Raw genomic sequence first — 72,089 nt, 5'->3', positions numbered from 1 at the left:
GACTCCAGAAACCGTGAGATAAGACAGATGTGATGTTGTTCAGTCTTGGCCTAATTCATTGTATCACAATGAGTAGCTAATACAGAGATATTTTCTATTATGATGTTCACCCAAAAGATATTTTCTGCCAAGCATGATGGTACTACACCTGTAGTCTTAGCTACTCAGGAGGCTGAGATGGGAGGATTGTTTGAGCCCAGGAGTTTGAGACCATCCTAAGTAATATAGCAAGATCCCATCTCAAAAAAAAAAGAATTTTTTTCCACTACCCAACATATGCCCATACATTCTTTGAAAAAAAAAAATTTAGAAGGAACTAAAAATGAAAATCATCCATTTTTGTCACCATTCAAATGCCATCATGTTAATAATTTGATCTATTTCTATTTTACTTTGTCTTCCACTAAGAGGTTTTTTGGTTTTTTGTTTTGTTTTGTTTTGTTGGTTTTTTTTTTGGTCTACTCATAATTAGTTGTTCAGAATATATAAGTTTCTTTCTGATGTTTTTAACTTAATATTTTTTTGGTTTTAATATTCACCTTTATCAGTTTTAATCCCAAATGCACATATGAAGTGTTCTGGATCTGAGGTGGATTTGTAATCAGTGACCTTCAACAAATCATAAGCCTGGGGTCTGTGTCCCTGGGTGATGCGGTGAGAGCCAGCTGATGTTCCTGCTATGAGGGATAGACAGGAGGGATTGTGAACGGTTACTCGTGCAAGGGAGGAGACAAATCACTTTTTGGAGGCTGTATGGCAGGGATCCTAGATTCTCACTTTACTTTATTGGAATGTAAATACATTTCTCCCTGGGCCAAAGAACCTGGAGTTAGTGTCCCCCTTGAAATGTAAACACATAACTGCAGAGTGAGGTAAACCTCTCTAGAGTACTCCACTATCTTAACAATTGTAACTTAACTTTTAAGGCTTGCTCCTAGCTCAGTGTTATGGGCTGAACGTGGGTGCTCACTCCCCCACCCCACCCCACCCAGTAAAAATTCATCTGTTGAGCTCTAACCCCCACTGTGATAGCATCTGGGTCCTGAGTTAGTTGGGGTTAGATGAAGTCAGGAGGGTGGGGGCTTAATGATGGGATTCCTGCCTTATAGGAAGCGACACCAGAGAGATTACTGCCTCTCTGTGACTCGTGAGGACATAGTGGGAGACAGCCATCTACAGCCAGGGAGAGAGCCCTCCCCAGACACTGAAGCTTCCAGCATCTTGATCTTGAACTTCCAGCCTCCAGAACTGTGAGAAATTCATGTCTATTGGGTAAGCCACCCCATTTTCTGTGGTATTTTGTTATGGTCGCTTGAGTTAAGACATCAGGATTCCAAGTTTTAGCAAAATTTGTTCAGAAATCCTAAAGAAACATAAAAACATTTTCTATTTACCACCACGCCCCTCACACACACCAGCATTATAAAATAATGCTTTTCTTACAAAGCCATAATGCTGTTGAGGAACTTGATCTTTAAAATTTCTAATACCTCTTCAGAATCGATGACAGGAAGATTAACAACACTAGTCAAAGTATTTTCCAAATTTAAAATATAGTTCTGATTTCGCTTTTTTAAAAAAATTAATAACGATATGTGAGACATATATTTCTGATTTCCACCCGGTTCTCAAAACACCATCTCTGGTTTCCCTGCTGAATAGTCCATAGTAAAGAATAAATAGATAAGCCAGGTACAGTGGTGTACACCTGTAATCCCAGTGGCTCAGGCTAAGACAGGAGGATCGCAAGTTCAAAGCCAGCCTCAGCAACTTAGTGAGGCCCTAAGCAACTTACAGGGACCCTGTCTCTAAACAAAATATAAAAAGGGCTGGGGATGTGGCTCAGTGGTTGAGTGCCCCAGGTTCAATCCCCAGTACCCAAAAATAAATAAATAAATAAACAGCTAAAATAGCAAAACCATGTTCTTCACATAGCAAGCACTGGAATCAACTGGGGAGAAGTTCAGGGGCCTGTTCTCTGGAGAGAAAGGTACACTTGCAAAAAAAAATGAGATCAAAAGTAACTCTAAGATCCAGAACATCCTTGCTGTCCTTGGCATCTCTTCATAGCCACAGAAACAAACCAAGAGAGAAGCCCACCAATGGATGATGAAGGTCTGCAGCCTCCAGGCCTGGACGTTGGGGGACTGGATAACAGAGACAGGGCAGGGTTGGCCCAGGTAGGACATGGGCACAGATTTAGAATCACTTCGCCCCACTGATGGGAACAACAGTGACCTAAGAGATGCAAAGCCCAAGACAGAGTGCTACAGTTTGGATATGGCTTGAGTGTGTCTCCCAGAGGTTCATATGTTGGAAGCTTGGTCAGCAGTGTGGTGGAGTCCAAGTGGTGGAAACTGTAAATGGTGGGACCTTGTGGGAGGTAATTGAGTTGTGGAGGCTCCACCCTCATGAATAGACGAACGCTGTCTTGCATGAATGGGTCCAGTCTCATGTAACTAGATTTGTTCCCTCAAGAGCAGGTTGTTATAAAGTAAGACCACCCCTCATGCTTCATGCTTTCTGTACAAGACCCTTCCCACTTCTCTGCCATGTTGTGAGTCAGCAGAGGCCCTCACCAGATGCAGTCACCCAAACTAGCTTCCAGAACTGTGAACCAAAATATATCTTTCTTGATAAAGTATCCAGCTTCAGTTATTTTGTTATAGCAACAAAAAAAATGGAATGTCAGAAGGTTCTTGGAGTTTGGGGATAACTCTCAGAATGAGAAGGCAAGAAGACTCCACTGGAGGGCCAGAAGCCGGCACTAACAGACACCTTGGTCTCCTAACTTTTCCCAATATGCTTCCAGAACTATAGCAGAGCCAGAACACCTACCTAATGACTCAAGAGTCATTCCCAGTTCAAGAGTCATTCCTCTGTGATTCCAAAGTCACCCAGAGGCACCAGAGCCCCAAGTCTCCTCCAGGATTCCCAAAAGTCAACTCTCCCCTTGTCCTTCCCAGACCATTCTGCAAGAGGGTCCTGAAGGCGGCCCAGAAATGAAGCCCAAGGCCTGTAATCAAATGTCAAGATTTCCCATATCAATTAAAAGCAGAAGCAGGAAGCCAGGAAGGGGAAGACATGCCTGGGGACTTGGTCCCTTGTAGTTGGCAGCCTTTCTACTCTTGATGGTCCTTCAATTGCTCATGTAAGGCAGTTCCCAGGACAGGACTGCAATGAGTATGTCTGGCTGCTGCTCCAAACCACGGACATCCAGGAAGCAGCCCCCACCCCATGTTCTTGGCATTAACTCCCAGTGACAAAGGCCTTTATCAGGACTCTATTACTGAAATTTGCATTGTAGAGACATCAGCCATCTGGCCAGTGAGTCCTTATTGAACTACTGCAGGTGCCCAGTGCATGGGGACTTAGGAACCATGCTAGGAAGAGATTGGAAAAACATCCCAGTCACTGGTTGTGAGATGCTTCATCTACAGATTTCCAAACTATAGTTCAGGCAACCTGGAAATTCCCCAAACCCTTATGGGGTCCTTGAGGTTAAAATGATTCCCATAATAATACTGAAATGCTATTTGCCTCTTTTATTTTATTGGCATTTGCACTGTTGGTGCACAAACAGTGGTGAGCAAAACTGCTGGACCTTAGGGGTCCAACTTCCTAAGTACAATATCCACACTTGAGTACAATGGTGGTCTTGAGGCAAGTGCATGTGGAACTGTTGGAGTTGCAAACCAACTGGGTATATGTTTTTCTGTGAAAGACTATTTTTATGTGAAAAAATGAAGTATCATGTTACCTGAAATAATGACTGACATGCAAACAATGGTTATTCACATTTAGGATGTTGACAGATATTTCTCTGTGAATGGGCAAAGGGAACCTCTCATTTCATGAGAAACCATCATAGTATTTGCCGCCAATGATAAAATGTGAGCACTGGAGCAAAAATCAGAATTTTGCAAAATTTGTATCCACCATCCTGAGCTTGACAACCTCTGAATATTTGAAGACTTTTCTGGTGAGATCCATGGCAATGTTATCAAGTTTGATTTGTAATGTAATATGAAGAAAAGTGTCAACACTGGGAAACACTCCTTAATTCAGTGAGCTAATGTCTCCCAAATGACATGTGCATGATGTTATCAAATCATTCATGAGCAAAAGATCTGCTCACCGTGCCAGGAGACCTATCATTTTAAGGGTAAACCAAGGATAAATGGTTTCAGGTTCCACACTGAAATTAAGGAACTACCACTTGTCATGTCTTTTCACCAGAACAAAGAAGCAAATTTACAACTATATAAAAAAATCTATGAAGAAAAATATACCTCCCTGTTCCTGGTATGTATTTCTTTATATACTTCAATAAATAAATAAATATATCATAACATATTGAATGCAGAGATAGAGTTCAGACTCTAGCTGTGAGGTACTAAAAAGACTTATAGAAACTTAAAACAATGTCACTCTTCTCACTAATTTATGTTTGAAGTCAATTGTTTCCATTAAAAATGGTTTTTTGCATGCAATGACTTTTTTTGATGAATTAATAAATACTTATAGTTTTCTCAGTTTTAAACAAGAAAAATATTGATAGATATATCACATAAACAAAAGCTCCTTGGGGTCCTCAATCATGTGAAAACTAGAAAAGGATCCTGAGACCAAAATGGTTGCGATCTGCACCTTTAATGCCAACTTCCATCTGTTAAGCTAGAGGTTAAACCTGCAACTGGACCCTCCTGGAAATCCTAAAGCACAGAGGGCACATTCATTCATTCACTCCATGGCTGCATGATGGATGCCAACCTTGTGTCAAGCATTGCACATCCAACCTGACTAGACAGAGTTAGGGTATGGGCTGTAACGATTAATTTGTGTCGACTTGACTGGACTATGGGCTGCCCAGATTAAACATTGTTTCTGGGAATGTCTGTGGGGCTGTTTCTGGATAAACTAGCATTTGCATCAGTGAACTCAGTAATGTGAGTCGGCATGGTCCAATCTACTAGGGACCTGAGTAGAACAAAAGGCAGAGGAAGGAGAAAATCCTCCCAACTCATACTTTTTTCTGTCTCATTGCTTGAGCTAGGAGCTCTCATTTCCCTCTCTCCTGCCCTTATATTGCAGTTTACACCATGTTGGTTCCCCAGTTCTCTGGCCTTTGAACTTAGGCTGAATTATACCACTACTTTCCTGGGTCTCAAGGTTGCAGTTGGCAGATCATGGGGCTTCTCAGCCTCCATGGTGCTGTGGGACAATTCCTCATAATAGACCTCTGAACATCAAATAAATAGATAACAGATCCTATATATCTGTTTCTGTACTGAATGATAATACAGGAGCACAGATCCATACAAACAGCAGTGTTACCATTTGAAACTCTGGAGACAGACAGTCCTCTTTGACTGTCCTACACTATTGGAGACCCCATTGATTCTATGGAGTTGAAGGAATTGCTTTAAGGGCTTAGAGGTTGTCTCAGGCCATCTTCTTCTGCTATAACATAATATCTGAGACTGGATAATTTATAAAGAACAGAAGTTTATTTTGGCTCATTGTCCTGTGGGCTGGAAAGTCCAAGAGCATAATGAAGAAGTTACGACTAGGCTGCAAGAGAAGGAAAGACACTCAACTATTCTGCATCTCTAGGCTGGTTCTTAGAGAAGGGACCCCAGAAAGAACCTCCACTTTCAAAGCACAGGAGACTTTGAAAAAAAAAAAAAACAGGAGACATAAGCCTGCATCCTAAAAGAGGGACCCCTTGTGACTCACACCCTCAACACCTAAAGTAATTCCCATTCTCCCATGAGAATACAAAGGGGTTCCCTTTTCCCCTCCCCGAGGAGTGGAGACCACTAATGGTTGATCAGGGCATCTGAAAGGCTATAAGATAAAGCACCCAGGGCACTAAAAGCCCAGGAATGCCTTACTGATGGGTAGCCAGCACTCTCCCCTCCTCTCCCCTCTCCACCTCCCCTTCCCACCTTCAAGGTACAAGGTCTTTGTCAAAGATCAACACCTAAGTAGTTTGTATGAATTCCTAGCCATTTTGTGGCTGCTTGACTGCGTCTAGGTACGTTTTTCTCTATTTATAGAGCCGTTTGAATGTGTCCCTTCCTTCCTGTGTGGCAGGACAAACTCAACTGAATCTGCACGCAAATGTCACAAGATCTGAAACCTAGCTCCACCTCACACTGGACTGTGCTGTGCCATCAAGAGGGACTGGCAGGATGGATTCAAGGGAGCTGACCGAAGTTCAGAGACCCCCTCCCCGGGCTGCAACTTGGAAGGAAGTCCCCATTTCCCAGGGGCCTGACCTGTCCACTCCAAGGACCTGACTATTGTTGTCAACAGTCCTCTTGGCTAGGCAAGGCCCTAGAATCCTCCATCAAGCTGGAGTCCACAAAGGCCACGTGGAGACATTTCTCACGGAAAAATGGCAACCACTTGTGAGCAGCTCCAGCTCTGGAACAGTGGCCCTCAGCCCAACCCATGCCTCACTCTTCTGCTGTAAATATCCTCTCCAGGGCTCCTACTTCCCCTAAGCAGGGGCAGAGATCAGCACCCCCATGTTGAGCACCAGCCCCCATCCCACTTCTATAACGGGAAAAGACATTTTCTCCGTGTTCTGTGAAGTGCTACCACCCTACCCCCAGCCACCACGAACTCTAAGAACCACCCTCCCTTAGCTCCTTTTCTGGACATCCTGGGACAGCCGATATTCTTTCTGTTCCAGACACCTTTGGCGACCTTGCCCGCCACATTCAGAAATTTCCTGAGTGCTGGGCTCTGGGGTCTCTGGTCTAGCACTGGATCAAGGCAGGCCTGCTGCCTGCGTGTACTGATCACCTCACACAGAACACCCGTCAAGGAAGTGAAGGAAGCACAGCTGGCCTCCAGTTGGCTTCGATGTGCAGTGAATGTCCCCAGGTCTGTGTCTTTCATCAATGCATGCCAGACACCTTCTGAGGAGGTGTCAAACACAGGACTGTCCGCGGGAACACCTACTCTGGTCCATAGCGAGGCCCCTAGTTAAAACCACCACCTTTTCTCCTTGATATACAGTGGTCTTCTATATCCACAGGTTCCACATCCTCAGACTGAACCAACTATGGATCAAAAATACTCAGGAAAAAAATTCCACACCAGGTACAACCACAGGAATGGGATCCTAATTAGAATAAGTTATACTGCATGTGTACATAATATGTCAAAATACACTCTACTGCCATGAATATCTAAAAAGAACAAATAAAAAATTTGAACTGCAGGCATAATTTTGGAAACATCAAAATGAAAATAAATGGGAAATTCTATGCTCAAAAAACAATACTCAGGAAAAAAATTGCATCTGTATTGCATCTAATTTTCCTTAGTCATTTTTCTCTAAACAATACAGTGTAGCAACTATTTGCATAGCATTTATATTGTATTATGTGTTATAAGTAATGTCGAGATGAGTAATTTGTGAAGGTTGTGAGCAAATACTATGACATTTTATATAAGGGATTTGAGCATCTGCAGATTTTAGTATCTGTGAAGATCCTAGAACCAATCACCTGTGGATACCAAGGGATGACTACAGTATTATAACTCACTAACTTATCCCTCTTAGCCACCACCTTACTCAATCCAGCCCAGTCTCTGAAGCAGCCATGAGGATCTTTTGAAAAGGCAAATTGGTGAATTTCTCTCCAGTGGCTCCTTTCTGCCTCTTCAATTTCCAGAAGATATGACTGGCAATAGACTTTTCGGCTCTTCCAGGAGGAAGAGAAGGGGCACAAGTGACAGATCTGAGCACCAGCTACCCCAAGTTGCACAAGCAAGTCCAGCTAAGACCAGCAGAGTCACCCAGCCCAGGCTAGCCAAAACCAGCCAGCCCCCACTTAACCCCAAGATACGTGAGCGCGTCAGGCAGAAACCCACAGAGCTACCTTAGAAGAGTTGCCGCAGAGCTCAGCTGACACCAGAGTACACTCAGCTGACACCAAAGTGAGCCCAGCTAAAGTCAACGAGCTACTAGCTGGGGCCAATCCACCAAAACCAGCCAAGCCTCAGGCAAGCCAGAGACTCACTGCTGGGCTGCTCATAAGCTGGACAAAGTGTGGGTCCTCCACACCCCTTGTAACCAGCCCCCATGTCACAGAAGAGCTGGTGACCCTTGGAGCTGACCCCATCAGCATCTTATAGCCCCAGAGCATCTCCGAACAGTAGTGCCCTGAAGAATTTCTGTGTCATCAAACCCTTCCCTCCCATGCAGGAAGAACTGATTTAAATCCTGATTTCCTTGCTCATGGTTGGATGGCAAGGAAGACATCAGGGCCACAGAACAGAAAGCTGATCCATAAGAAGGAACATCAGCCAGTGTCGCTTCACAGATCCACCCAGGAACTTCCCAGCTTCTGACATCTGAGTGGGTTACAAGTGTGACAGTGATACCTCCAGTTATCGGTGACGAGTCCTGTTGAACACTAGAGAAGCACGCTGAGGCAGGCATATAAAGCAGGGTTTATTTAAAAAGGGGTAACATAGACTTCTCCAGGGAGGGAGGGGGGGCCATAGCTGGTATCCTGTTATCCCAAGAAGCTAGGTGTTCACCCTTTTTATATGTCCTAGGCTTCCGTTGTTCTCCTGCCTTCTCCCCTTACCTTTCTCCTTCCCGCCTATGTGACCAGGCCCAGGAATGCCTGGTGGGATGGCCCAGAGGTGGGAAACAGGTGGGCTGAAGGGGGAAGGGCAGGATGGAGTAGCCCAGGACTCGTTAATTATCAACCTTATAGCTCCCTGTAGGGAGGGGCAACTCCTGGGACAGTTTACCTTAACAACAGGTAGGAGCCAGGGCAGGTTCTTGATAAGGGTGGAGGAAGGGCTCAGAAGGAATTAACATTTCAGTCCCTCAGGGGACAGTTTTCAACTTCCTGGACTCACTCAAAATTGGCCTCCTTGATCTGACCTGACTCGATTTACCTATCTATACTGACTGCCTGTCTGATTCTGGCTTCAACAATACAGGGCAGGCCATCCATCATCTCCATCTCCAACAGCTGGTCCTTGTCTCTGAGAATGGAGTCGTGAAATTTATCAGAGTCCGAGACGTCACAGTATGAGCAAAGGCGGGTGATGTCTTTCACTGCCCTTGTCTCCTCTCTCTACCCTCTAGAATCTGACTTGGTTCTGAGTGGAATGTTCCCCAGTGTTCTCTGCAGTCTTTCTGAGCAGCGGTCATCAAAGTCTCTCAGCTGTGGGCCCTGGATCACAGATGGCCAGGAGACTCTCATCACACCGGTCCTGCAAAGACTGTGCCAGACACAGGCAGCCTTACAGAGGATGCTGAGCCAGACTCAGACCCCAGTGGACTGTGGAGGGAGACGTGAAAGAAGGAAAGAATCAACAAATGAAGGCATGCTCAACAAGACTTCATCTCTCTCTCTCTCTCTCTCTCTCTCTCTTTGGTACCGGAGATTGTGTAATGCCAGATTCCTGGGACCCCAATAGACTTCCAGGAGCCGAATCCGATGCAATCACACAAGAGTCTTTATTGTAAGCTCAAGCCTGGACTCACAACCGTTCCGATGCAGCGGTCCCAGGGAGTGAGACCCGGTCCTTTGTTTAGTGAGATTTTATAGGTTTGGGGGGATACTCTATGCATCACAACATCACACAGCAAATCATTTCACACCACGGGAAAATCAAACAACAACTCTTAACATTGATTAGCACATTCACTGGTGGGAACAAATTGGGTAAGGGTGATGGGTTAGTACAAGAGGGGGATTCCTTTGAACTGATTGGTTTAGGCCACGAGGGGTGTACATGCTGAACTACATGGTTTCCCAACATGTTATCAACCACCATAAACTATTGGGGGGGGTCATCTAGAATCCCCCGTATTTTCCCTGTCTCATGCTGATTGGTGGTTACTAGGGGGTTGCTACGGGTCCTCACCTAGCCTAACTGAGTCAGGAACACCTGGTGCCACAGATCTCTCCTGTTATTTGCAGACAAGAACTCAGCAGGGTGAGTATGTGCCTAGGAGTGCTCTGTGGGTTTTTCCAAGGACAAGGGTCAAGCTCCCTTCCTTGGGCAGGCTTTGCTCTGAGGTAGAGGCTGGGTTCTCAAAAATGGAGTCACATCAGTTTTTCAATTGAACCCAGGAGTGCTTAACCACTGAGCCACATCCCAGCCCTATTTTATATTTTATTTAGAGGCAGGGTCTCTCTGAGTTGCTAAATACCTCACTAAGTTGCTGAGACTGGCTTTGACAACTCACGACTCTCCTGTCTCAGCCTCCCAAGCCGCTCAGATTACAGGTGTGCACCACCATGTCTGGCTAAGACTACATCTCTTGAACACTTGGGGGAGGTATTTAAACCCCTCTCCAAACTATTTGGCCACATGCACCTAGCATCCTTTTTGAATGATTGAAAAGTGTAAGGAGTCTCAGCCTTGGGGCCAGGAGGGGGCACTAGGGCAGAGGCAACCCTATCAGTCTAGCTCCTGCCCCTTCCCATAGGCCCCACTCCTACCCCTACAAGGCCCTGCCATGCCCCACCCCTCTCCTTAGGTCAAACTCTGAGTTTCAAAAACACTGCTTTACAATATATACTCAGAAAAGGAACTGTCAGGCCAGGCGTGGTAGCACACACATGTTAATCCCAGAACTCAGAAGGCTGAGGCAGGAGGATCCTAAGTTTGAGGCCAGCCTCAGCAACTTAGCAAGACCCTATCTCAAAATTTAAAGGGCAGGGGCAGGGGTCTTAGGATATGGCTCGGGGCTTCAATCCACAGTGACAAGATGGAACTGCCAAGTTGCAGGATATTTGTATATTCAATCACACTGTGTTCAGAGTGGTCAGGGGTTTTGTATCTGGCATGTTCTTAGGCTGAGCATCTTATGTTGATTAGCCATTATGAATTACACGTGCACCTCTTTTGCCTATTTCCTTTCTTTTTTAATTCTTCTACCTCCTCTGCCTCTGGTAGAACATTATTTTATTTAAAAAAAAAAAAAAACTCCATATGGTCATAGTTGTTTTTCTCAATTTAGATTTTTCAAAAATGTTCCTGTCTACAGAGAAATTGAGATGATGGTGAAATCAGAGTCTCTCTGTTTCTGCTGGCAGGTGGGGTCTGCACAAGCTGCAGTCCTCTGCAGCTGAGAAAGGTGTTGCAGTTCTTGATGGTGGTCTATGGCCTCCGGTGTTGGAGCAGACCCTAGCAGCTCACCGACAATTTCTTCTTTCTGGGTTCTTGTCTTGCAAATTCAAAAAATAAAATCCACAGATGACAAAACTCCTGCAGGGTGAGGGGGGACCCAAGAAGGGTTGCTGCTTCTGTGTGCTGCTTTTGAGGTTTACAGAGCACTTGGTCCAAATTTATGCTAATCAGGGTTTGGAAAGATACTAATGCTCTTTGTTAACCATTGAGTCTGGACTTTCATTCAGGGATGCCCCCCTTCCGTTTTCTCATTGCTGACCTGCAAAACCAGCTTCCCCAGAGATTGAGATGCGTGGATCATGGAGCGGGGTGTGTGGGGGGGTTAGAGCTGTGGCACCCACAGCGGGCCAGCATGTTGCCACAGGGTGATAGGTTGGCACACTCTGGCTTGATTCGGCCCTAGCTCAGCATACCTCATGCCAGCTCTGGCATGGTGGACTCTGCCCACCTGGACTGCTGCTCTGCAGCACGAGGGCAATGGCTTAGCTTCAACAGAGTGATGATATCTATACACCTGTCACCTAGAATCACCCACTGGTAACATCCTGACAGGTTTATCTTATGTCATACCTACATACGCACACACACACACACACACACACACACACTCACAGTTTTTCTGAACCATTTAAAAGAAAGTTTGCTATCATAATGCTTTACCCTTAAATCCTTTAGAACACATCTCTTAAAGTAAGTTCCTTCTCCACCATGATCACAAAACTGCTATCACATCTAGACTAATTAACAATGATTTCGTATTACACATGACCCAGATTTAAAATTCTCCAGTGTTCCCAAAAATGTCTTAGAGGTGACTAATAGTATTTAGCTCTGAAGAAAAGTAGCAAGAGATAAGGAGGAATAAATAGCCTACAGGTTAGTTTCTTGATGGCTTTACGAGTCAGGGAGTTTAGACTTTATCATGAGCACAGGGGAGAGCCCATTAAGGGGTTAACATAGATGGTAGATGTGCTAACAGCAAAGCTAAGGAATCGCATTTCAAAATCAGTCTAAATGACACCGACTACAGCTCTTCCACATAAATCATGTCGAGTAGAGCAGCAACAACACCAGATTAGAAATTCATCCCACAAAAATTGGCAAGCAGAGCCACTGATTTTTTTTTCCATTCCCAGAGGTACCAAGAGCATTCATTCCTGTCCAGATCTCACTGCCCTTGGGAGGCAGGGATTCATTTCTAGCCATCCCAGCTACCCAGGTTCATTCTCTCTATCCCAAGTGCCATCTGTCTATTCCAGTTCCCATTGCAATGGGAGAGACTTTGAGGAGCCTGGTAGAGGTCAAGGGTCCATTCTCAGACTAAGAGAATGCTTTTGCCAGGGAGAAGTAGATATGTAGATGTGTCACCCACATGTGCCAGATCAATGCTGTGCTGTGACAGACTTGTGGAAAGCTTCAGAATGAGTTCTGAACCATGGGGTTTGTAGCTCCTACCCAAAAGCATTAACTCCATCAGGGTAGAATTCATTTATCTATCACTCTGATATGAGATTAGCCACATCAATTTGATTATGATGTGAGAAAAGCCATTGGAGAAATTCTAAAGTTAATATTAAAATCTTTTCCCTACCTCTTGGTTGAAAACATTTTTTCTTTTCAAAATATAGTCAGTGACATCATATAAAAAGATGCATAAAGTTTTCAAAAGTTGGAGTGTTGCATTTAAAGAGACACCATATCCAACAGTGAAGACCTAAGACGAAAAAAATACAACATACAGGAATGAGGGAGTGTATTTTTTAATGCTTCAGAAAGAAAATAGCTTTTTAAAAGGAACATACTTGTCAAAGGATATAATTTTAATTGATTTTATTTTCAATGCTAGAATAAGGCAACACTTCATTCCATAAAATCAGATAAGTATTCCAATGGTCTGAGCAGAGAAGTTTGCTTTAATAGACAGAGAAAGGCTTGAAAAAAGCAGAAATGAAAGCAAAGAAGATCCTTTTAAGGCGAGGACAGGAAGACAGAACAATATGAAAATAACTGATTAGTTAGCATGGAGTTAACTTCAGATTACCTTTTCTGTGTCAAGATTAGGTCAGAGGAAACTTCATTATCATGCCCATTGAAACTGGCCTATTTGGAAAACGTGGCTGTTTTCTTCTAACCCTGATTTTTTGGGGGAAGTTCAAATGAACAGCTTAATTTCAGCTTGATATAATATAAAACTTTAGCATGAGTGACTCCATTTTGATTTCTGGCCTGTTCTACAGAGATTATGTTCTACATAAGACGTTAATCAAAAACAATGGTCTTCTGTAATTTTATGCAACATATCTTCAATAATCTCTTCATAAAGTTTTTGTTGTTTGGGGGGGGGTGGTAACTACCTCACTAATTACAGTTCCCAAATATACTGTGGAATTGTTCTCAAAAATTAATAGTATTCCAGGGCTGGGGATGTGGCTCAAGCAGTAACACGCTCGCCTGGCATGCACGGGGTGCTGGGTTCGATCCTCTGCACCACATAAAAAATGAAATAAAGATGTTGTGTCCACCAAAAACTAAAAAATTGATATTAAAAAAATTCCATAGATGCACACAATATGCAATGGCTGTCTACATGATTTGCCATCACTTTGAAGGGAATAGGTGTTACCACCCATTAAACGTCAGCACATTAGTAAGAACACATAGCTAGCTCACCAGTATTTAATTTGTATTTCGTTGACAACCAGCAAGATGTAAACATAGGGACTGGGGTTGTGGCTCAGAGGTAGAGCGCTCACCTAGCATGCGTGAGGCACTAGGTTCAATCCTCAGCACCACATAAAAAAATAAAATATTGTGTCCACTTACAAGCAAAAATTAAATATTAAAAAAAGAGTAAACATATAGGAAGCAGTGACTGCCTAAACATTTGGACCCCTTCAAAAATTGACAGTGAAGCAAGAAGATGGAAAAAACAGGGAGAAGGGAGGGTTGAGGACATACTGAGGAATGAAATTGACCAAATTATGCTATGTCCATGTCTGAATATACCACGATGAATCACACCTTTATATAGAATTATAATACACTCATTTTAATAATAAAAGAAAGGCCAATAGAATAGAGGAAAAGGACCGGGGAACAGGAGGGAAAGGAGAGAGATGAGGAGTAAGATGAATAAAATTCGTGCATGGCCATGTATGAATATGCTGCAATGAATCTCATTATGCATAATTATCAATCCATCAATAAAGATCACAAAGAAAAGAATTAAAGAAGATTAAAAAAAAAAACCATTGAGTTTCCCACTAGTTCACTAGGAAGAATTATCGTTCCTGAGAGGTCATCTTCTACACCTGGATGAGATCATTTCTTTCTATATGAATCACCTGAAAACATCAAAGTGAAGATGAAGATGCAGATGGGATTCAGGCCTGAAAGCGCTCTCAAAGCAAGTTGGGGGATGACTCTTAAATTGCGAAGCAGGCCTTACTGGGGCTTTTTCAAGTTCTTAAACCAAGGACATTTTTCCATCAATTTTTAAAGTGTGATTACCACCGGGAAGGGCTTTGTGGTCATGTCAGTGTTCTTGTGTTTGGAGACATGTGCCAGATTCACAACAGTCCATCTGTGGAACCAGCCTAGGGGTCCATCAATGGATGAATGGATAAACAAAATGTGGTATGTATATACAATGGGGTTTTATTCAGCCGTAAAGAAAAATGAAATTGTGTCATTTGGAGGAAAATGGATGGAGCTTTGAGACCATTATGTTGACAAACAGAGAAGGTCAAGGGTTGCATGTTCTCCCTCATATGTGGAAGCTAGAAGGGAAAAAGGGAAAGAAAGTTGGTGGGGTGGGTCAAAGGGAGATCAGTAAAATAGAGGAAATGGATGGGTGGCGGGAGGAGGGGAGGGAAAGGGGAAACACTGGAGTATGATATAGTCAAATTATATTATTGAAAATATAAATATTAATGCATTGTGTGTATGTACAGATATGTAACAACAAATCCCACATTGTGCACAAATATAATGCACCAATAAAAAATATAGGAAACAAAAAGAGATGTGAGCTGAAGTATTAAGGGCGGATGCAACATGATTCTGCAAAACTGATCTTTAAGTGGTTCACACAATCATGGACCCCAATGCCTGTTCGCACCCGCACATAGATGTGAAAAAGGCTAAGCAGATGCGGCTAAGTGTTGACAAGCAGTGGCTCTAGGTGAGGATAGAGACAGGTGTTCCTTGGGCTATTCTTTCAACGTTTCCTTGGTTTGATATTTTTTCAAAATTCAATTTACAGGAAAAGGAAAAACATGAATCCCATGGGTCCAGAATTATCTCCATCAGTGGAAGCGGGGCTGAGGGTCCATCCTCTGGGTGTCTTTCTGGGCCATCTACCTTCCAGATCCTTTCAGGGCTGCCACTTCTGAGCAATCAGCATGCAGTTCTTGGGACAGGGTTGCTCCACTGTTGCCTGGGCTCTGTCCTCTCCACATCCCAGCACCTTGCACTCCTCCCTTGGCTGGAGCCCTCCCACTCACCGGAACACCCAGAGTCCTGGCGTGGAATGACAGGACCAGCAGCCCCATCTAGTGGTGGGACAGGAACAGCCCGCGCTACCCACTCCTGGGGCCTGGCACCACCCCTTCTCCCAGCCCCGCCTCTCGCCCTGACCTATCCTGATCCTCCCCGCATCCTGAGAGGCAGCAGGTGACATAGAAGGAACTCAGGCTTTGGAGGCAGACAGCACACAGCAGGTGCTCCATAAATACCTGTAGAATGCATGCAGTCTGGATTCAAACTGAGACCAGCAACGGTCCATCACTTTGGTTTTGAGCAAGCTATTTACTATCCCTGAGCTTCTGTTCCCTTATCTGGAAACTGGGGCCAATAACAGCATCTCAGGGGCTGTCGAGGAGATTAAAAGAGACAGGCTGTGTGCAAGTTCCCAGAATACAGTAAGGGCACAGCTGAAGGCAGGCATTTCTCAGCCATAGTTGCCCTACACTGAATAATGAGCAGTCAGAGAAGCCCCCAAGAGTTGGCATTTAAGGGGGGATCTTTGTGTGGGGTTCCTGGGAGCAGGCAGGAGAGAAGGTTGGAAAGCAAGCCTGTGGCCGAATTTCAAAGACTCAGCATAATGGAACAAGATGGGCTGAGAGTGTCCCCGTTTCTGCAATAAATGCATCAGCATGCCACGGAGGCAGAGATGAATCTAGTTGTGTGAGGCAATAATTTAGCCTGGGGTGTGGTAAGCCATGAACCTAAGCAAGGGTTCCAGGGAGCGATAACCCAGAGGACTGTCTACAGGCAACTGTGAGGCCTGGAGACCCAGCAGGGAGGGGAAATGCCTGCAGTTAGAGGGACTTAAAGCACTGAAGTATGGGGATAGAAGTTGCAAGACTAAACTCCCTCCCAGAGGCCAGGGAGGGCCGTAGCAATGAATTTAGGAGGATTCTGCCAACAACTTGCACAAACATAGCACCATAGCTGCCAAAATCATGAGCAACACGATGCTGGCAAGGTCCTTCTACATTTGAGTTAACAAAGCCAAGGTACAAAAATGATCCAATGGGGGAACAACAGGCCCAAACCAGCAAAGATTAAAATATGCCAGAAACTCATAGAAAGGTCCAAGATTCAGATTGTCAAATGTAGGGGAGGTGAGCTCTGGGGGAAGGACACTCCTAGGAGAGGAAACAGAGGGATTGAATTTTCCTCAAGCTCTGGGTCTTTCTGCTTAATCTCATTTATCTTGAAAGCTCTGGGATACAAGGCACCCAGAGAGACGTTGGTACACATACAACATGGTGACTAGAGTTAAAAACACTGCACTGTATACTTGAAATTTGTCAAGAGAGTAGATCTTAAACATCGTCACCACACACACAAAAAAAATTACAAGGTGGGGCTGGGATTGTGGCTCAACGGTAGAGCACTCGCCTCTAATGGGTGGGACTGGGGTTTGATCCTCAGCACCACATAAAAATAAAGGCATTGTGTTGTGTCCATCTACACCTAAAAAATAAATATTAAAAAAAATTACAAGGTAAGACTATGTGAGGTAACGGATGTATTAACTTGATGGTAGTAATCATAATACCATACAGATACACATCAAGTCATTACCCATGAACATGTGCAATTTTGCAAATCTTACTTTAATAAAACTGGGGGAGGAATGTCCAGAGTCTTGGGTGATCTTTCCATTTAATATTGCTTTAACCATTCTTAACAATGGTTAAAGCAATATTAAAGCAATATAATCAAAGCAACATAATCAGTCAACTGAAGAAGTTGGGTCGAGGCATGTTACATGGGATTCTTGAAGAATTAATATAAATAGTAGGGAGCCTATGAAGAGATTTCCCACTTCTTCTTTAGTCATTCTGTAGAAAAGATCACATGACCAAATCCATTTTGATTACTCTGGCCACATCCCACTCTTAGAGATATTATCACATTAAGGGCTCTGAAAAGTCATGCAGGCATGTATTTGACCATGGATAACTTTGATACGGGAACAATAGCCTGTGGAACTAGTGTGCCATCTACTAACCTTGGAAAACCCAGGCCCACACAACAAAAACTGGCTTTTGCTCCCTGGCTGTGTGTAACTTGTGACTTTTTCCCCCTAGAATTCTCACCAAGATGGGTTAGAAGACTATTTAATATCTGTGTTGTTTCTTGAAGTTCTTAAGAATAGAGAATAAAGAAACTATTTTTTAATCATCTGTACAACATCCCATTTAACCCAGCAATTCCTGTGTGGGTATCACTATCTCTTTTCTGCAGATAAGGAAGACGTGGTTCTTGAAGGCTGGCAATTGGCCCCCTAGTGAAGTCAGGATACACACAGGAGCCTCCTGAGGATGTTTCTCTGCAATGCCTTTCCTCCAGAGGAAGCTAAATCCCACAACTGAGCCACCCAGGTCTGAGCACTAGCCACAGAAAGCCATGGAGCTCTTGAATTAAGACTGGTCCAAATTGAAATATGTTGGAAGCATAAAATACACACCAGGTTTTGAAGACTTTGAGAAAAGAATGTAAAATATTTCATTAATAATTTCTTGTATCAATTCATGTTGAAATGATAACATTTGGATATATTGGATTACATAAAGCATATTATTCAAATTAACTTTGACAGTTTCTCGGTACTTTCTTAATGTGGCTGCTAAAGCTTAAAATGGCATATGTGGTTCACATATTTCTATTTCACATATTTCTATTGGATGGCACTATCCCTTCTCTCCTGATCTTGCATCTAGTAGAGCTTTATAATATGGTTATTTTTGAGACAAATATAGATTGATGTCTTGATTTCTGAAAATACACTCAATCATCTAAGTTTTTGCATAATAAATTGCAAATGGAAAGGGAAAAAAAAATCCCACATACCAAGCTGTGTGCAATTGTAGCTTGATCCTGAGAACACTGGTACAGAAACGTTTAAAGAAAGAAAAAAGAGGTTAGCCTTTCCTGGGAGAAGTGTGTGGTGTCAAGGGCTAAAGGAGCCCAAATTCAACTTCCCCCACATGACCCCTTGTTATGGTTTGGATATGAGGTGTTTCCCAAAAAGCTCATGCGTTAGACAATGCAGAAATGTTCAGAGGTGAGATTGGATTGTGAGAACTGTAACTCCATCAGTGGCTTAATCCATTTGGTGGATTAATAATTTGAATGGACTACTGGGTGGTAATTGGAGACAGGCGCAGTGGCTGCGGGAGGTGGATCACTGGGAGTTTGCCCTTGGGTGTTATATTTTGTCCCTGGCTTTCTTCCCCAAATCCCCCCACCTTCTCCCCCCTTCCCAGCTGCCATGAACTGAGCAGCTTTCCTCCACCATGCCCTTTGGCCATGATGTTCTGCCTCACTTCAGGCCACAGCAATGGAGTCAACCAACCGTGAACTGAGACCTTTGAAACCAGGAGCCCAAAGTAAACTTTTCCTCCCCTTCTCTAAGTTATTCTTATCAGGTATTTTGATCCCATTGACAATAAAGCCAAGTAACACACTCCTCATAGACATTCTTTCCCTCCTGCAGCAGGTACACCAAATGGGCACTGTATCAGTCAGCTTTCTGTCACTAGGACAGAGTATCCTAAGATAACCAGCTTATAAAGAGGAAAAGGTTGATTTTCGCCTCATGATTTCAGAGGTTCCAGTTAATAATCACTTGGCCCCTTGGTTTGGGCCTGTGGCTACATAGTGCATCACAGTGACAGCATGTGGCAAAAGAGGTCTGCTCACCTCATGCTGGTGATCAAGCCCTTAACACAGGCTTTGGGACACATTTATCTAAACCATGGCAGACACCCACCTTCCTGGAGCCCCATGAAGGGAAACTACCCAGCTCTGGATGAAGATGAAGATGAAGTAGTCACAGTATTTATCCTGGGGCCCATTCCTATCCTTCTGCCCATTCACTCCCCAGTAGTTGGACTAGGTGGCACATGACCAGAAGCTGGCTATCAATCTGTGACATTGTTTTCTAGGAAAAGATATAAAAGATAATAATGCCTACTCTTGGGAACAGGAACAGGGAAACATGGAAAGGGAGCAGTTGGGGGAAGAAGGGGAGTGGGCACTGATGGTGTAGTAATCTGGCTTTCTTTTGATCTATTTCTGAGGAGGTAGCCTCTACACCCTTGGAATCTCCTTGCTATTATTCATGGTGAATCCCTTGGACCCCAGTTGATGGTTTATCCCTCAAGATGAGGGCTGGTCACATCAGAAAGACCAACCCTGTGATCAGAAGGTTGGGACTTTGAGACATCAACCTGACCTCAGGGTAATGGAGAGGGGCTCTTGGAGACAGGTTGAGACTCATGGGCAATGATTCAATTGCTCATGCTGCAAGTTGAGACCCCGATAAAACTGGACACCAAAGCTCAGTCAGGTGAGCTTCCCTGGTTAATGATACTCTGCAGATTATCACATATTGACATTCTGGGAAGATGTGTGACTAGAGTGACAGAAGTTTCATGTTTGGGACCCTCCCAGACCTCACCCTAGTCTACTCTCCCTTTCTATCTGATTTGTATCCTTGTGTTAAATAAAACTGTGATCCTGAGAATAGTGCTTCCCTGGGTCCTGTGTGTCATTCTAGTACATGATTAAACCTGAGAGGGTAGAGGGGATCTCTGAATTTGTAGCCAGCTGATCAGAAATGAAGATGGCCTAGAGATCCCCAAACTTGGACAAAGGTCCAAAGCAAGGGACAGTGTACAGATGAAGTTTGGCTTAACTCTGGATCATTGGTATCAGAAGTCGCCACAATAGTGTTTGCCCATTCCCTCTGTTATGGTTTGTATATAAGATGTCCCCATAAAGCTCTTGTGTTAATGCAGAATTTTCAGAGGTGAAATGATGGGATTGGATTGGATTGGATGGGATGGGATTGGATTGGTGAGAGCTATAACCTAATCAACCCACCCTAGTTGAATGAACTTGTGCTAACTGTAGGCAGGTGGGGTGGCTAAAGTGTGTGGGTCCCTGGGGGCATGCCCTAGAAGGTTGTATCTTTCCTGAACCCCTTCCCCTTCCTCTCTCTGCTTCCTAACTGACATGTCTTGAGCAGCTTCTCTCTTTCACAATCTTCCACCATAATGTCCTGCCTCACCTGGGGTCAGAGCAACAGAGTCAGCTGAGGAGGACCCAATCTCCCCTAAGTTGTTCTTGTCAAGTATTTTGGTCACAGAGATGCGACTCCGACTAACACACCCTCTACCTGGACACTCCTGCCATACTGTTGTCAACAACATCTTAAAACACAAGGAACAGCCAAAGCCTTGATTCAAATCCATGTAGCCATGAGCCTCATGTTGTGTGTCTCCAATAAGACCTGGACTTCATTCCAGTTTTTCTTTTTTTGCATTCTCCCCCGACTTGGGCCATGATTCTGTCATGATGCAACCTTAATAAAATACACGACTCCAGTCTTCATCTCCCTTCCACACTAAACCAGGACTCAGACCTCAGACATGTCCCCATCTTCATATTTAATCTGCTGCTAATAGTACTGGACAGTTATCTTGTAAAGCCTGCTTTATTCAACAGGGTGAGGCCAACACACACACACACAGGTACCCTTTACTAAGCCCTAGTCATGTGCCGGAGACTTTTGTGTCTATAAACTTACTTTATTCTGACCAAACAAAATAGCTACTAGAATCTGTGGTTATGTAAAGATCTCAAGGTCCTTAGGTGCCTGCCAAGGTCAAGCACTGGGCAATATTTAGGCCTGGATGGACCCAAACCCCCTCTGTCTGCACCCAAGGGTCAGAAGTGTCCCCTGAATCTCGTTACTTATCTCTGAAGCTTCTGAACAGGACAACAGTGAAGAATGCCACCCAGCAGTGATGTTCAGGAGAGTGATGGGAGGGGAGATGAGGAACTCGGGCCAGGGAGAAGCCCTCCTGCTCCTACAATTCACGCCAATGCTTGAATTGTGGTCATGGCTGTCTCTGTACCAACCTTCCTGAGACAGAATTACATGGGTGTTATTTGCTCAGGGAACCCTGTGCTCCTCTGGAATTGTCTATTTATGGAAATTTCTTCCACACCCTGGACAAGGGTGTTATCCATCTCTCCAATCTTCACCAAAAGCCACAACATTTTTTAACATGGTTTTCTTCTTAAAAACTTCATTTTATACCAAATCTGTTCTGGCCATATTTTCTCATGCACAGAAGGCAACTTCAAACATCCCTGGGAGTCTCTTGAGTGGGGGTTGTCTTAATGTCACGTGCCAATAGCAGCTCCCTTGCCATTGCCCCCCTAATCTCACTTACAATATTGGTGACTCAGGCACAGGGGGACCCAGTATGGGCTGTGGAAGCGATGCAGTAATCTTAGGTTTTCACTAAAGGGTGTAATTTTAAAATCCATGTGTGGTGATATTAACACAACCGCCTACCACATATCTGACATTTTAAAATCCCACGCTGGGTCCCTAAGGAGCACTCACTATAAGTCACCACATGGCTCTGACAGCCAACACTTACTCTTGTGACTGTGGGAGCTCTCTCCGTGGAGATCCCTGCTGCTGATGTCCATCTCCATGCGATGGCCAAAGTTGATCTGACTCCTCATCACAGAGTCTGAGATAAAACAAGCCATCAGGGTGCTACAGGAAAGTTATTATTACATGAGCTTAATTATCCAATACAGCCTTTATATAAAACAAAGCATTTGGCAGCGACTAAAATATTTCCTCCTCTGCTGTATTCCATCCCAAGATGCTTTTTAAGTCAGTGTGTGGTACACCGGCCCTCGGACCCATCGAGGTCATTGCTATTCAAACGTCCCTGCCTCGATCTGTGTTCGCCTCCCAAAAGTGTCCTGTGTAGGAGGTGAGAGCTGTTCTTCTCCTCACTCCATACATTGCCCTGACAGGAAAACATTGGTGATTGAAAAGAAGGAACAGGATGGAGGGACACAAACAAAAAGGGCCTGAAAATGAATGAAATTGTCTTTCTAAAATGAAGGCACAGCTCTGTTGGTACCAGTGCAGGAAACCCCTTCCATTACAAAACATGTAGAAATGCTGAATAAAAATAGGTAGAGGGTTGTGTGTGTGTGTGTGTGTGTGTCCCCTTCGAAATGTCTAAGATGAGTTCACAGGAATAGAAGGCCAGAAGTTTGAAGAGTATGTTAGTTTTCTATCACTCCCCTAACAAACTATCCCAAACTTGGCGGTTTAAGCAACACGAATTTATCTTCTTATAGTTCTGGAGGACAGAAGTACAATGCTGGTCTGACTGGATGGCATTCTCTGAGGGACAATCGATTTCCTAGTCTTCTGTCTTCCCCAGGCCACCCACACTCCTGAGCTCAGGGCCTCTTCCTCCAACTTCAAAGCCAGCAACGTTGCATCTCTGACCACCCTTCAGTAGGTACACCTCCCTCAGATTCTCTTCTGCCCCCTCTCTTCCATTTGTGTAGACCTTTATAATGGCCTGGGGCAGGTCCAGAAAACCCAGGGTAATCATTTAATCTTTTTTTAAATCATTCAGTCTTAAAATCCACTGCTTCACAACCCTAATTCCATCTGCTATCTGAATGCCCTTTCATTATAGAATCGAATGTATTCACCAGAGACTGGGATGTGCACATTGTGGGTGAGGAGCCTGACTCTACCCACCACAGAGAAGAAACTAAAGACCAAGATTGGAAGTGGGGCTAACCCATTGACCACCTTGGGTGAGAAGTCAGCAGTTTCCAAACAGCTTGCATTCCACCAATAATGAAACCAGACAGACAGCCTCGGCTCAGAAGAGGGGAGTTGAAACTGAGATCCCCACGAAGCCAGGACCAACAAGCTCTCTGCTCTCAGAGAATGAATAAAAGTTTGTCTACTGGCAAAAAGAGATGACAAGGGCATGTGTCTCATGGTCTCACAATGTTCCCATGAGAATACACAACCACAGGCTTGTCCAGGACTCCCACTGCTGAGAAATAAGAAATTTGCAGTTCCAAACTGTCAACACCCTTGAAGCAGCTGGAAAATCCAACTCAAAACCCCTTTGGAGGAACACACCCTCAGTCTGGGTCACACACATTCTACCAATGAAGCCCCACCAACAGGATTGCATAACCCAAACCTCAAGGAAAGCCTCCATTGTGAGCGACCGTACAAAAAGGTAGCAAGCCAAGGAATCAGTTCCTCAGAACTCCAAATAATAGAACAAGCAGCTTATAAAACAATTATTTTCATTTGGTGAAGGAGGAAGCATGATCTCTGCAGCCTTGGTCTGTGGTGTACAAAGCGGGGTGCCCAAAAGAGTGACCAGACACTGTCCACAGATAGGGGTGTGCTCGGGAGGAGAGGGCAAGTTCTGCCCAAGAAGAGATCTGGAAGGGCCCCGGATCCTGGATGCCCTGGGGCAGTGGGGACAATCATAAGGAGCAACCTGGAGGAGGTGCACAGCCTGTTTCTTAGGAAGTAGGATTGGAGATGCTGTTTAGGGAAACCACAAAAGAGAACTCCAAGCAGGAAGCATTAGCTCTGCATCCATGCCCGCCCCAGCCAAAGGGGCTCAAGCCAGATATCCATCGGAGAGGTCTTCCTCACATCCACGGCGCTTCTTCCCCCCAGCTCCAAACTAGAGGATCTAGACATCAGACCAGGAAGGGGAGAGGGAAAGACTAGAAATAGAGAAGATGCCACCTACGTCCCCAGCCCTCTACAGGCGTCCAGCCTCAAGCCACACTGGGCAGAGGACGAAGAGATGCTCGGCTTCAAGTGAAGTCCTGGGACGTTTATTTAAACGGGCAGGATGTTTTCCTCATTAAATGAGAGTGGGATGGTCGCTGAAAGTCACTAGAGAACTTTTTCTTTTCTACAAGTGACATCAGATGTTTTGGAAACTGCCCAAACCTTCATCCAAGGCTGAGGAAAGATGGCATAGGCTAGAAATGACAGGTTTGTATCATGCTCACTCTGCTCAGAGACTGGTGATGCTGACCCAGTAGACGTCTGTGGTTGGCCAACTCAGAGGCCCTCGCCCTACGTTTGGTCAGAGTGCCTGTCAATCACTGGCACAGCTAACAGAATGCCCAGTGGAAGTGGGAATGGGAGCCTGGTAAGGTGGTCGCCCCAAAATCCTGCAGTAAGGTCCAGGGGACCACCTTTCTGGATGATCAGCTGCTTGGTTCTTCCTTCAGTTTGATCTTTGAGCCAGTATCCTTCTGTTAAGTTCCTTTCTGCTTAACATTTGTGTTAGTCAGCTTTTCATTCCTGTGACCAAACTACCTGACAAGAACAACTTAGAGAAGGAGAAGTTCATTTTAGGCTCATGATTTCAGAGGTCTCTGTCCCTGGACAGCCAAGTCCATTGCTCTGGGCCTAAAGTGAGGCAGAGAGTATATTGGAGGAAAGCTTCTCCATTTATGGTAGCGAGGAGGCAGAGAGAGCAGACCCAAGGAGGAGCCCCAGACAAAATAATCCCCAAGGGCACACCCTCAGGGATCTACTTCCTCCAGCCATGACCTACACAAACAGTGACCACCTAGTTAGTTCATTCAAATAATTAATCCACTGATGAGGTCATAACTCTCATAATCTAATCATTTTTACCTCTGAACATTCCTGCCTTGTCCAACACATGAGCTTTGGGGGAAACACCTTATATTCAAACCATGACACCATTAAGTCTCAAGTTTTTGATTCTGTGACTATTTCAATGAAATTGACACAGGTACCAGTGGTGCACACCTGTAATACCAGCAGCTCAGGAGGCTGAGGCTGGAGGATCGTAGGTTCAAAGCCAGCCTCAGCAATTGAGCAAGGCTGTAAGCAATCTAGTAAGACCGTGTCTCAAAAATACATATATATCTTTATATATATGGGGCTGGGGATGTGGGCTCAGTGGTTAAGTACACTTGTATTCAATCCCTGATATAAAAAAAAAAACTAGTTTGGAAATCATAATCTTGACTTTATATATCCTTTCTTCACATTCAAATACATATTATATATTTCATATATTTTTTTCAAAAGCTCTAATTATTCATCTATCACTTTTCTCAAAAGAATCGACCTCTAAGAACATATTATTTCAATGTTACCATAGTAACTTTGTTGACTTATTTAAGTTTTTATAGGTGTTCCACATCTGGGATGATGGGAGAAAATGGTTAAATGGGTTTGTTTGTTGCTTGTCCCCCACAATCCTGATGGGTGTGCCTGCGTTGGCCATGAAACAGACTGTGGCAAGACATCATGGTGAGCATTTCCATGCTCTGGTCCCAGCCTCCCACCTGTGTCCTGGGCTTCACGGATGACCCATGGCCAGTGACTAAGCCCTTTCTTCAACCAGCACATTTTTAAAAAGGAATTTGAAAACCCCTAGGCAAGCCACGCCCTCAGCAAGCCCCACCACCTGCCCGTCTCACACCTAGTGGTCTGACCCTTAAGTTGCCTGCTTGGCTCACAGGTCCTTGTCCGGATCCTCCTTTCCTTCCTCCTATCTCTGGGTTTGTCCTCTGCTTTGCCTTCTCAGCTGCAGGGGCTAGCTGAGCCCTGGCAGGTCACCCAAATCCTAGCACAGTACTTGTATTTTGGAGCATTAAGTCAATCATTCCTAACAACTATTCAAAGGTACCCCGTTCTGCGAACAGTAATGAAAAAAAAAAAAATAATAACAATGAGATTATTGATCAATCAAGGCTTTTTCCTAACAACTATTTAAAGGTACCCCGTTCTGCGAACAGTAATGGAAAAAAAAAATTAACAATGAGATTATTGATCAATCAAGGCTTTTGTTTCTGCAGATGATTTTATTACAGAAATGTTCACACATATGTAAAGCAGAGAGAATAATGTCATGAACCCTTGAGTACCCACCACCAGCTCCAACAACTAGCAACATCTGCCCCATTTGATTCCTCTCTTCCTCCCTGGGCCTCCGACACCTTCCCACACACCCATCAGCCATGCCCACAGCAAGCTAGGTTATTTTTAATCAAATTCAAGATGCTATAACATTTTATCCATAAACATTTACATCTATAAAGATAGCACCAAGAGATAAGATCTGTCTTTTTTTTAAAGCATAACTACCATTATCACACCAATAATAACAATAATTCCTTAATATCATCACATAAACAGTATTCAGATTTCCCCAATTCATGCCCCCTTTTTCTCTCTCCATGGATTTGTTTGGCTCTTTTCTTGTAATTATCTTTAAAAATCTCTTTACAAGTTGTTTACTTGAATCTGATTCAAGTTAACACCAGTATTGCTCTTGGTTGATAAATCTCATAAATTTCTCTTTTTCTATAACAGTTCCCCCTTCCTTTTTTTTTTTTTAACACTTATTTGTTGAAAAACTTGGGTGTCTTATGGTTGACAGAGCCGTGGCTGTTGTTGCTGCCCAGCACCAAAAAAAAAAAAAAAGGATCTCACCACTTACCACTAGGCCAGAAAAAGATCCAGACTCAAAACCAGAAGTCCAGTTTCTAGCGAAGGCCCATTACTTTCACATCATGGTAAAGTCAAAGAATCGTAAGTCGAACCTTCGTAAATCAGAAACTGTAGTCTGGATTTTGTTGATTGCATTCCTTATAGTTTTGGCATGTCCCTCTCTACCCTCTATGCACATAAACTGACAGTAGATTTAGAGATATTTCCCATTCAATTCCAATTTCTTCATGAGGCACCCCGACATCAGAGGCTCCTAATATCTGCTGTGTCTCTTTTTGTACTTTGATGTTGGGCGGGGGGTGGGGGGGTGAGGTCACCCTCTGTCCTGCACTTCACTATTCACTCTCTTAACTTCAGGCAGGACCACCATTCCCTAGAGAGTTGCACGGTGTGCACAGCCAATAAGAGGTTGCTTAGTAAATTCTCAATATCTTTTAAATTTCAGTCTCAAACAGAATATAATTTCATCTCATTTTTAAAAGTTTATATATATGCTGCTACCTCAAAGTAATTCAACACTTGGCTGATTATAGGACACGATTTCATATTTAACTCTACCTATTTTTATAGCATTCATGTTTAAGCTAGTCTATCATCACACAGAGATTTCAACGTTATCATATACTTTATAAAAATAGCATGTGAAAAGGATATTATTTCCATTTTTTGAAGGGTTATTTTGTAGAATAGGGAAAAGATGCATGGTATATATTAGGTAAATTTTTTATAAGGATTATGTAAAAAGAAACAGCATGGAATTGAGAATAAGATGTTTCAGGCATGACAGCAAGAACAGAACATTATAAAATCATGTGTTTTGGGTTTTTTTCCCATTAGCAACCAGGAAACAGCATAAAAAGCAACAAAACTTAGCACAACGAATATTCCTGAGAGCCAAGGCTTCCCATTAGAGCCTCAAATAAGCACCAACAGCTGGATCTCATTTCCAGTTTGAATATTTAAAATGACACACACAAAAAAATAAAAAATAAAATGACACACAAATATAAAAATGCTATTATAGACTTTTTTTCTCCTTGAAATAAAAAATATTCTAATGTTACACTGGTTCCCATGATGACTGACTTATTTCTCTCAACTTAGGTGCTGTAGTTGGGATCTGGCCTGCTGGAATGTCCCCAAAAGGCCATGTGTCAAAGGCTTGGTCCCTAGCTTGGTGCTCTCTGGAGCCGGTGTGATCTTTAAGAGGTAGGGCCTGATGGAAGGTCCTTGGGTCACTGGGAGATTGCCCTCAAAGGGGATTGTGGGATATAAGTCTCTTCATCTTCATGTCCCAGCCATGAAGCGAATGGTTGGCTGGGCCACACACTCCTGCCATGATGTGCTGTCCTCCCTACTAAAAGTCTAAAAGCAGAAGATTCACCTAATGATAGACTGAAACCTCCATCATGGTAAGCCAAAATCAACCTTTTCTCTGTTTAAGTTGATTTATCTCAGGTATTTGTTATAGTAACAGAAAGCTGCATCATATATCAGGCAACACAATTTTACATTGTCATAGTTTCAGTTCTTCTACATCTGCTAGGGTTTGATTTGGTTGAAGGAAAAAATCTGACTGTTCTTGATTTCACCAAGGGCTTTTTTATATGTCTTTAAAATAAAAATGAATATTCATCTTCTTTAGGAGCTATGACTAGAAAGGCAAGCTCTGGTTTGGAGAGGAGAATAAGAGTACCATCCTTTTAATTTGAGAACCCTTCTTTTGGGATCGAAATCTGATGCTTAGGATAAAACATTGCTTCTGGTGTTTTCATCCCATGATCATAGCATTACAAGAGGCATTCTTAGTGTTCCCTCTTCAAATTAGAAAAAAAAAATTAGTTGAAATTGCCTTCTACCAAAGCCCTGATGTCAGTATTAGAGAACATATATGTTCAAGAACTGAATTTGTCTAAACCATTTCTTTACACAAATGTACAGAATATATCCAGGCACTAAAAACGGAGTAGAGGACAGTGTGGCACATGGGAATTCAGTGCCACTGCTTTTTAAACAGCTGTTTCCCCAAAGAAAAGGCAACTTCTGGCAGGCAAAAGTAAAATAGCCCTCTCACTGCATTCCTTAGCATGATTTCCAAGTCTTCGAGAGCCCGGAAGGCCAGTTGATCCCAAGGCAGCCTCTAGAGCCCCTCCTCCACTGCTGTGGCCAGGGATACACACACACCCAGTGCATGCTGACAAGCCAGCTCCACTCCACCAGCCCGGGTTCCAAACCCAGGCTTACTTTCTGTTAACAAAACGTACGTGGATGGGCTCCGCCGGGGTCAGAAGCCCGTGGGTTTTTGCATGAACAGCTTTAGTCCAAGAAGATGTTTTGATCTCAAAATGCTGAAGCAACTAAAAAGAGAAAGAGAAAGAGAAAGAAGGATTCAACATTGGGACAGGGCTAGGGTATGTCTCAAGAGCACTTGCCTGGTATGTATGAGGCCCTGGGTTCCATCCCAAACACCACCCACACACAATACATGGGGGCAGCAGAAGATTCTGGATGCTCTTCGAATGCTTTTACTCCTCCTATTGTGGCAAGAGGTTTCAGGGAGGTGAGGCAATGAGACGGTGCCTGTTCAACGTGGAGGCCAGTGACATGCTGGTCATTTGGAGATAGCATTAGATCTCGTACAACAGCTTTGCCTGTCCACTGAGCCACAGTAACGAAGAGGTGCACACAGAACGCTCTCATGATTCAGGTTTTATTCTTCATTTCAAAATCCTAGCCCCATTCTTTCCATTTTAGGTCTACATAAAGGAGGTATGGAAGGATCAAAGAGAATAGACCAAGTGAGATTTCGGGTTTCCTGCTGGATCACAACCTGCAGCTGCATCGGATACGACGCAGACACAGCAGCAAGGAGAGATGTTGGCAGGCGGGAGATGGTCCAACAGACTCTGGGTGTTGATGGCTGAATTTAAACATTCCTGACATGTTCCTTTGATTTTATTGCTCCTGTCTGCCATTCAAAAGTAGAACCAACCCTGCCTCCTAGGGTAAAAACTGGAAAGTGCCTAAATGATGGATTTTAAAGAACTCCAAAGTATCAATTGTCCGAAAGCAATAACCTGCCCAGCCAGTTGGCAAGGCCATCCTTGGGCTTAGGCAACAAAAGACAACTTGCTCTAATACAGATTCCTAGTAGGGATGGGGGCCTCACTCAACTCATTCAGACAATGCAGGTGGCAGATGAGCTGTTGACAATATAACCTCCAACTTGTGACTAGGCTGTCCCCACTCTGCCCTGCCTCTCTCTCCAGCCTTATCTCCCAGGCAAAGACTAAAGGCCCATTGATAGGTCCTCGGGGTAGGCTTCAGATCCAGGATGGAGTCAAACAGGGATCAGGGTCAGGGTTTCAATGAGGACATTCATTCTTTGGTCATCATTAAAAGAAATGAGCAGAATGGTGTGTCTTTGGGCAGCTCCACAGTGTACGAGCACCAACGTGGCCTTGTCTAAACGTCTAACCTCTGACCTTTCACTCTGACCTTGCACATTGCTCCCCATGTGATGAGGTTTGAAGACCACTCATTTGCCAGGAACTATTGGTCTGTCTTGAGAACACCCCATGTGACAGCAGGACTATTGAGCTCAGGGCTCCAAGAACTCCCCACACCCCATTAACATACACATACCACCTAGGCTTCAGGATTCAGCATCTTCACCTTCCACCAAACAGAATCCCAAGGAGGAAAGAAATGTGGCAGGGCCTATGGGGTTGAGATAGTCCCTGCCCAGGATGGTGTTTTACAGTACATGAGGGATTTTATGCAAACCCCTTGCTTGATTTTTAAGTTTTCAAAACTGAGTCCTCTTTCTTTACCTGAAAGTTCCGACCCAGTTGAGCCCAATAAGAGAGGTCACGCCCAAGGCCAGAGTTTGCCTTGCCTGCCTCACCTGGATCATGACCAGGTGAATTTCCAGCTCTGCGATTCTCCGCCCAATGCAACTGCGCACCCCATAGCCAAAGGGGATGGACCCAAAATTGTCGACTCTGTCCAGGCTTCCTTTTCGCAGCCAGCGCTCGGGCCTGAACTCCTTGGCCCGAGGGAAGTTCTCATCCTCGTAGGAGGTGGCATAGTGGCAGAGGGCCAGCTGGGTCTAAAAAAAAGAAAGAAGAGGATCACTTGAAGGCAGAGCAGACTGTCCCTTCAGAGAGGCCCCTGGCCTGGGGGAGCCACAGAAGGTCCACACAGACCCAGATGGACCACACTCTTCCTTCCCCTCACACTTCCTGGCCCACTCCCATGTCAATACAGCCTCTGAGAGAGCGAGTTCCAATCTTTGGGAAACTGGCAGAGCAGAGCTGCTTCTTTTATGGGGCAGAGCCTGGGGCTAGAGGGAGTGGCCCTGTGCACTACAGAATCCTCTTGTTTTGCTTTTGAGGAGTATGTTTCCAGAGCAGTCAGACCACACAAGTCATCTCACTGCTAAAGCACCATCTTCATAAGCACGGTATAAGAAAGGGACAAAGACTCCCTGAATGTCGAAGCAGATTTCCAACGCAACCACCAGTGCCCAGCCCTGCCCCTACACCCCTGTCATGGCCACCAAACTCACGCCTTTGGGAATCAGATATCCGCCAATAACCAGGTCTTCTTGGGTGACACGGCCATTCCCTGGTAGCACTGGAAACAGCCTGGAATGGAACCAATGGGAACAGGAATGGAACAGTGACTCTTAAACTACTTCATTAAACATTTAGGCATCTGAATATATTGCCACATCCATTAAACATTCTAAAAAACAGCTGGGTGCAGTGATGCCCACCGGTAATCCCAGCAAATCGGGAGGCTGAGAATCCCAAATTCAAGTCCTCAGCAATTTAGCAAGACCCTGCCTCAAAATTAACAAAAATTTTTTTAAAAAAATTTAAAAAGGGCTGAGGATATAGCTCAGGAATAAAGCACTCCGGGGTTCTATCCCCAGTACCAAAAGAAAAAAAAATCTAAGAAGTGACAGTGTACAGTTTCAACTAAATCTTCTAAGAAGGATTCAACAGCAAGTATTCTGGGGAATATGAAAAGGGTTACAAGGTCAAAAAAGTTTGCAAAACACAAAGCAAAGCTTTGAACATGGTCTTATGTTCTCAAGGGGGGAAAAAAGTTACAAGTTTCTGAAATTTTATGTGTACATGGGACCACTTTATCAAAGAATAGTTCATAGGATTTAGGATCCTAAGAATCATTTAAGAAACAGTACTTCAGTTCTCAAATTGTCCTGAACAAAGAATTCTTTTAAAAAATTAAATTCATTTTTTTTAAGGTTCTGGGGATTAAACTTAGGGCCGTACACTTTCTAAACACACATTTTTCCACTGAGATACACCCCCCAGTCCATTTTCTTTTTCTTTTTTTCAAGATCAGTCAGCATGCTTAAATTAAGGATTCAGTGTAAATTAAAGTATTGGTATCAAATAAGGTTTGAAAGAATTATTTTCACGTTTACTATAGAAAATAATCTTTGTTCTTTGTCATAGCAGTTCCTCCACAGAAGATGCTGGTTAGGGGGACTGCAGAGGGGGGAGGAATTTCACTGATCATAAATGTCCATCTCCCCCCAAAACCACCCCCCTTCCACCTAAGACAACCCAACTTTTCCACTGTCACTGAAGCCCTGTCCAGGAGCAAATGAGCCTCACTAAGTGGCTTCTCCAACTCAGACCAGGATGTTCACATGAGAACCACAGGATACTGTGAACAGGTCTGGTAATTAGCCTAACAATCCAGTGTCTTTTCCTGACAAAGCAATCTTGTTCCACTTTCTCTTCAGAGGAACACAGTCAAAACCATTGATCCAGGAGCCACTTGGAAACTCTGGATGGACCTACTGTATAAAGGAGGAATAGTATTCAGTGACTGCTTAAAAAATCTTTAGGAAGGACAATGGATATTCGAAAGACAGAGTAACTCTTCTCCTAATCCAGACAGGAGGAAAGATAGATAGTAACAAACATCCCTTTCCTACCCAGTTTAGCTGGTGGATGTAGACTGAGGATTTTGCTGAGACAAAGAATCGAGAGAAGAATGAACAGGGAAAGGTCATCAGGTACAAAGTTTCAGCTGAATAAGAGAAAGAAGTTCTGGTGTTCTTCTCTGCAGCATGATGACTACACTTAACAATATGTATTGCATGTTTCAAAACAGCTGAAAGGGAGGATGGTAAAGGGTCTCACCACTCAGAAGTGATCAATGATAAAAATGCTAATTACCTTGAATTCATCATTCCGATGTATGCTTGTGTTGAAACATCACATTACACCCCATAAATATATGCAACTATTATTTGCCAATTAAAAATAAAATAAAACTTTAAAAAAAAGAATCAGAGATAATAAAGGAGATAATTTGTTAACTTTTACCCCTGACTTGTACCTCAGGGTTTCCTTCAGGAGAGCTCTGACCAGCGGGACTTTGGGGACATCTGCTGCAGTTGGAACATGCCTTTCCCCCAAATTCTTGACTATCTCCCGATACATGGTCTGCTGCACTTCTGGGTGCCTTGCCAGGAGATACACTGCCCAGGATAACGTGAACGATGTCTAATAAGAGAAACCGGCAGGCACAGGCATGTCATGAGTAAAACCAAAGGTTTACACAGCAGTCAGAGTCAGATGTGACGTCCCCTGGGAATAAGGGTAGGAGCAAAACCATATCTATACCATCCTATCTTTGCATTTGAGTTATTACCCAGACAAAAGATTCTTCTCCTTATTTCAGACCAGAAAAATCAAACAACTACTTTTGGAACATCAACTCTATGACTCGAGTGCTTTTTTTTTTTTTTTTGGTGGGGGGGGGGGGCGCTACAGGTGATTGGACATAGGGACACTTAACCACTGAGCAACATTCCCGGCCTTTTTTGAGAAACAGGGTCTCACTGAGTTGCTTAGTGCCTCACTAGGTTGCTGAGGCTGGCTTTGAACTCTTGATCCTCCTACCTCAGCCTCCTGAGCTGCTGGGATTACAGACGTGTACCCCCGCCCCATGCCCAACTCAAGGACCCTTCCAATGAAGAGTCATGGGGGAAATTATTTCAGCACTTTTTGAATTATTTCAGAGCAATGTGCCTCCTCTCTAGGGAACCCTGGGGGACCTAAGGAATGACAGTCAAGGCTAGAAGTTCTGCCTGAACTTCACAGGACATTTGCAAAGGTTACCTGTTTTTTTGTTGTTGTTGTGGTTTAAAAAGGGGCCTAAACCTGTCCACTTTTAAAAGACCTGAGAACCATGACATTCTGGCATCCCACAGGCCCATGATGGCTGAGCCTGGCCTGCTCCAGCTGCCCTAATCTAGAGATTGGGGAGTGCTAGAAGGACACCAGTCAGTCATTGTTCCTATCAATTTATCAACAAAAATCAGCAACTAGCCATAGAGTCTCTCATTTGTGTAGTGTTTTTTTAGTTTGGTTCGGTTTGGTTTTTTAATGTGGTACTGGGGATTGAACCCAGGGCCTCTCATCAACCAGGCAAGCACTCCACCACTGAGTTACACACCCAGCTCTGCGATATCATTTTTTAATACCACTTCTTGGTCTGATTACATTTCCAGTTATTTAGAATAATTCTATTTTATTATACTAAGTCCCAAGAGTTCCACTAAAATTAATACCACTATCTATGTGACTGTATTTCACTTGCTTGTAAGGAAATTCCACAGTCTAAATTCTTTTTCTTTCAATCTAATTTAATTATACCACATGAATATCATTTCTCCTCCAAGTCAATTGGTAGTGTTCTGTTTCATTCTGATATCGAACACTTCTTGGTCACAGTATATTATTCGATTGCTACCCTAATGTATTCTACTAACTCGGATTTCATTTAAATGAGATCTCTATAAACATTTATCACATGGATTTGATTCACTAAAATCTCATTTAAATGAGATCCCTATAGAAATTTAGTACATGCTTATAGAGAGCAGGCTCTCCCATAATTTATAACATATAATACAATGTTCAAGCTCTTCCTTATAAATGAGAAAAAAATTATTTAGATGCTTTCTATTAAGAGAACAGAAAAATTATATTAGACTCATGTCCTTAGGGGAAAATGAAACATGGCATGCAATGGTACAATATTCAATGATTTTTTTAAAAAAAAGAGTAAATTACTGTTAAATACTACCACATGGATGAATCTCAAAGTCACTTCTCTGAGTGAAGGAAGCCAGATGCAGAGTAATATGTATTGTACAATTCCACTGACATAAACTTTAGAAAAATATGGTAGTGGTTTCATAAATGCTTGCTGCAAACAATCTGTATCAAATTATACAGTTTAAATAGATGCAGTTTATTATGGACAAATCACACTGCACTGAAGTTGATTCCTTAAAAAAAAAAAAATGAGTTTGAAATTGTAAGAATGTTTCCTGGCTTTCATTCCAGGACACAGAAAAGGACCCGGTCCCATCTCAACCCCACTCGTTAAGATACTCTAAATTACCACCAGGGGGCAAGAGGTACAAGTGTGTACAAATTGACTCCTAGACCAGGCGGTTCTTTCATTCCTTCCAGATGCAAGTGGTGTCTTGGTGTGAGCAAATTCACACCATTCATCACTTTTACATAATCAGGATAATCACTGATTGCATCAGTTAGTTTCCATTTAAATCTTACTCTTTTTGTTTTATCCTTGCAGAATTTCTGGAAGAAGTTTATACTTTGTTTCTACATGTTTATGTGACATTATCACAAAAGTGATATAGGTTAGCCAGGTGCAGTGGTGCATGTCTATAATCCCAGCAATTTGGGAGGCTGAGGCAAGAAGATTACAAGTTTCAGGCCAGCCTCAGCAACTTAGCAAGGCCTTAAGAAACTCAATGAGACCCTGTCTCAAAATAAAAAATAAAAAGGGCTGGGGATGTGTCTCTCTGGTAAAACACCCCTGGATTAAATTCCCAGTACCAAAAAAAAGTCAACCCTGGTTTGGGGGGTTCTTTTTCCTCCTTTTAAAATGGAGCTCTGTGCCTTAATCAAGGTCAGGAAGCACTTGCATGAAGGAAAAGCATGATGTGACAAGCTCAACTGCTTTTTACTTTCCAGACACACCAACAGAAGCACCCTCTCCAGCCCAGCGCTTCTCCACTTTGCTGCCAGAATTTCATTCAATTGACTGTCTTCCACCACGTACTAGAAGTACAAGCCTGTTGTTTTGTTTGTTTGTTTGTTTCCCTGCTTCACTACTTCCTTTTAGCAAAATTTGAACCTGTTCTGGGGCTAGGGGTTTAGCTCAGCAGCAGAGCCCTTGGCTCTGAGGCCCTGGGATCAGCTGGCATTCATTAGGCCATGGGTTGGATCCCCAGAACCACAAAATAAATAAAACTCCCCTGTACCTACACCCACGTGTATACCATTTTTCAAACACAAGCAAATATGTCATATTACATGTTTTAGGAAGGAATATGACTCCCCAGTCCCTGGACCTCAGCCAGGAAATCCCCTGTTAACAACCCAGTGAGTATCCACCACACTGCTGCATGGCCACATGGTCACATACAGACACGTATATGCACATAGATGGGGAGGGGATGATGCCACAGTGTCTTGCTAATGGGATCGCCTTGAAGTCCATTGGCATTGCTGTTTCATTCTGATAATGAACCCTTCTTGGTCTCGATTCAATTCTCTAGCTTCAAATTGATATGTTTACACACACACGTGCACATGCACACATATTTACAAGTCGAACTGTTTTAAGTTTTCTTTCTTTACACTCTCTATATAACAGGTCGTGGGTTTTGTTTTTTTCTTTTTATTTGTTTATTTGTTTTAATTTTTAGTTGTAGATGAGCACAGTACCTTTATTTTAGTTATTTATGTGGTGCTGAAGATCAAACCCAGGATCCCATGTGTGGAAGGCAAGCGCTCTACCACTGAGCCACAACCCCAGCCCAACAGTTTGTGGTTTTAAAGTTAACCAGGCTTTATAAAATGAATTCCATAGCTTGACAAATTTCAAAGGGTAAATAACAAGGTGTTAATGTCTGTGTCCTCTTCATGGCTGATATTATGAAATAGTGAACAAAATGTTGGCAAATGGGGAATGATTTTTAAACTGGAACACTTACTGTGATTTTACATGTGTGATAATGGAATTGTGGTTATGTTTTTCACAGAATTGACTGTGTAGTTTTGTTTTACATTTTACAGAAAGAAAGTTTTCTCCTGGCTATTTTCTGCTAAAACAGGTGGCCTCAGTATATGTAGGGATTGGTTCCAGGACCCTCCCTGGATATCAGAGTCTGCATATGCTCAAATCATAAAACAATAGCATGGCACTTGCATATGATTTACATATAATTTACATACCCCTCCCCCATACTTTCAATCATCTCTAGGAGATTCATAACACCTAATGAAATGTCAATGCAAATAGTTGTCATAATGTATTACCTATGAAGTGATATAATAATGTTCATGCACATGTAATTTTTTTTCCCTGAATATCTTCAAGCCAGAGTTGGCTGAATCTACAGGTATGGAACCTGCAGATATGGAAGGCCAACTATACAAACATGTACAGTGCACTTAAAGTATCTGCCCTATTAGGAATGGAACCATCTTTTGACCCAGCTATCCCTCTCCTCAGTCTATACCCAAAGAACTTAAAAACAGCATTCTACAGGGGCACAGCCACACCAATATTTACAGCAGCACAATTCCAAATAGCTAAACTGTGGAACCAACCTAGAAGCCCTTCAGTAGATGAATGGATAAAGAAAATGTGGTATATATACACAATGGAATATTACTCTGCAATAAAAGAGAATAAAATCATGGCATTTGCCAGTAAACAGATGGAGTTGGGGAATACAATGTTAAGTGAAGTTAGCCAATCCCCAAAAACCAAATGCTGAAGGTTTTCTCTGATATAAGGAGGCTGATTCATAGTGGGTAGGGAAGGGGAGCATGGGAGGATTAGATGAACTCTAGATAGGGCAGAGAGTGGGGAGGGGAAGGGAGGGGACAAGGGGGTAGGGAAGATGGTGGAATGACATGGACATCACTGCCCTAAGTACACGTATGAAGACATGAATGGTGTGAATATACTTTGTATACAACCAGAGATATGAAAAATCATGCTCTATATTGTAATGCATTCTGCTATCATGTATAACTAATTAGAATAAAAGTTTTTTTAAGAATTTTAAAAAACTGGTAAATAAAAATAAAAAAGTATCCGCCCTACAAAGAAACACTCCACCAGAGCATGGGGAAAGCAGTGCCGCGCTTCATTCATTGAGAAAATAAGCACAGGTACTTACTGTGTCAACGCCAGCCAGCAGCATCTCGGTCATGTTGGCGTAGATCTCCTCCAGCGTCAGTGTCCGGCTAAGGAAGAGGTATGTGAGAAGTCCCCCGCTCACCCTCTCCCCTCGGTCCAATTGGCACTGTATGTCCCTCAACTTGTTGTCGACATGAATTTGGCCTGTTGGAAAATGGTATTTCTTTGAAAAGCAGTTTGGGTTGAGAATAACCACTTCTGTCTCAAGTCTCTCTTGGTCCTCCCCATGATGTAACTAACCCAGTGAAGTTTGCATAGCTGGTGACAGAGGCTAAGGAAACCCAGCCTGATCTCTTGTCAGCCTTGGGGTCTCATTCAAACACTCATTTGTGTATGAATGAAAAAACTAAAGCCAATCTAAACATTTATTCCTTCCTAAAAGTAATATCTATCTGGAAATGTTCTAATCCAATAACCAAGGAGTTATTATTATATTATTATAATATAGAGAAACAAGAATGCAGATTCTTTTTTTCACACTCTGGTTCCAGAAAAAGAAAAATGAATTGAGCAGGGCAAAGGCCATGATTATTATCTGAGATGTTACTACAAAAAGACAACAAAATATAATCTACAACAGAACCTGTATATTTAAATGAAGGCTGACCTTCAAAAAGACGCCACGGGACACATCTTTTGATATTAGCATTGTTCTAAAACATTTGGAAAGGCATTTTGGAAATCACTTTTTTCTTTTTGGAAACACCTTTTTGGTAAAAAAAAATTTCGATGCCAGGCTTGGTGGCACATACTTGTAGTCCAGAGACTCAGGAGGCTGACGCAGAAGGATCTCAAGTTTGAGGCCCCTCAGCAATTTTGCAAGGCCCTAAGCAACTTAGAGAGACCCTGTCTCAAAATAAAAAGATAAAGAACTTGGGATGTAGCTCAGTGGTTAGGCACCCCGCAGTCAAGCCTCAATATCATCTCCCCCATTTTTAAATTTATTTATTTATTTATTTATTTATACTGGGGATAGAACCCAGGAGCACTCAACCACTGAGCCATATCCCCAGCCCTATTTTGTATTTTATTTAGAGACAGGATCTCACTGAGTTGTTTAGCGCCTCACCATTGCTGAGGCTGGCTTTGAGCCACTGGGATTACAGGTGGGTGCCACCACGCCTGGCCCCAAATTTTCTGAGTTACATAAGAAAGCAAATCTTCTTTGTAGTGTCACTTTGAAAATAAATAAATATTCATCTTCCTAGCTCGTTTTCACTAGGTAACAAAACAAATGAATCTATCCCTTTCAAAAAAGCTGCAATGGAGAATGTTCAAATAAAAGTCTATCGGCCTCCAATTCCCCCAACAGTTTGAGTACTGACAGATTTACTGGACTAAAGATATTATCTTCCGGAGGGAATTTTATGTGCATGTGTCACTGCTAGCACATTTGCTCAAATAGAAAGAATTATAAAATGAAAATTAGGCCATGTAACTAGTAGTCATACCCCACATGCTTTTCTTGCTTATTTGAAAAACGAATATGAAAAAGTTATGAATGCAAATAACCTGTGGAGGTCCATCGGATCATCCTCAGCCATAATCACCCCCGCCCCCCGCCTGGAAACACTAGATACACAGCTGCAGTCCCATCACCCTACAGATGCCATAGGTGCCCTTCCTCCAGCCTTCTCTTACTGAATTTGAAGAGTCCATCCCAGGACCTGCAGAATTCTCGCCAGGGTTTGGGGATGAAGGGGCGGAGCCATCTGGGGATGGCACCTGCATACATGGAGGTTTTGAACATGCTGAACATGAGCTCCAGGGCTTCAATGTACTCCACTGTTGTCTGGGGGATGTGGTTCTCCAGGCATCCTAAGCGACTCTCGTAAAGGATGGTGGCCACACCTGGGTGGGGAAGACAGTTTAAAAGTTCTCTTCTCCTCCATCATTTACCATTATCAATACCATATCAATACGTAATATGTGGCATTAAAAATAACTTTCAAAAGTGGTCTAAGTGGGGCTGGGATTGTGGCTCAACGGTAGAGCACTCGCCTCTAATGGGTGGGACTGGGGTTTGATCCTCAGCACCACATAAAAATAAAGGCATTGTGTTGTGTCCATCTACACCTAAAAAATAAATATAAAAAAAAATTTTTTAAAAGTGGTCTAAGGGGGCTGGCTGCTGATGTGGCAGAATGGGATAGTGCATAGCTTGTGTACCCAAGGTCATGGGTTCAGTCCTCAGCACCACACACACACACACAAAGGATGCTCTGGGAGCCTTTCACGAGTCACTTTTATCATCCAATCTCCATCCTGAACTATAGGATGCTGTGCATGGTTAACTCTGCTTCATTTAAATAGCTCCCTTCACAGCCCTTAAATACATATTAGGAAACCCACCAGAGCCAGGCATGGGGGTGCACACTTGTCTATCCCAGTGACCCAGGATCAGGAGATCTGCAACTTGAGCAATGTAGCAAGAGCCTGTCTCAAAATAAAAAAAGAATAGGGATGTAGCCCAGTAATAAAGCACCCCTGGGTTCAATTCCCAGTGGTAGTGGGTGGGTAGAGGGGAAGCCCATCAGAAGGACTAGACAAGAAGAATCCTAGAGTTTAAGTAGCGTGGCTAAGGTTGCAGAGGACTGGAACTCAGGTCTGAGATAACAAACCTTGTGAGGAGAGTGAGCTCTCCAAGCCTGATGCTGCTCAGCCCCTTCACACCCGCCTCTCTAGTTTGTCCTAGTTCTGAGGAGGGAGGAAGCAAAACCCAACCAGGGCCCCTTCCTGCCTCATTTGGAGACTATGAATCAGCTTTCTGTCAAGGGGCTCAATGGGGATAATTGAAAACTGTCTCCTCCTGGGAATCCCAGACCCAGAGAGCTAAAGGAACAGAGGAAGTGACCTCATGGATCCGTGGAGGGTAGGATGGTTCACTGTGTTTATATTACAGTTCTCTGTTGATGTCATTGCTATTTTTAGAAAACATTCCTATCAGAATTTCAAAGTTAAAGGTACATTCATATATTGCTGGTGGGACCACAAATTGGTGCAATTCTGGGAAACTAAAGGGAGATTCCCGAAAAAACTAGGAATGGAACCACTATTTGACCCAGCTATCCCACTTCTCCATATATATCCAAAAGATTTAAAATCAGCATACTACAGTAGCCACATCAATGTTTATAGCAGCACAATTCACAGTAGCCAAGCCATGGAACCTATCTAGGTGGCCTTCAATAGATGAATGGATAAAGAAAATGTGGTACATATACACAGTAGATATTACTCAGCCATAAAGATTTTCCTGTAAATGTATGGGACTGAAGGTTATCGTGCTTAGTGAAATTAACCAGTCCCAAAAAGTCAAAGGTCAAATGTTTTCTCTGATAGGCAGACGATAATCCAAAATAAGGGGGTATGATTAAAAAAAAATAGAAGAAAGATCAGTGGAATGGAGGAAGGGGATTGGACAGGAAGGGGAGGGGATGGGATAAGGAAAGAACAATGGAATTCATGTGACTTAATCTCATCATCATGTATATCCACAAGACTCTGATTATTTTTAAAAAACTATAAGTAAATAGCAGGAAGATCAGTAGAGAGAAGGGAACAGAGGGAGGGAGGAAGGATTGGAAAGGGGAAGTCCTGGGGACTGGATTAGAGCAAATTATATTCCATGCTTTTATAACTGTCAAAATGAATCCTAATGTTGTATATAACTAACAAGAGCCAATTAAAATGGAAAAACAAAGAGATAGGCAATATAAAAATCTTTTTTAAAGTTAAAAAGAAGAATTAAAAATTAAAAGTAATGGAAACATTATTTTTAAAAAGATCCAGTACCACAAAAAAAAAAAAAAAAATGAGAAACCTGATAGAAGTGTCTTCCAGACATATTTTTAAGAAAAAAGCAATATGTTTTGTATACTCGAGGACATGGCTCAGTTGGTAGAGTGCTTGCCTCGAATGCACAAGGCCCTGGGTTCAATTCCCAGCACCAAAAAAAAAAAAAATAGGGTTGGGATGTGGCTCAGTGGTCGAGTGCCCTGAGTTTGATCCCTGGTATCCCTGCCCTGCCTTCCCCCAAAGAAGAAATAATCAAGATGTAAGGAAAATGAGTTGTGCTTAAAATATGCTAGGAGAAAGAGAGGATTTAAAATACATACATGTGTCTGTGTGTGTGTGTGTGTGTGTGTTTTGTATACTATCATTTATGTTTTAAAAGTAAAAAGAATATTCATGTGTATTCCATTGTAGGTACATAACAGATCTTGATGGACACATGAGAAACTGAGGGCCTTCGTCACAATAAGGAAGCAGGAGAATATTTGATGACTACCTTTTGGTTATGATATCTGAATTATCCGACAAGATGAAATGACTTTGTGATAAACCAAATATACATACACATATATACAGTCTATCCGTTCATAACTGTGGGTTCCTTTATTTTTAATTATGCTTTAAAAAAATGTGTAGTGACTAGGAACATGGATTCTTGAACTAAAATGACCCGGATTTGAAACTGATTTTAGTCTCTAAGAAAAGGAATTGGGGTATAACCTTGAGTAAGTTCTTTAGGAGGTCTCAGTTTTCTCTTTTGTCCAACAGCAGGGACACACCTGGTTCATGCTAGTGAAGCCAGAATTAAAGACAGGCAGTTCGTATAAATAGGTGATCCAGAGAATGAAGGCCAATTTGGGTCTCAGAAGTTGGAGATTGAAATGTTAATGCCTTCAGAGCCCTTCCTCCACCCTTATCAAGATAACTGGCCCCTGCTCTAACCTGTTGCTAAGGTAACCTGTCCCAGGGACTGTCCCTCCTTATATGGAGTTATAAAAGTTGTTAATTAATGCACCCTAGGCCCCCTTCCTTCCCAGATCACTCCACCTTGGCCCCTCCAGCCCATCTGCTTCTCATCTTTTGGCCATCCTACCTGAGCATCTCCTGAGCCTAATCAGAAAGGAGAGAGATAAGGGGGAAGAGAGCAGGAGAACAAAGAAAATCTAGGATGTATAAAAGAGGCAGAATGCTCTCATTTCTTGGGATACCAGGATACCAGCTATGGACCCTTCTCCCTCCCAGGAGAAGTCTATGTTACCCCTTTATAAATAAACCCTGCTTTATATGCCTGCCTCCGCGTGCTTCTCTAATATTAAGGAATGTGAAGAAGAACTTGTCCCCCATAACCGGTGGTATCACTAGCACTGTGGGGATGACATGTGTGTATGCATTGGGCTTACACCGCCCGGGGCACAGGAAATGCTCAAGGAAAGAAAACTACTTTTTTGGCAATTTTCCCATCTTTTGACTCCACCTCACCTTCCATTGAATATTTGAAGAAAAGGTCATTGACATTAGTCACCGTTTCCCCATCTTCTGCATGGCTCCTGAGGATGTAGATTTTTTTAATCAAATCAGCAATAACTTGGTTGACTTCTCCAGAGAAAATGGCCACATCTGTTGGTTTCAGAATTCTTTGTCTTAATACACTTCTCATCTTGAGCCACTGTTCACCTTCCCTAGAAAAACAACATGAATTTCAGATAATCTTACTTACATTGACATTCTGGGAAGGAATTCAAAAACCTATGAAAAACTTCCCATCCATAAAGAATCAATAAGAGCTGCCAATCAAAATGAGAATCAATGAGAGCTTCCAGTCAAAATTAGATAAACAAGAGCTACAGATCAAAACGAAATCAGCAAGAGCTGCTGGGAAGAGAGGAGGAATAACTTAACTCCTGTTAGAGCTTAAGTTGCTGCCCTTGAAGCAAACTTTAATTTTTTTTGCACCAGGGATTAAATCCAGGGGCACTTAATTCCCAGCTCATTTTTTTCTTTTCCTGTTTTTTGTTTTTTTGAGACAGGGTCTCACAAAGTTTCTTAGGGCCTCACTAAATTGCTGAGACTGGCTTTGAACTTATGATTCTCCTGCCTCAGCCTCCCGAGCCAGTGGGATTATAGGCATGCACCACAGTACCCAGCTCCTTGAAACAAAGATTAAGAAAAAATTACCACTGGGAATCATGTAATATGATTTCCTTTGAAAAACCTATTATGATAATATTGTAACATAATAATATTTCTCATAATAATATAATATTATAAAGATATGAAACTGATTAGCAAAAGAGAAATATATATATGTATATATATATACATACAAAAAGCTTATACATACATATATACACACAAAGTATATATGTATAGATACATATTAAGTTCGTATGTACACTTCTCATTTTGACCCTTAATAGCTGTGGGTTCCTCATCCATGGATTCAACTAACTGAAGATCAAAAATATTTTTTAAAAATTATGATTAGAGATTATTTAAAGCATACAGAAGTATTGTGTTGGTTTTGTGCAAATACTGCAGATTTTGGTATCATACAGGTGTCCTCAAACTAATCTGAGGATATCATGGTTTACTATTGATATTTAAAAAGAAAAAGGGAGCCAGGCACAGTAGTGCACACCTGTAATCCTAGCTACTTGGAAGGCTAAGACAGGAGGATCACAAGTTTAAAGCCAACTTCAGCAACTCAATGAGACCCTGTCTTAAAATTGAAAAATTAAAAGGGCTAGGAATGTAGCTCAGTGGCAAAGCCTCCCTGGGTTCCACCCCCTGTACCAAGAAAACAATAAAATAAATCTAAAAAGAAAACCAAAAAGGGTGACTGCAGCTCTTTCCCAGGGCGGTTGGGGGCTCCTGGCTGCACTTTAGAGGATGCCCAGCTCCCAGCCCTGGAACACCTCTCACTATGAAGGCAGGATGCTCAGTGAACAGTTTGCAGCAGGTCTGAGGACCGCTGCACACTGTCCCTCAGAGGGTTCCAGTGAGGCTGAGCTTTGTCCGGTGGCCCACAAAAGCAACCCCTCCCCATCCATCCACACTCAGTGTTTCCCTCCCATTCCTTCCTGGCTTCACCACTCCCAAATGAACCATTGCAATTAAACCCTTGCCTTGGGATCTGTTTTGGGTGACCCCAGCTAAGCCAGCCAGTCTCCTGGGCCAGGCTCCCTCTCCCCTTCCCACCTGTGGTAAAGTCACCAGCAATATGCAATATATACACACACACACACACACACACACGCACGCACACATATTATATATGTATGTATGTATATATATATATATATATATATATATATATAGAGAGAGAGAGAGAGAGAGAGAGAGAGAGAGAGAGAGAAATTGAATCTCTAGCCCACAGGAATTTGGGCCACGGATTACATGGACATTCTGGCCTCCTCCCTGCTTGGAACTGTGCCAATTATTTCTTCAAAGGTACCAACATGTTAATGAACCTTGTTCAGAATTAATTATCACAGTCAGCTATGAGACATGAAAATCACCATGGTGCTGGAGATTCTTAGCCCCCACTAGGGGATTTGCTTTTGGGTCTTACCCTCTTCTACAGTTTGGGTAAGTGTCCCCAGAGGCCCAAGTTAAATAAAGGCTTGGTCCCCAGTCCGTGGCACTACTGGGAGATGACGGTGACTTTAGGAGGTAGGACCCAGGAGAGGAAGTTAGGTCGTGTAAGGATGTGTCCTTTCAGGGGCTATGGGAACCCTTCCCTTGCCTCTGTCTCTTGCACTCCCCAGCTGCTAGGAGATGAGACTCTTCCTCCATCACTTGCTCCCCCCCATAATGTGCTGCTTCAACACAGGCCCAAAAGCAATGAGCCATCTGACCATGGACTGAAACCTCCAAAAGTATGAGCCAAATTAAATGTTTCCTTTTTTTTAAAGTTGATTATCTCAAGTCTTTTGTTACAGTGATAAAAAGTCAACAACCCTCCTTCCCCTGTCCTTCAGCTCCCTGGCTGTCACTGAGTAGACACCTAAGCTGAGAAGTTTGAGAAGAGCATTGGCCCATCATTCAGTCAGTGTGGCCTTCACCTTATCCCAGCCAGCAGACTTCTTCACAGAAGAGGAAGGAGAGCCCCACAGAGCTCTGCAGCTCCTGGTGTTGGGAGATCAGGCAAAGTGGCTATTTGACACTATTCCACTGAAACTTCTGTACTTTTTTAATAGATGGCTTTTAGGAAACCAGTGTCTTGTGCATTCCTTCCTGAGTTCCCTCCAACGCTTGGCACAGCCTGGCCTGCATACTCACGCTGAGATGAGCCCGGTGGCTCTCCCTCGTAAGTCTCGGTACTCCTGCCAGGACTCCATGTTGGCTCTTTGGGGAGCGGCCCGCTCCGCCCGGAGCACCTGAGCCACCATGTCGCGGTCTGCAATAGATACTACAAACTGAGGACCAAAGTGAGACTTGAAGATTTTTCCATATTCCTGTGTGTGCTTCTGCTGCAATACCGTGGAGAAACCAAAAAAAGGAAAAAACACACAAATATGATATACCTTCAATGTCAACATTCCTGTGTGTTAGAGAAGCAGAAAATGGGGGCAGAGGGAAACTGTATATTCATTCTATGGGACTGTATATCAGAGCAGTACCTTTACATTTGCACATAATCATATGCATAGAGGCTTGTTTATTTGTTAGCCGTGTGGTTTTTAAAATGCCATACTTCAATAAGAGAGAAATGTCTTCATGGACAGAGATGCACTAAGGAGACACACATCCTAAGCCAAATGAGCCCCAATCAACCAACCCCTACCCCACAGCCCAGCTCTACAGGAGCCTGCTCTGTGGAGTGAGTCCTCTGGGGAAATACAGTGGGCCTCTAAAAATGGCTTCCAGGGGTTCAGTGATAGAGCACATGGCTAGCATCGTGTACAAGTTCAATCCCCAGCACGAAAGGGAATAAAAACATTAATAAATAAATAAATAATTTTAAAAACCTGAAAGGGAAGGGAAAGGTATTTAGACTCTAGTCTAAAGGAGAAGCAAAATCATCTCTGTTCACAGATGACAAGATTCTCTATAAAGAAAATGTTAAGGAATTCATGGAAAAAAATAAATAGACATAACTCCTGATTCAATTTGAGTAGCTTATAGCTCTATGAATTTGTCCATGTCTTCAAGATTTTCTATTTGGGTATAAATTTTCAAAATAGGTTCTGATTATTGCCTGTATTTCAGTGGTGTCCGTCATGAGATTTCCTTTTTCATCACCAATTTTAGTAATTTGAGTTTTCTCTCTTTCTCTGATTCTTTTCAAAGAACCAACTTGTCGTTTTGTTGATTTTGGCGGGGGGCGGGGGGGATAGTTTATTTTGTTTCAATTTCATTGATTTCAGGTTTGATTTTAATTATTACCTGTCATCTACTGTTTTTGGTGTTAATTAGGTCTTTTTTCCCTAGGGCTTTGAGATGTAATGTTAGATAATGTATTTGTTGACTTTCTATTCTTTTAATGAATGAGCACAATGCAAATAAATTTCCTCTTATCGCTGTCTTCATAGTATACCAGAGATTTTGATATGTTGTATCGCTATTCCCATTTACCTCTAAGTATTTTTTTTATTTCATCCCTGATTTTTTCTACTAGCCATTCATCATTCAATAGCATATTGTTTAGTCTCCAGGTGTTAGAGTAACTTCTATTTTTTTTATTTTATCATTTATTTCTAATTGCATTTCATTATGATCTGATAGGATGCAAGGTATTATCTCTATTTTTTTTTTTTTTTTGTATTTTCTAAGAGTTGCTTTGTACCGTAAGATACAGTCAATTTTAGAGAAGGATCCATGTGCTTCTGAGAAGAAAGTGTATTCAGTCATCGACAGATGAAACGTTCTATATATGTCTGTTAAGCCTAAAGTATTAATTATATTTTTTAGTTCTATAGTTTCTTTATTTTGTTTTTCTTTGAAAGATCTTTCCAGTGGTGAAAGAGGTGTGTTAAAGTCACCCACTATTATTGTGTTGTGGTTTATTTGATTCTTGAAATTGACAAGGGTTTGTTTGAATCAGAAGGACATAGAAAATTTAAACAGATCAATTTCAAGCAAGGAAATTGAAGACATCATCAAAAGCTTACCAAGACAGAAAAGCCCAGGACCAGACAGATTCTCAGCCAAGTTCTACAAGACCCTCCAAGAAGAACTAACATCAAGCCTCCTCAAATTATTCCATGAAATAGAAAAGGAGGGAACTCTTCCAAACATTTTATGAAGCTAATATCAACTGAAGGACTTCAAGGCCCCAGGCCCAACATTAGGAAATCTAACCCCTGGGCCCTGAAGCTGCAAGATGCTCCCTTATACAACCCCCATGTCAAGACCCCTCCAGCAGCACGTAGCATTTCAAGTCCTGCACAATGCTACCACAAGATGTTCCATATAGATAACCCTAACGGTCAAACTTGAGGATGCAGGTTTAAAAACAGGAACTAAAAGGATAGGATGCAGGTTTAAAATAGGAATTAAAAAGACAGGATGCCATTCTATGGTTTTCCCAAGAACAATAAGTTGAAAAACAAGTTTACCCCCTAGGTGACCCACTGACTGGATTCAGAAGGTCCAACAGGAAGACTGTCGCTGTGCTATGCTAAGAACTAACCCACTTATTCCCTATAAAAGATCTGTGCCCCAAAGCCCGGTGTGCCAGTTCACCGAAGCTCCGGCTGAGGTTTCACTGAGCACCCGCAGGCGCCTGTGTATCAATAAATCGCCTCTTGCTTTTGCAGCCAGTGCCTCGTGCGTCTTTCTTGGACAGGGAATCGGCGGGTCTTTCATTTGGCGAGCCAGCCAGGAGAACTCCTGTAACCCCATCCGGATCCCTGCCCGAGGAACTCCCGACATCACTGGGAGGTAAGCTGGCCAGCTCAAACTTTCTGTCTTGTTGTCCTGTTGGCTATCTGTTCTTTGTTCCGCGCAGCGTCTGTAAGACTATATGATCCTAGGCATAGTCATTTAGTATTCTGAGGCAGTTCTGTAGTCGATTTGTATTCTGAGGCAGTTTGAGAAGGAGTTGACGAACTCGGACTTCTCCCCTGCCACCCTGGGAGACGTCCCAGGGATCAGAGGGGTCCATTTCTTTGGGGTCCCCGGTGTTTCCGAGGATTACACCATCTTTGTAGGCGACGGAGAAGTACAAACTTCTCCCAGGCCATCTGATTTTTTCGGTTTCCACCGAAGCCGCGCAGCGATCTCACTGTTTGGTTTCGTTTTTGTGTCGTTGTGTCTGTCTCTCTATTTCCTCTCTGAGAATAACATGGGACAATCACTAACAACCCCTTTGAGCCTCACTCTAGATCATTGCCAAGACATTCAAGAGCGGGCAAACAACTTGTCCGTGGCAGTTAAGAAGAAAAAAATTGGTAACACTCTGTACCACGGAGTGGCCAATATTGGCCCACCCTCGGAGTTGAATGGCCCCCAGGAGAGTCCCTCCATCTCTCTCTCTAATCTGCAAAGTCAGAGATTGTCTTTCAGCCGGGGCCGCATGGCCATCCAGATCATGGCTTTTAACCTTTCAGGACCTCTGCGAATCTCCTCCTGCATGGGTGGGGTCCGCGCAGTCTGCCGGGAGGATTCCACCCGGCGGTATGGCGGATCTGTCCCGTCCCTGTTCCTCCCGGCCCCTCCACCCCAGGAAGCGAACGGGTCTTCCTGGAGTCAGGCTGCTTGGAAATGCAGCCCAAGGCGGATGATAAATTCCATCTAAGGCTGAATACTGAGACTAGGGAAGCAATGTTTTCTTCCCCCCCCCATAACCGGCTTGAGTGCAAATAGAGATGCCTGCTGGGGATTTAACAACTTTGACATCTCGCTTTGACTTTTCTCAAAGCCCTGTCCTCATTATTAAATTAGTGTTAATTGGCTTTAGAGATGGGAACCAAATTTTCAGTCACAAATTTTGACACTCTCAAGGGGACTTTTAAGGAGTTCCCACTCTGCTTTCTTGGGGAAGCCTAGCACTCGAAACAACTGCAAGCAGAGGATGGACTTTTTGGGAGCTGGCTACTAAAAAGTTAGGAAAAAAAAAAAATGCCTAATGCCTAAGGTCAAACCAAACTGGAGGAACTGATCCTATGGGTGAAAGATAGGATTAAGGGACTCCCAGCAGCTGCCAGAGCCATTTAGCTCTGGGGAGTTCCCTGGGTCCTTATCTACATCTTAAGGATTACGCCACCTCTGTTTACTTAAAAAGAAGGGACACTGAATGCAGTAAAGCCAGTCACGCTGAGACCCTTGATTTTACACCTACAGTTGCCCCTACGTGAAAACATCTGGTCCACTCATGGGAAAGTCTATGGTGCCACTGATAGGAGTCATAATTAAATGAAAGTTCAAAACCTGGAGAGATATTTTCTTATCTGGTTGTCTGATTGTTTCTTAAAGATAATCTAGGTTAAATGTGTGTCTAAAAATAATAATAATAATAATAATAATTTTTATTGTAACAATCTGGTATCTGAATGGGTTTCTAAAGCATTGCACTATCTTGCAGTTAAAAGTTGGGTTTAAGCAATTGTTTAGTTTGATTTCAGATAGTTCATGCTAGAAAACTTAAATACTCGGGATAAAAAAAAAATTAAAGAATTTCAATTTTGAACTGGGTAGCCTGAAGAGCAATTAAAACGTTGGTCTGGCTCATAAAAATGACATTAGATAATTAAATAGCAATAGTCTTAGAAATTTTCAAAGCTTAATTTCAGATATATATGGTAGTGTGTGGGCAAATTTAATGTAACTCAATGCTACTTTAGAAACTTCAGAACAAGCAAAGTGGTTTAGAGGTACCAAAGAAATTTCTTCTGATGGTAGAGATCCTATTTCCAGTTTTATGTGAACAAGTTTTTCTAATGTAAAAAGATATAAAATTTTAAATTTTAAAAATTGCTTCTTAAATTTGTATCATAATTTTCAACATCTAAACCTGGAAATATAACTTAAGGTTAAAATGCCTTAGGCCTAAAGTGTCTGCTCAAAATAGCAGTTCCTGTCCTCAAAATTAAGCTTATAAGTTTCTCTAGGTGTTCAAAAAGGCCCTAATAAAATGTTAACTCTGCTTAAATTTAAAAGTTTACAAGTATTGTTTCAAAATGTGAACAAAAAGAGGTTTATATAATTATGGTGTTATTAATGTGTTCATATCTTCCAGGAATACAAGTCTGTAAGGTAGAAGCTTCGAAAGAACATTATATCAAGCTGGTGTTCTAAAGTTGTATGGTAATTTTAGGTTAAAAAAAAAAAGCATGTTAGAGATTCAATTATATCATTTGTGTTCTATAACTGAACTCGTTATCAATAAGATATGTACAGTTCCATGTTACTTTCTACTCTGAGATACAATTTATGTATTTTTAAGTTAATGAGAGCCTAATCTATGTAAAGGTTTTATTGCAAAACACAAAAGTACATTACTACTTTTCTATAAAAGGTTAAAAGCTTTCAGCCTTTAATTCATGTTTTAGGTATGATATTATGTTGTGTTAGCTAATGTTCATGTAAACTTGAACAACAATTTATGTAAACTTTGTAAAACGATCAGCTTCAGAACTATAGTACTTGAGATTTATAAAGAGCCCTGCCTTACTTGAGATAAGGCTCTGTCCCATCTCACTACATGTGAAAGTGGCTATAAAAAAAGTAAGCAAGATTTCAGTACAGTTAAAGTTGTGTCCAAAAATAGGTTTGTGCCAAGATTACTAGGATCTCAAACAGAAAATTATGATGTATAACCCTGCTAGAATTCAAGGTAGCTATTATATAAGCTAAATATGTTTCTACCCTAGTTAGTTTTGTTTTGTAGTTTACTTATAGATGGTTTAAGGATTGCCTGTTAATGTTTTAAAGAGGTATTGCTTTAAGAACACAACCTGGGCCAACATAAGATAAGGAGTTATCACCTACAGGATAGAGAGATAAACATTAAAGCCCAGTGCTCTTAATATAAGGCTGTTAACTTATTTGCTGGATGTTTAAGATCAAGTTTTAAAATTAGTTAAATTAAAAGGGCCAAGAAAACCAATATTCGGCTCTTGCCCTCTGAGTCAGTCTGAATCAGGGAATAGGGGACTTCTCCAAAGGGCTCAGCAACTCTAGGCCACATAACCTCCTGAGCAGGGAGATTAATGAGACCAGTGGAGGACAGAAAGCCAATCGGTGCATTTGCTGTAAAGAGGAGGGTCATTAAAAAAGGGAGACGTCCCTGATGCTTCTGAGGGAAGCTACATGGTCAAGCAAGGCCTGGGCCCATCCTAGCGCAAATGGCACTAGCAGAACTGAAAAGCTGCTATGAAGTTCCCGAGGACTCCCAGGATAACTCAGCTGACTGTAAACAATAGGTAGAAACAAAAGTCAGTTTGACTTGCTTCATCTTAAACACTTAGCAAAGACAGTAAAAGCCAAAGCACAGCTGTTCCTGGACATCTTAAATAATAATAATAGTTAAATGTAACTTCCATAAATAAGTAGACTGGAGGCTACAAGAGAGATTCTTAGACAGAAATGCCTGATAACTGTTAAAGGGACTGCTAGAGTAGTTTTAGTCTAAGGCTTTTATTTCTAGCCAACGCAGGTAGACTTGATGTTTGCTAATATGGTTATCCAGCCCTAAGTAGCAGAATTAAAGATTTCTCTATTAGACACAGAGGAGAAACAAAAGGTTCTCTTGGAAGCTCGCAAAAAAAAAATGTGCCAGGGGACGACGGGCGCCCCACCCAACTCACAAATTTGATTAAGGAAGCTTTTCCTTTAACCCGGCCAAACTGGGACTATGCGACTGAAGCAGGTAGGAACCACCTACGTCTCTATCGCCAGTTACTCATAGCGGGTCTCCATGGAGCAGGGCGACGGCCCACCAATTTGGCTCAGGTAAGACAGACTATCCAGGGGTCAGAGGAAACTCCGACAGCCTTCTTAAAGAGATTAAAAGAGGCTTATCGGAGGTTTACTCCCTTTGATCCTGATAGTGAGGACCAGAAAGGAAACATTTAATGGGCCTGCCTTCATCTCCCAGGTAAGTCAGGCGGTGGCCAATACATTGGGGATTAATTGGAAATTACACTGTGCTTATAGACCCCAAAGTTCAGGACAGGTAGAAAGGATGAATAGAACCATTAAGGAGACTTTAACTAAATTGACACTTGAAACTGGCACTAGAGACTGGGTACAACTCCTACCTTTAGCCTTGTATCGGGCCCGAAACACCCCAGGCCCACATGGACTAACCCCATTTGAAATCCTGTACGGTGCCCCACCTCCCGCTGTTAACTTTTATGAAACTGAAACCTATGCCTCCCTCACCCCATCTATGCAGACTCATTTGCATGCTTTGCAATTGGTCCAGAACGAGGTCTGGAAGCCTCTAGCAGCAGCATACAAAGAGGAACTTAAAACCCCCTTGCTGCCACATCCCTTCAAGGTCGGAGACACCGTCTGGGTACGCAGGCACCAGAGCAAGAACCTCGAACCGCGGTGGAAAGGACCCTACACCATTCTGCTGACCACTCCCACTGCAATCAAAGTGGACGGCATCACCGCTTGGATCCACGCCTCCCACGTGAAAGCTGCACATCCACAGGAGCCCACAGACGCCACTCCAGAGCCTGAATGGAAATTGCAAAGCACCCAGAACCCGCTAAAGATAAGACTTACCCGCTGTTGATTTTTCTTGCTCTGTGCTCTATCTTCCCCATAGGCACCAACTCTATGATCCCAATCGGCCTATACGCCAGACATGGCAAATACTATAGGGGGTGGGAGACATAATTTGGGAAAAAACATCCACAAAGTACCCCCTCTGGGCTTGGTGGCCTAACCTGGAGCCAGATCTTTGTCACATACTGGCCGGGTCAGAAGACTTTGATATTCCAACTACTGACCCAGCTAAACCGAGTGGGCCAGAAGTGTGCATCTCCAGCGGGGGCTGCCCTTGCTCACGCTATCCGGCAGGATGTAGGGACCCAAGGGCTCCGGCAGCTCTAAGAAAAAAAAAATCATTCTATGTATGCCCCAGGGACGGGAGAACTAAGTCGCAAGCACGTAAATGTGGGCAACATGAAAGTTATTATTGTAAGGCTTGGGGATGTGAAACTACGGGGGATGCATACTGGAACCCTAGCTCATCCAGGGATTTGATCCAAGTGAAAAGAGAAAAGCAAAATGAGCCCCCACTCTCTACAGACTATTGTAAAAGTACACCTGGGACAGTCAACACCTTATGGTATGGGGACGGGCCATGCACCATGTTTGCCTGCAACCCCTTAAACATTACCTTTACTAAGGCAGGCAGAACATCAAAAGATTGGTTACAAGGGAAGCTATGGGGACTACGGGTATATCATCAGACTGCATATGACCTGGGGGTCCTATTCAAAATCAGGTTAACTATAAAAGTTGACCCCCAGCTGATAGGCCCTAACAAGATACTCCAAGACCAAAAGGCTCCTCCTCCAAAAAAAAAAATATAAACAGGCACCCTCAAGACCAACGTCCCCATCTAATACCATCCGTCCAACCCCCTCCACTCCTCCGACCGCGGCAGTTGTCACTAATCCTACTTTACCAGGGTCAGGAGAAAGACTAATGGACCTAGTTGAAGGGGGATACCAAGCCCTCAATTCCACCCAGCCCAATCTCACTGAGTCCTGCTGGATTTGCCTCCAGGCAAGCCCCCCCCCCTACTATGAAGGAGTAGCTATTAATGGGAATTTCACCTATGGCACCTCCACCAGCTGCAACTGGGAAACAAGACACAGGTTGACACTGCCTGAAGTAACCGGTTCAGGAACATGCATAGGAGGCTCCTCTATGTTAAAAGAGCTCTGTGCACGTATTGCAACCGTGTCATCCTCTGACACATCCAGCTACTTAGTGCCTCCAACAGGACTCTACTGGGCATGTAACACTGGGATTACACCCTGTGTTGCGATAGCCACTTTCAACCAGTCTAAAGATTTTTGTGTGTTAGTCCAGATCTATCCACGGCTACTCTATTATTCCACAGAAGAATTTGAGGGACATTTCATGAGCAGGACTCGATTCACCCGAGAGCCTATCAGCATTACCCTGGCAGTCTTGTTAGGAGCAGGAGTATTGGCAGGGGTTGGGACTGGGGCTGCAGCTCTGATTGAGGGCCCTCGACAGCTAGGGATTCTGGAGACTGCAATCCAACAAGACCTAAGAGCAATATAAACCTCTGTAACTGCTTTAGAAAAATCCCTAACCTCCTTATCAGAGGTTGTTTTGCAGAATAGACGAGGTCTGGACCTATTATTCTTGAAGGAAGGAGGACTTTGTGCGGCCTTAAAGGAAAACTGTTGCTTTTACACAGATCACACAGGGGTAGTAAGGGAGTCTATGACAAAGCTTAGAGAAAGACTGGATGCAAGGGAAAAATCCCTGTGAGGCTCCCAAAGTTGGTTTGAAAGCTGGTATAATAAATCCCCTTGGCTAACTACTATATTATCTACTGTAGCTGGCCCCTTGATTATATTACTGTTAATTTTAACATTTGGACCCTGCATATTTAACAAATTAATGCAATTTATGAAAGAAAGACTGTCCGTAATCCAAACTATGGTCCTCGCACAGCAATATCAAGTACTCCAACAACACGCTGAGCCATCAACTGAGCAAATGCTGAATTCTGAGCAGATAGATCAATGGATATAGGATTATATCCGGGATAAAGAAAAGGGGGGAATGAAGGACTTCAAGGCCCCAGGCCCAACATTAGGAAATCTAACCCCTGGGCCCTGAAGCTGCAAGATGCTCCCTTATACAACCCCCATGTCAAGACCCCTCCAGCAGCACGTAGCATTTCAAGTCCTGCACAATGCTACCACAAGATGTTCCATATAGATAACCCTAACGGTCAAACTTGAGGATGCAGGTTTAAAAACAGGAACTAAAAGGATAGGATGCAGGTTTAAAATAGGAATTAAAAAGACAGGATGCCATTCTATGGTTTTCCCAAGAACAATAAGTTGAAAAACAAGTTTACCCCCTAGGTGACCCACTGACTGGATTCAGAAGGTCCAACAGGAAGACTGTCGCTGTGCTATGCTAAGAACTAACCCACTTATTCCCTATAAAAGATCTGTGCCCCAAAGCCCGGTGTGCCAGTTCACCGAAGCTCCGGCTGAGGTTTCACTGAGCACCCGCAGGCGCCTGTGTATCAATAAATCGCCTCTTGCTTTTGCAGCCAGTGCCTCGTGCGTCTTTCTTGGACAGGGAATCGGCGGGTCTTTCACAACCTGATACCAAAACCAGACAAAGACACATGAAGGAAAGAAAATTTCAGACCAATATTCCTGATGAACATAGATTCAAAAATTCTTAATAAAATACTGGAAAATTGCATATAAAACATATTTAAAAAATAGTGCACCATGATCAAGTGGGGTTCATCCCAGGGATACAACCTTGCATCAATAAAATACAGAATCAATTTTTAAAATTGATCACATCAATAGATTTAAAGACAAGAATCACATGATTATCTCAATAGGTGCAGAAAAAGGATTTGACAAAATATGGCATCCATTCATGTTCAATACACTAGAAAAACTTGGGATAGTAGAAACATACCTCAACATTACAAAAGCTACATATGCTAAACACAAGGCCAACATCATTCTAAATGGAGAAAAATTTAAAGCATTTCCTGTTAAAACTGGAACAAGACAGGGATGCCCTCTTTCAACACTTATATTTAACATAGTCCTAGAAACTCTAGCCAGAGCAATTAGACAAAAAAAGAAACTAAGGAATACAAATAGAAAGAACTCAAATTATCCCTATTTGTTGACTACATGATTCTGTATTTAGAAGACCCAAAAAACTCCACCAGAAAACTTCTTGAATTCATAAACAAATTCAGAAAAAGGATATAAAATTAACACCTATAAATCATTTGCTGTCCAATATATATCAGTGATGACTCAACTGAAAGAGAAATTAGGAAATCTATCCCATTCACAGAAAAAAAAAAAAACCCTCAAAGAAAATAAAATATTTGGGAATCAACCTAACAAAAAACGTGGAAAAAATCTAAAATGAAAACTACAGAACACTAAAGAAAGAAACTGAAGAAGGCCTTAGAAGATAGAAAGATCTCTTGGATAGGCAGAATTAATAGTCAAAATGGCCATACTTCCAAAAGCACTATACAGATCAAATGCAAAGTAGACATATAATAAGGGACTTGTATCTAGTATATGTTTTTAAAAACCTTTTGCAACTCAATAGTACAAAAAGAGTAATAGTAATTGAATTAAAAACTGGGCAAAGGATTTGAATGGACACTTCTCCAGAGATATACAAGTAGCTAATAAGCATATGGAAAAAAGCTCAATATCGTTAGTCAAAAGAAAATGCAAATCAAACATTAGATTTCACTTCACACCAAATAGGACAACAATAATCAAAAGGACAGATAAAGCAAGGATGTAGAAAAATCAGAACCTCTTATGCTGTTGGTGGGAATGAAAAAGGGTGTGGACACTCTGGAAAACAGCTGGCAGCTGGTCAAAGGGTTAAATATAGACTTTTTATTTTAGCCAGCAAAACCACTCTTAAATAAATATCCAAGAGAAAAGAAAACATGATACTCAAATGCTCACAGCAGCACTATTCATAATAGGAAAAGATGGAAACAATTCAAACATCTATCAATTGATGAATGGATAAGCAAAATTAGGTACTGACACCCACTGCAACCTGGATAAACATTGAAACCAGTCACAAAAGACCGCATTCTACATGGTTCCATTCATATGACGTATCCAGAATAATCTACAGAAAAGTAATTAGCCAAGAGGAAGGGGAGAGTTGGAGTGACAACCGAAGGTTATGGAATTCTTTCTCTTTCTTCTCTCTTTCTTTCTAGGAGGGGCCTACTGTGGATTGAACCCAGGAATATTCTACAACTGAGCCAAATCCTCAGCCCTTTCTACTATTTCAAGTCAGGATCTCACTAAGTTGTCCAGGTTGACCTCAAACTTGTGATCCTTCTGCCTGAGCCTCCTGAGTAGCTGGGATGATAGGCGTGCACAACCGTGCTCAGCTTGGAGTTTCTTTTTAGAGCATTTTAATAGCTGACTTGGTGATGGTTGTAAACTTCAAATGTGTGAACTGCATGGTACTTGAATCATATATCTATGAAATTGTGAAAGAAGGAAGGAGACAGGGAGGGAGGAAGGAGTAAATTGCAATAAATATAGATGGACAATTAAAGACAGAAAAGGGAGGGGCTCCAACATGGCTCAGTGTGACACAGGACTGGCCCTGCAGAAAATGATGAAGGCTGTCTTTGGCATCCACCATCCTTTCTCACCACTCCAATTCCCAGTCTTGGAAATGGCAGGCCAGGGGGACTGTTGTCTCTCCACTCTTTGGCCCACAGGTGAAAGCTCTTCAGTCCTTCTGTGGATCTGAGTGACGTCCACCTGGGTGAAGACACTCAGACCTAACTGGAATGGGTGAGTCTCCAAGGGGTCACTTCTAACAAGTAACCTCAAAAGACTCCAGGTTGGGCTGGGAATATGGCTCAAGCGGTAGTGCGCTCACCTGGCATGCGCGGGGCGCTGGGTTCGATCCTCAGCACCACATAAAAATAAAATAAAGATGTGTGTCCACCGAAAACTAAAAAATAAATATTAAAAAATTCTCTCTCTCTCTCTCTCTCTCTCTCCCCCCCCCCTCCCTCCCTCTTAAAAAAAAAAAAAAAGACTCCAGGTGTCTGAATGGGAGCCGTAAAGGGGTGGCTGATAATGGAAACCACTGAGAAATGGACTACTGCTCAGGCAAATCCAGCTACTGAACGGGCACATTCAGAATAGGGGGCTGGCAATAGAAATACTACACACAGTTTACAGCACTTTTCAGTGAAGTGGAACAGTCAGTGATAATACTTAAACAGAGATACTGGAGTTTGAATACTGGCTCACAGTTTACTAGCTGGGTGACCTCAGTTCCCTCACCTGCAAAATGATGAGATAATAGAACTTGCCTCACATGCAGGAGTTAGAACTTCGCCTGTATATGAAAAGAGTTCTAAAAATGTTCATTGCTGTTATTTATTTGTTATTATCTGTTTCACAGCCCAAATCTCATTTGACCTCACAATAACCAGTGGGATGGATGGAGATTGTTAGTCTCCTTCACAGACAAGGAAACTATAGTCTAGAGACAATAAGTGACTAGCCCAAGACAAGTGGTTGCAAAGGGCTATCACTGAAGAGAAGATTCTGGTACCCATGGTTTTGCTGCTCTGTCACACCTGAAACAGCATTTGGTATATGTACATATACTCTGCTACTGAGTTGTGTGAGCTTGGACCTAACTTAGCTAATACTGTGGAACTCTTCCGTTTATAAGAGGAGAATTGAATTGTAGAGCTGAATTCAAGGACTCCTTTGAGTTAACATTTTGTAATTACAAGGTGAGTGCAAGTAAACTGTATAAGATGGGTCACAGAATAATGCTCTTGCTCCGGAAACCCTGCTTTACTGCAACTTGGAGAGCCTGAAGAAGGGCTTTACTTTGAACCAACCTAGGTGGCACCCAAGCACCGCTTCAGTGTGACTAACCACAGGCTGTAAAGCACTCCCTAGCGGTTCTCAAAGGAACTGCAGGAAGAAGAGTACTTCAAACGCCAGACGTGAGAATTCTGGTGGTGCTCTCTGCAGAGTGAAGAAAAAGGCGAAGCCAGAGAGAGTAGGTATAACTGGGAGCACCGAGGTCCTGCCTGCTGTGTTGTGAGAAAGCACCAAGTGAGTCAGTTCCTTGACTGTATGCTCTGGCACGTCTGCCCCGGGGGGCATGGGTGTGGTGGTGAAAGATGTGTCTGAGCAGTGAGCAAAAACGGCTGGCTGGGTTCAGCATGGTAGGTGGAGGCTGAGCAGATGAATGGGAAAAGAAAAAAAAAAAAAAGTCAATGGAAACTGAGACATATCCTGTTTGGGGATTCAGGTTTTAACCGTGGTCGGCTTTTCAAAGAAGCCCGTGCCCAAGGAACAAACTCTGGACTGATGGTGTGAGTGAGGTTAAATGCAGATGGAAGTAGAGATGGATACAAGAAAAATTAAGCATAAAAATTTAGAAATCAGGCTGTATTGAACTCATAACAAGCAAATTAAATAGTTTTCACTGTATTTGGAAACTCTTGTCCTAAAATCTTAGGTTCATAGAAAAGAGAGAGAGAGAGAGAGAGAGAGAGAGAGAGAGAGAGAGAGAATATCTTCTGGACTCCCACAATCATGATGAAGGGTGAGGGTTGGAGAGGAGGAGGCCAGTTGTTATTTCTGTTGAATTAAAATTCCTCCTCATGCTCTGTTGCTTTTTTTCTTAGCGAGGTTTCTACTTCTCTGACTTTAGGCAAGGCGCCTGCGCCATCTGGGGCATTGGCTAGTTGACGAACCAAGAAATGAATGAAGCCCAGGTGGGAGGTTGGAAATGTGCCTCGTAGGACCAGTAAGTTTCGCACAACAAAAGGAAGTGGGTGCGTGTGAGAAGAGGGTGTTTCGGGAGCCCCAAGGGCCATGGATCCCAGAAATTGCTGTGTTCTAGGATGCAAGCCCCAGAAGGCGAGCAGATGAAGACACCAGAGGAGGCGGCAGCTGCCACCACAAGTTGGAGGGACGGAAAATTGACGCTTCCAGGTGGAAGGCCACCTCAAGATAAAAGACGCAATTGGAGGGGCAAGGGTCGGGGTCAAGATGAGAAACGAGGGATCCCACATCATCTCGCCAAGGGTTACTGGCATATCTGGGATTTTACCAAGTCCCTGGTGCAGCCCTTACGCGTCGACCCTGTAACTATGCAACTCCAAGCCTCTGAACTTCGCTTTTTCCAATTATAAAAAAAAAAAAAAAAAAAGTACTAGACCCGAACACAAAGCTATCAGTCACGTAGAGACACGCGGGGCTCCCAAGCGCCCTGAGTTTCTGGCTGTGCTCCTGAGCCGGGTGCCCGCGCCCACCGCGTGGAGACTGCGCTGCGCTGGGCCTTCCGAGACCGCGATCCCCAGGGGGCGTCCCCTTAGGACCTCGCAGCTCCCTCTCTCCCGGGAGACCACCGCCCGCTGCTCCTTCCCAGCTACCCCTCCCCGAAGTCACATCCCTGCCTCGCCCCCTGACGCCCCCTCCCCAGGAAATCCTCCCTGCTCCCTCGCCGGGCTCTCTCTCGGTCGTCCCCTCCGAGGACGCCACTTCCCGGCGCCTCTTCCACAGCTTTCCTTACCCTGGCCCCTTGCCCGCCGCCACTCACCGTCCTCCAGCCCGACTCCCCTCCCCGGAGTTCTCTCCCAAGGAGATCCCTATCCAGGCGGCCCTTTCCCGCCACCTCCTCCGGAGTCGCCTTCCCAGCGCCCCTTTCCCGGGCGCCCCTAACCGGACAACCCCTACGCGGATGCCCTCCCCCGGGTTTCGCGTCCGCCCTCGAAGGAGCAGCCCCCGGCGGCTCGCCCTCCCCGCACTGCGTGCGCGGCTACCTGGATCTCGTGGATGCGGCTGAAACCGTCCTTGCAGAAAAACTCCACCAGGTTGGCGAGGGTTCGCGGCCCCGGCATGGCCGCGAGACTCCGGGGCCCCTCGGCCCTGTCTCCGGCCCGTGGCGCCCCGGGTCGCCCAGATCCTTTGTCCTGGGCCCGCGCCCCCAACAGGAGCCCAGAGCCCAGAAGCCTGCCCCGCCCGGGCGCCGGGCGGCGAGTAGCTCTCAGGATCCGCGCCAGCAGAGCCATTGCGGTCCTTTGCATTGGTGTGCTTGTTTAAGCAGCTTCTCGGTTTCGGGGATTGCCCTTTGGGGTTGCTCTTTCCCGGGTTTTAACTTGCTGGAGCAGAGCTTCTTCGAACTCATGCCGTCTGGGCATCAGTTTACATAGATCATTATTAAAGGCTCCCTCCCTTAGGACGAAAAAAAAAAAAAGTCTGTGATTAGACTGCGAGAGAATGAGGCTATTATTATTTTTTTTTTCTTCACATTAGATTAATTCAGCATTTAAGCGTTCTTCGAAACCACAAAGTTTTAAGTTCCAGCCCACTTCCAGCCATGGCCAACAAAAGAGAGCGGGAGAGAGAAATCGACTAGGATTTTTAAAACAATTTTCTTCTTTTAAAATTACTTATAGAAAGTATAATAAAGAAATCTCCTTCGTCTTCTTTTGTGTTTTATAAAGATTTTTATGATTTCAAGTTATAGTGTTGATATTCCACATTTAAAAATGAGAATTTGTGTTAGGGGCGAATTTGCACCCTGTTATTATTTTACCGCGTGCCCTCGATGATAATAAGGATCATTTATGATGGCTTTTTTGGAACTTGACAATTCTTCACCCACCCCCCCCCACCCCCACCCCCCGCCTTGCAGTGTTAGGGATGGAAACCAGGCCTTAAGCGTGCTACCCAAGGGGTCTGTCACTGAGCCCTATCCCCAGTCCTGGGTTCATCATTTTGATTCTGGCCACCTTTTGAAGCAGGGAGGAAGAATGTGAGGGTAGTGACTGCTACAAATTGTGGCATTCCCTGGGCTCTCACAGGCCCTGGAGAAGTGAAAACACTTCTGTGGGCAGGCAAGGGGAGTGGAATTTGCCAACATAGGGTCGGAGCTCAGTGCCTCTGCAAAAAAGGAAGTGCTTCCCCAAAGGAGGGACTTGGCATAGCAAACACTAGGAAGGGAGCCGAGATCCTGTTAGCAGCTTAACCACTTATCCTGGAAACCCAGCACATTATTTTGAAGATTCCAGAGTTTGTACTCATGTATATAAAGGTAAATTTTTTTAATTTTTTAAACTTTTTTTAAAACTCTACAAATATTGTTACTAAACGAAAATAGTAGTTATACCTTTACAATTCTGTTAAATCTATATTGTGTTTGAATAATTATAAGTTATCATGTAAGTGACAAAAAAAAAAAAAAAAAACACCATAAACTGGACACATGACCTGTAATCTAAACTACTGGGAAAGCTGAGGCAGGAGGAGTGCAAGTTTGAGATCAGTTTTAGCAACTTAGCAAGACCCTGTTTCAAAATAAAAAATAGAAAGGACCAGGGATGAAGTTCAGTACCAAGATAACGATAATAATAAATACAGGTACAGAAATACAAGACAGATTACTCTGTCACAAACCTGGAGCTGAACATGAGTGGAATTCGTGGGAAGGATGACACAGTAGAAAGCCTTCCTTAAAGAAGCAACATTCAGCAGGAATGAAGAGAGGGTCTTTCAGTAGAAGTGAGGGCAATGTGGCTAGGAGACAAGGTATAAAGAAGGGCACAGTAACCTTGCAGAGAGTTTCTGGTCCTCAGGATTAACAAGATCATTAAAGGACCATGAATGTAGAAGTCAATTCAGTTCATCCTGGACCAGAAATGGTTAAATCTCTGTATATAATTCAGAAACTCTATATAAGATAATTCAAAATGGTGAAATCTCTATATAAGATAGTGTATATACAGATAAATCTCTATATTAAATATTTCGAGTTGGAGGGCTGGGAGTGTAGCTCAGTGGGAATGCTTAGAAAGCACAAGGCCCTGGGTTCAATCCCTAATGCTAAAAACCATGAAGATACATATATATATATATATATAGAGAGAGAGAGAGAGAGAGAGAGATTTTTTTTATTTGTTGATGAACTTTTATTTTATTTATTTATTTATATGCAGTGCTGAGAATCAAACCCAATGGCTCACACATGCTAGGCAAGTGCTCTACCACTGAGCCACAGCTCCAGCCCCCCATGAAGATTTTAAAAATTAAAAAACAAAATGTAGTTAGTTTTCTGTTGAGGCCAATTAAGAAAAAGAATTATAGTTAAAAAAAAAGAAAAGGAAGGTAGAAGAAAGTAAAAGAATATAGTAGTTCCTTATCCACCCTCAGTAGATGTCTGAAACCTTGACCATAAATTGACCTATATATACGTGTTTTTTTCCAATACATACATGTCTATCATAAAGTTTAATTTATGAATTAGGCACAACAACTAATAATCAAATAGAAAAATTATAACAATATACTGCTTTTATACTATAATAAAAGTTGTTTAAAACTTATTAGTTGTTTATTTCTGGATATTTCCATTTAATAGTTTTGGATCACAGTTGGCCAGTGCTATCATTCAGATGTTGTTTGTTTCTCAAGGGTCCATGTGTCAGAAGCTTGGTTCTCAGTGTGGCTTCCATTAAGAGGTGGTAGAATCATCATAAGGTGGAGCCTAGTGGGAAATCTAGATCACTACCCTCAATTAATGTAGATCTCCCAGGACCCTGGAAGATTGGTCCTTCCCCAGTCTCTCTGGCTTCCTGTCTCAAAATGTGATCTCCCTTTCTCACATGCTCTCCCTCCATGATGCCATCTGCTTGAGGTGACACAGCTACAAGGGCCTTTGCCAGAGTCAATGACATTGTTTAGACTTCCCACCTCCAAAACTATGAGTCAAAGAAACCTCTTTTCTTCAGGGCATGGTGGCAAATACCTGTAATCCCAGCAGCTCAGGAGGCTGAGACAGGAGGATCACAGGTTCAAAACCAGCCTCAGCAACTTCACAAGGCCCTGTCTCAAAATAAAAATAAATAAATTAATTAAAAGGGCTGGGGATGTGGCTCAGTGGTAAAGTACCTCTGGGTTCAATCTCTGGTAGCAATAAATAAATAATAAACACTTTTTTCTTTATAAAGTATCCATTCTTCCAGATATTTTGTTATATCAATGAAAAACAAACTAATATGCACAGGTATGTGAAATCATGGAAAGCAAAACCACTATGGATGAGAGGGTATTCTTGTACCATTTCATGGCTAATTATTACTAATGGAAAAATATGAATCCAGAAATAGAATAAATTCTGTCTAGGAGAATTTCTTATTCCAACCAAAAAATTAACTTACTTTGGTCTCTGTCCAGGTTTTCTGTAATGACATTGTCTTTATAATAAAAAAAAAAAATAACATTTAAAAAAGTAAGCCAGGAGCAGTGGCACACACCTGTAATACCAGCAGCTCGGGAGGCTGAGGCAGGAGGATCATGAGTTCAAAGCCAGCCTCAGCAAAAGTGAGGTGCTAATAAGCAATTCAGTGAGACCCTGCCTCTAAACAGAAATACAAAATAGGGGTGGGGATGTGGCTCAGTGGTTGAGTGCACTTGAGGTCAATCCCCAGTACCAAAACAAATAATAATAATAGAGGAAGAAATAAAAGTAAGTGGGAATCATAATTGTGGAGGGATTCAATGAAATGTTTTAAGCCCTTTTTTTTTTCTTTGTGGTGCTGGGGATGGAACCCAGGGCCTTGTACATGCAAGGCAAGCACTCTACCAACTGAGCTATATCCCCAGCCCCTGTTTTTTGTTTTTTGTTTAAACAGGGTCTTACTATATTGCCTAGACTGGCCTCCAACTACTGGACTCAAGGGATTCTCCTATTCAGCCTTCCAAGTAGCTGGGACTACACACAGGTGCAGCCTACCAGTTTAGAAATCTTAAACATAAACCAATAAGCCCAGCTACTTGGGAGGTTGGCAGGAGAATATCAAGTTTCAGGACAGCACAGGCAACCTAGCAAGACTGTCTAAAAAACCAAAAAGGGCTGGGGCTGTAACTCAGTGGTAGAGCATCCTAGGCTCAATCCTCAATGCTTCCAAAAGAAAAAAGAAATCTTAAACCTAAGTGGAAAACAAAAATAATAACTGTGAGCAAGAGAAACAGATGCAGGCCTCTGATTTCAAGTAGACATGGGAGCCCCATTTGTTCCTGTCTGAATGAAGCCCGGAGAGGTTTTGTACAGATGTTTTCCCTCAAGAAAACCAACTTGTTGAGAGTACATAGAGAAACAACAGTTGCCCTTCCAGCAGAAAAGGGAGAAAAATGTGTCCTCTAAAAGTTAAACAAATAAACTTTAGGTTCAATAACTAGTCATGTGGGGAAGTAAACCCAGGAGATAGTCATGAACACCTCTCAGAACTCGGATTCAGGTAACCACCACAAATCTCTAGGAGACAGAATGGGACTCTGGGGTGTTAGGTAAGCAAAGCCTGAGGAACTATATTTGGGGATAGAATAGGGATGACCAAACTGGATCTCTGAAAAGGGAACTACTATACTAGTCATTCTAGAAAGCAAGGCTCTGAATTCTGAACGTGGCCTTGCTGCTCACAGTGGGGCAAGAATGATTCACCAGGATTCCCTTTGGTCTGCATCAAATTCTCTCACGCAACTGTCTGGGCTCTGATTCCATGCACTGACAGGTTTCAGTCTAAGAATTAATGGTGTAAAAGAGAAAAACAATGGCGTGGTCTTGTTACTTTCCCCAGACCCCTCAATAAAAAGGCAGAAGAGAAAGAAAACAAGACAGAGTTAAACCAAAAGACAGAGAACCGCCTCTCCTGTGGATCAGGTGGCACTATTTAAGCCAAGGCTGATATCTGGCCAACAACCCTCATTAGTTGGGGCAGAGAATAAATATCTTCCCACAAAGGAATGTGGGCACTCTCCAGTAGATTCACCAGCCAGCACACCTTAGAATTAGTTACTTAGCTGCCACAAAACGTGCTAGATTTTTGTGGCAAAGAACTATCATTTTAACTGAACAGCTTCATAAAATGTTGGCTTACATTTTAATATAGTCCTCTCTTGGTATTCAAGGGGAACTGGTTCCAGGATCCCCTGAAGATACTCAAATCTACAAATGCTCAAGTCCCTTATATAAAATGGCATAGTATTTGCATATTGCATATGCGATCCTCATGTATACTTTAAATCCTCTCTAGATTGCTTATAGCATCTAATACAATGTAAATGCTATGAAAATAACATTATACTACATTATTTGGGGAGTAAGGAAAAATCTGTACATGTTAGTACAGATGCAAGTTTTTTTCAAATATTTTCTTTTTTTTTAAATTTTTCTCATAATTTCTGCTTTATTTTTATGTCAAATTAGAAAATAAAGGTATAAGAACAATATCTATCAAATTAATACATTTAGAAAAACATTTCTGGAGAGATTTTTTTACAATTTTTTAAGGAATATTTGTATCAGTTGATACAATTAAGATAAAATAATCAAGGTATGTAGAACCTACAGATATGGAGGGTGGACTTCAATCATTTATTGAGCATCAGGCACAATCCTAGGCACTTCTGCACCCTTTAATCCATTGAGTTCTCACAGCTTACCTATGACATGGACATATTATCCTTGTTTTATGGATGAAGAAACAAGCAGAAGAGACTGACCAAGAAGAGTTGAGTTTGTAGGAACAAAGCTAACATTTGAATCCAAATCTGCTTCCAAGGTTTATGAAGTCTTATGCTTTGCATATAAATGAAGAGCATGTCCACTTGGCCAGCACCGGTTGCATTAGCAGGTGATGTGTTTCATAACATCCACCATTTCTTAGACAATAAGATGATGTGATAGACTAAAAACAAGAACGAGACCATTGTACGGAATTCTGAAAGAAAGTTGCACATCACATAAGGCTGCAGTAGAAGACAATCATCACCAATAACAATGTTTCTATCAACATTAGGTCACGTATACAACAGGGGTCCCCTAAGATTATATTGCCAGTTTCTGGTCTGGAGTGTAAAGAGCTGGGAAGTCATGAATCCCATCCTAACAGGAAAATCTTAACAAACTGAAAACTCTTCTTATACCCAGCAGAGAATTTAGGGTCATAAGACAAACTGCTACCCCATAAGTTGGAGACAGGTATATAGAAAAGAATCACTTCTTGAATTACTACTGGAGTAATAACCTCTGTGGGAACCAGTACTAGGATAGAAAACCTTAAACTGTAATTACTGAATTGCTGGAGGCTCTGTCTGGGTAGTTTAAGAGTTAAAAATTCCAGTAGGCCCAATCTTGCGGGGAGGTCCCCAGATTTTTTTAAGTTCTATCTCCAGGAAGTCCTATCAGGTTTTCAAACTAAAGAGGAAAACCCCTTCAGACTTCTGGCGAGGTGAAGGGGAAATTAGAGATTTTGAAATATGCCAGAGCATTCTTTCTTAACAAGGCCTGCCTCAAGAGAAACAAGTTTACCAGAGCCCAGGAGTTTAGCTGGACTCTGACTTAATGCTAATTTACAGCTTAATTTAACTCTAGCCTTATGAGAGTTTATATAAAGGGAAATACCCTCCTCCAGCACCCTCTCACTCTCCCGACCCACTGAAGGAGGAAATTGGAATGTATGCTGTGATGGTCACAGGCCAGGTGTACACTCACTAAAACTGAGGCTTAAGGAGCTAGAAAAGGTGTCTCCTGCCCCCACATCTTGCTAGCACCTCAACAGGGCTCCGTGCAATGAGGAAGACAAAACTAAGAACACCAGAAGAAATTTAGTGTCTGGTATCTACAGCCTCACTCCTAGCCAGATAAACATAAAATGTCACAAAAAGGTATTTTTCCCTTGGTTCCTTATGTAAAACCCAGTACATAGTTTTTGGCTTTCAACAATAAAGAAAATAAGGCACCCAAAAAGACAGAAAATATTTTGAAGAAACAAAGCAAGCATTAGAACAAGACTCAGATATGGCAGATATGCTGGAATTATCAGATTGTGAACTTAAGAAATATGTGATTAATATGCGAGTGGTACTAATGGAATAAGTGAACAGTACACAATAAGGCAGAGAACCTAAATATAGAAATGGAAAGTTGTTTTTTTTTTTTTTTTTAACTTAAAGATCAAAAAGAAATGCCAGAAAGAAAGAATGCCTTTTATGGGCTCCTCAAGATACTGGATACCACCAATGAAAGATTCAGGGTGCTACCAACAGAGTATTCAAAAACATGAGGCAAAAAATAAATTAATAATAATAATAATAATAATAGTATTGCAAGGAGCTAGCTGCACACTGTAATCCCAGCAATGCAAGAGGAGGAGGCAGGAGGATTGCAAGTTGGAGGACAACCTGGATGACTTTGTAAGACCCTGTCTCAAAATAAAATAAGGAAAGTTGAGGACGTAGCTCAGTGGTAGAGTGCCCCTAGGTTCAATTCACAGTGTCACAAAACTTATAATGATGACGACAATGATGATATTAGAAGGAGAGATAGACGAATCCACTCTATTAGCAACGGACACATTTGGCTGTCAGACAATCAATCAGCAGGACACAGTTGAGTGGAGCAGCACCATCTATCAGCTGAATCTAATTGGCATCTACAGACTATCTTTCACCCGCAGAACACAAGTTCTTCTCAAGCTCACACAGAATATTCACCAAGATAGGCCACATTGCTCGCCATAAAACACACTTTAATAAATTTAAAAGAATGTAAATCACCCAAAGCATGCTATCAGATTACAACAGAATTAAACTAGAAATCAATAACCAAAAAAAAAAAAAAAAATTCAAGAAACCTCCAAAACAACACACTTCTAAATAACTCATAAATCAGTCTCAAGAGAATTTATGTATTTATTATTTTTCTTCTTTTTTCAGTTTTTTTCTTTCTTTTTATTTATTTATTTTGGCATTTTGGGGTTTTTTTTCAATTTTCACAAGAGAAATTCAAAAATATTTCAAATTAGGGTTGGGGTTTGGGGTGTGGCTTAGTAGCACAACACTTGCCTAGTATGCTCCAAGCCTTGGGTTCAATCCCCAGCACCACAAAAGAAAAAACTGCTGAATGGAAATGAAAATGCAAGTTATCAACATTTGAGGAACACAAGAGTGATGTTTAGAAGGAAATTTGCAGCTTTGAATGCATATATTAGGAAAAAAGGAAGATCTAAATAATCTAAGCTTCCACTTTAGGAAACTAGAAAAAGAAAAGCAAATTACACCCAATGGAAGGGGGGAAGTTCTAAAAACTAGAGAAAGGAAATAAAATGCATAACAAGGAAAGCAAAAATTAATGAAATAAAGAACCAAAAAAAAAAAATAATGGATTTGATTAAGTCAAAATCTTTAATTTTGGGGGAAAAGTAACAAAATAGACAAATTACTACTTATATTTGCTTGATAAAAAAGGGATAAAGTACAAATGTACAAAATAAGAAATAGTAAATGTTGAAATAAACATTGAAACAGAAAATATTTTGAGACCCCAAGGAACTACTTTCTACTTGTTTGTTTTTTTGTTTGTTGTGTGTTTGTTTGGTACCAGGGATTGAACCCAGTGGTGCTCAACCACTAAGCCACATCTCCAGCCCCTTTTTATATTTTATTTAGATACAAGGTCTCTCTAAGTTTCTTAGGGTCTTGATAAATTGCTATCTGACTTTTGAACTTGCAGACCTCCTGCCTCAGCCTTCTGAGCTGTTGTGATTACAAGTGTGCACTGGTGGGAACTACTTTTTAGACCTCTTTTAAAATATTGCAAGCTATTATGAACTAACTTCCTAGAGAAACACATTTAGAGATAGAAAATTTAAGCAGACCAATTTCTCTAGAAGAAACAGGGGACAATATCAAGGAATTTCCACAAAAATATGAACAAATAGATTCAATACTTCATAAATTTTTCGAGAACACTGAAAATGAAGGAAAAATTATTTTATAAGAGAAATATAACATTGACACCTAAAGCTGGTAAAGATGTGGAATTAGCACACCACATTTATAAATCTAAGATGAAAAATCATGTTTCCAAAGACTCTGAAAAAGTCTTTGACAAAGTTCCTTACTTGTTTCTATTAAACACATTCAAGAGTTGGATGCAGTGGCACATGCCTGTAATCCCAGGGACCCTGGAGGCTGAGACAGAAGGATCTTGAGTTCAAGACCAGCCTCAGCAACTTAGCAAAGCCATAAGCAACTTACAGAAACCCTGTCTCAAACTAAAAAATTAAAAAGGGCTAGGGATATGGCTCAGTGGTAGAATACTTAGCACAAGGCCCTTGATTTAATCCTCAACAACACAAAGAATAAAAACCAAAACAAAACAACCAAGAAAAAAGCAACACTCAAGAAAAGAGGAATTGATACTATTCTTCAGTAGATAAATGCATATGCACTTGTATACACACATACCCCTTAGTGCAAAAGCCAAAATCTCATTTAATGGAAAAAGGAACTTTCCACAAAGATCATGATCAAGGCAAATTCATCTGCCATCTTCACTAGTAATCAATGTTATACTAGAGATATTAGCCAATGAAATTAGATAATAGGAATTAACTAGATGCATGAGAGTGGAAAACAAATCTATATTTTGTAGAATATATAAATATACTGGAAAAATCCTAGAAAATCAATGATAAAAGTAATAATTCAATAAAGTAGCTGACTATAAAATTATCATATAAAAAGAAATACCCTTTACATATGCAAATAATAGCCAGCTAGAATATATGAAGGTAGAGAAAAATCCCATTTGCATGGCATTAAAGAAGATAAAGTACTTAGGAATAAATTTAATAGAAAGTGTGCAAAATCTTCATGAGGTAAACATTAAATACATAAAAAGAAAGATGTTTCTTATTCTTGGATAGAATGATACAATATGAAAAAGGTGTCAGATCTCCCTAAATTAATTTATAAATTTAATGCACTCCCAATAAAAATGCCCACAAGGTTTTTTATTTTTATTTTTCAAAAATGGAACTAGAAAAGTTGATGCTAAACTTTGTATGGAAAAATAAATATGTGATTCAAGAATATTCAGGAAAAGGTTGGAGGTGTAGCTCAATGGTAGAGTACTTGCTTAGTACGCACGAGGCCTTGGGCTCAGTTCCTAGCACCAAAGGAAAGAACAAAATTATACCCAGGAAAACACTAAAAAGGAAAATATAAAGCTGACTAGCCCTATTAGACACTAAAACACATTCTAAAATCCCTGTAAAACAGTATGGTGTGTGCTAGCACTTGTACAAGACAGCAAGTCTATCATAGTTTGTCAAGTCTGTCATAGAAAAATCAGAAATAATTTTAGATAC

At 42.3% G+C, this 72,089-nt stretch overlaps 1 protein-coding gene across 1 annotated transcript; it reads right to left on the bottom strand.

Annotated features, from left to right (window-relative positions):
* Nucleotides 1-29,322: 29,322 nt before the first annotated feature.
* Nucleotides 29,323-61,946, bottom strand: Cyp27c1 (cytochrome P450 family 27 subfamily C member 1). Its single transcript, XM_027936764.2, has 9 exons — nt 61,698-61,946; nt 46,460-46,650; nt 43,658-43,857; nt 40,025-40,234; nt 38,364-38,527; nt 33,467-33,633; nt 31,653-31,731; nt 30,990-31,193; nt 29,323-29,439 (listed from the first exon to the last, which is right to left on the bottom strand). The coding sequence occupies exons 1-9, from the start codon at nt 61,944-61,946 to the stop codon at nt 29,323-29,325; spliced, it is 1,581 nt and encodes a 526-aa protein (XP_027792565.2).
* Nucleotides 61,947-72,089: the final 10,143 nt, after the last annotated feature.

Source organism: Marmota flaviventris, chromosome 11, assembly GCF_047511675.1.
Source record: "Marmota flaviventris isolate mMarFla1 chromosome 11, mMarFla1.hap1, whole genome shotgun sequence".
NCBI classification, from domain to species: Eukaryota; Metazoa; Chordata; class Mammalia; order Rodentia; family Sciuridae; genus Marmota; species Marmota flaviventris.
Note: the sequence above shows the minus strand (reverse complement) of the source record. Positions and strands in the feature narration are given on the sequence as shown.

Excerpts from the sequence above, each read along its gene's own strand:
- Cyp27c1 (XM_027936764.2), bottom strand. The coding sequence starts at position 61,946 with ATGGCTCTGCTGGCGCGGATCCTGAGAGCTACTCGCCGCCCGGCGCCC. Across the intron at positions 31,732-33,466 it reads CTCCTGAAGGAAACCCTGAG|GCTGTTTCCAGTGCTACCAG; the intron begins GTACAAGTCAGG and ends GTTCCATTCCAG. Across the intron at positions 31,194-31,652 it reads GATATCTGATTCCCAAAGGC|ACCCAGCTGGCCCTCTGCCA; the intron begins GTGAGTTTGGTG and ends TCTTTTTTTTAG.